Source organism: Castor canadensis, chromosome 5 (assembly GCF_047511655.1).
Source record: "Castor canadensis chromosome 5, mCasCan1.hap1v2, whole genome shotgun sequence".
Lineage (NCBI taxonomy): Eukaryota > Metazoa > Chordata > Mammalia > Rodentia > Castoridae > Castor > Castor canadensis.
This window is the reverse complement of record NC_133390.1, coordinates 155,823,568-155,894,868: the sequence shown is the minus strand read 5'-3', so window position 1 is coordinate 155,894,868 and position 71,301 is coordinate 155,823,568. Positions and strand designations below refer to the sequence as shown.

General features: G+C 40.3%; 5 protein-coding genes and 1 pseudogene across 5 annotated transcripts; 3 read left to right on the top strand and 3 right to left on the bottom strand.

Moving 5' to 3' along the window:
* The first annotated feature begins 177 nt into the window (after nucleotides 1–177).
* On the top strand, nucleotides 178–1,491 carry Defb121 (defensin beta 121). Its single transcript, XM_020171976.2, has 2 exons — nucleotides 178–235; nucleotides 1,230–1,491. The coding sequence occupies exons 1-2, from the start codon at nucleotides 178–180 to the stop codon at nucleotides 1,358–1,360; spliced, it is 189 nt and encodes a 62-aa protein (XP_020027565.1). The 3' UTR covers nucleotides 1,361–1,491.
* An 11,663-nt stretch (nucleotides 1,492–13,154) lies between these two features.
* LOC109691782 (beta-defensin 119-like) lies at nucleotides 13,155–14,437 on the top strand. The gene is made up of 2 exons (XM_020171977.1): nucleotides 13,155–13,212; nucleotides 14,232–14,437. The coding sequence occupies exons 1-2, from the start codon at nucleotides 13,155–13,157 to the stop codon at nucleotides 14,435–14,437; spliced, it is 264 nt and encodes an 87-aa protein (XP_020027566.1).
* A 9,239-nt stretch (nucleotides 14,438–23,676) lies between these two features.
* Nucleotides 23,677–24,078, top strand: LOC109691784 (beta-defensin 119-like). Its single transcript, XM_020171978.2, has 2 exons — nucleotides 23,677–23,695; nucleotides 23,852–24,078. The coding sequence occupies exons 1-2, from the start codon at nucleotides 23,677–23,679 to the stop codon at nucleotides 24,040–24,042; spliced, it is 210 nt and encodes a 69-aa protein (XP_020027567.1). The 3' UTR covers nucleotides 24,043–24,078.
* Nucleotides 24,079–24,515: 437 nt separating this feature from the next.
* Nucleotides 24,516–33,018, bottom strand: LOC109691785 (defensin beta 118). Its single transcript, XM_020171979.1, has 3 exons — nucleotides 32,958–33,018; nucleotides 26,743–26,855; nucleotides 24,516–24,548 (listed from the first exon to the last, which is right to left on the bottom strand). Exons 1-3 carry the CDS (start codon nucleotides 33,013–33,015, stop codon nucleotides 24,516–24,518), a joined length of 204 nt encoding a protein of 67 aa, XP_020027568.1. The 5' UTR covers nucleotides 33,016–33,018.
* A 1,224-nt stretch (nucleotides 33,019–34,242) lies between these two features.
* On the bottom strand, nucleotides 34,243–34,398 carry LOC109691771 (large ribosomal subunit protein eL39-like; annotated as a pseudogene).
* Nucleotides 34,399–40,596: 6,198 nt separating this feature from the next.
* Nucleotides 40,597–45,687, bottom strand: LOC141423478 (defensin beta 118-like). The gene is made up of 3 exons (XM_074075255.1): nucleotides 45,630–45,687; nucleotides 40,843–40,956; nucleotides 40,597–40,607 (listed from the first exon to the last, which is right to left on the bottom strand). The coding sequence occupies exons 1-3, from the start codon at nucleotides 45,685–45,687 to the stop codon at nucleotides 40,597–40,599; spliced, it is 183 nt and encodes a 60-aa protein (XP_073931356.1).
* Between the last annotated feature and the right edge of the window lie 25,614 nt (nucleotides 45,688–71,301).

The following is a 71,301-nucleotide window of genomic DNA, read 5'->3' as shown; positions in this document are numbered from 1 at the left end:
CTTGCTTGCATATCTGATCTTAAATGACTGTTTCCTTTCTGGTTCACTGATCATGACTCTACCATGCTTTTTAAGGCCATAAATACCAGCCTGGATTGCACAGAATAGAGACCTCTGACTTTTTTTTTTTTTTGCCAATTCAGAAGCCTTCTGTCTCTCTCTGAGCTCCTGTCATTCATGAAGCTACTTCTGTTGCTTTTGACTGTTATCCTGGTCCTGGACCAGGTCACCAAAGGTAACCAGGATCTCTCCCAAGGAGGTGTGGGTCAGGGAACCTGACATATGTTCAGGGAACTTTGGGAGCTCTGACAGCTTGGACTGGGAGAATGGTCTGGCAGACTCCATGGAGGCTTTTGGGTGGCATCTCTATCCAAGGGGCAGTTTCAGTTTTCTGGCACCAATGGATCTTTCCAGCACCCATCATTTGACTACTCTGAGCATCTTTCTCTGACGAGCTCTGGAGAAGTTGAACATGGATGGGGTGGGGTGCAAAGACAGAGACTGGGGTATGGAGTATAAAGAATATGGTGAATTTTCCAGAATCATCCCTTAGGAGGATTTGAATTTTGGTCTATTGTTCCCTCCATGAAAATGGGTTGCTGAAATTCAGATGGAAGATTCTGACTCTACTTTTTCATGCAAACTAAAATATTGGCTTGCCTTATTCTCTGAGGTTCCTCAGAGAAGCTGTGTCCAATTCTCTTGACTGACTAAGATAAGTGAAAAGTCCCAGGGTGTTGTGGAGAAGGAGTGTGACATTCTTGAAAGTTTTATAGGTGGCCTAGAGGAGTCACAGATGCTCAAATGGATTTATTTCAGATTCATTGGTGTGACCAGTGTGGGTACCAAAGGGAAAAGGTCAAAGGTGGCTACTTGATATCAGATACTGGATACCTTATAATACAGGGGGTAGGAGGAGATGAAACCCTGGTGAGAGGGGGCCTTTTTGCCTCTCTCACAGGAGCTGTCCTAGGAGAAGAAGCTGTCTAGTAGGTTTCATATCATTGGGTGAGGAGGATTTTGGGAGTTGTGACTGGGGACATAAGTGGACGAAAAAAGCAGAGTGGTCTGCAATTTCCCGTAGGCCTAGGGATACCTCTAAGGGTTTCTTCTCCACCGATCTCATTTCCCTTACTACTCTCTTCTCTACTGGGATTTAGTCTTTCCCTTCTCCAGCCCTTTGTTTTCTTTCCAGACTGACCCTCCTCCTCCTTTCTTTTTGTTTTCAGCCACAAAGTGTTGGGGTACATCAGGCAGATGTAAAACAACATGTAAGGAGACTGAAGTATTCTATATATTATGCAAAACTGGGGATAAATGCTGTGTGAATCCCAAGTATGTTCCTGTCAAATTGAAATAAAGAAAACATGAATGGAAGACTTCAATCAATTTCTAAAGTCTGACATCTTTCTCCCACTCGAGTCCTAGCATCACTGGATCCCACAGTTCCATTAAATCATTCTTGGTTGTTCCCTCTTTCTGAACGACAGTTCTACCTAAGTATATTTAGAGACCAGTAAATAAAGATGGAAAGTGTGTGTGTGTGTTTGTATGTCTCTGTGTAAGAGAGGATAGGGTAGACCAGTGGGTGGTAATAATCTTGCAAATAGCTCCTAGCCTGCTGGCCCCTAGTTGGTCTCAGGGAATATAAACAAGGAGTTCATCATATTCATGAGTCTAGACTGGTGCTGCCAATAGCGCCTTCTGCAATGATGGCTATGTTCTATATCTTGGTTGTCCAATATGGTAGCTACTAGCTACATGTGGGTACTGCACAGTTGAAATGTGGCTAGTATGACTGGGGAAAAGAAATGTTAATTTCATTTTATCTGCATTTAAACTTATATAGATAAATGTAGTTAGTTGTTATTGTATTGGACTATACAGCTTTACATTCTAGAGATGTAAGTCTGAGGGAGGTTATGGGGTACCAGTTTCCAGTCTCTGGGTATTTTAGGAGAGTTGAGGAGGCAACAAGAATCTGTGATGAGCACAAGAACTAATTCATAGCCCACATCTTCTACTTTCACACCAAAGGCTCCAGTTCCCCCTTGATCATACCTGGAGTTCTGCCCTGTTAGGGATTTCAGGATTATGTGTCATACATTTTCCTCACCCTGGAGAGAGTTGGGATCAGGCCCTGTGTGGATACTTGTTCCATCTTTTTCTTCTCCCTCTAGTTGGGGTCACTGGACATTGAACTGCCAGACAATCCTTTCTCAGGACTGTGATCCTGAGCTGAGACTTTTAGCTTCATGCTCTGTGCCATGGTCTCAAGTATCCCCAACCTTTGATACCTATTAGACTAGTCAGAAATAACTTGGTTCTTTATCTTGGGTCAGAAAGTATGGTCCAGAGTCACCCTTCTCTCATTCAGCCCTTTTGTATGAGATCCCTGTAGCTGGCCTCAGTCCTGTGGCTTGGCTTAGTTACCCCCAGCTCACCTTCTTGATGACAGCTCCAGCTTCAGTGTCTACCACTGAAGTTGTTGAGGGAAGAGCATTAGGTTCAGGATCAGGAGATCTGGATTCAAATCCTTACAGATCACCTATCAGCTGCATGACGGTAGGCAAGCCATGTAACCCTCTCTGCTCCATTTTCTCCTCTCTGAAATGGAGACTTAACCTGTGCACATGCACAAGGCGTTGTGAGGATTGCAGGAGGTAGCAGAGAGGAAGGTGCCCAGCATGGAGTTCAGCGAGGTTTGGTTCTTGATAGATGTGAGTTGAATCTGGGCTGATCTCACTCCCTAACTCATCATTGCAGGCAATGTTGAAGTTCATCAGAGGCGAACTTAAGCAGAAAGGCGTTTCTTAGAAGGATGCCATGTAGTTTATAGAACTGACTGGACATCTAGGCAATCCGGTTTGGTAGGACCAAGGGAGACTGGGCAGCAAATGTAACCTGCCACAATCCTACCACAAGCATTGCCACCCTGGTACTGGAATCAGCATCCCACCTGGCACTCTTGCCACTGGTGCTGTCACCATGTGAGTATTTTTTTTCTCCTTCCTCCTTTTCTTTTCTAATCTGGTCCAGATTTAGTCTTTTAAGATTCACTGTCATTTTGTTGAAGCATCCAGATGGCTGAGCCTACAGCATGCACTTTTCTGCTAACTCCTCAGGTGGCATTAAGAGAATATTGGTGCCTGTAGTTCTTTCTTTCTTCCTCCTCTCCTCTCCTCCTCCTTCTCTCCTTTACTCTCTTCTCTTCTCCTCTCCTCTCCTCCCTTCTCCTCTCTCTCATTTGTTACTGTCCTTAAACTTATGATGCTCCTGCCTCAGCCTCCCAAGTGCTGGTATTACAGGCATGAACCATTATGCCTGGTTCCTTTAGTGCCTTCTGTAGTGGGAGGTTGGCCCTCCTTCCAAGACCCAAAGGATAAATTAAACTCAGCTGGAGAGGGGCTCAGACACTGAGTATCCAAAGAGTGCAAATGACCAGTATCAGTTCATTACCCCAAATACTTTGCCTCACTTGGAATGTTTTCCCTCCCACTTTGACCATCCTGATTGCCAGGGCCAGGACTAGATGAGGACAAGACACTTAACAGGGATGGGTGGTGGTTCACATTGCTGTAATGGTCATTGGTCAAGCTTCCATTGTCAAAAAGTGGAGAGGGAGATGCCTAGGATGCAGATCATAAAGAGGCACTCAGTGTGTTACTCAGGCAAATGACTCTTCAAATGTCACCTCGTAGATACTCCTTGCACATCATCCTAGTCCATCCCTGTCAAGTGCACCCTGCTTCTCTTTCCCAGCACCCACACCACATCTGTACTTTATATTTGTCCAGGAGATTGTAATCCCCATGAAGACAGAAACTGACTTAATGAGATAAATGTTTGGCATAAAATAGCAGAAGTGGTCTCCCAAGAAAATTCCTTCTTTCAGGTATTTTTTTCCCATTGAAATAGTATAAGTGTTTGATATTCAATAACCACAGAATGATTCTAAATACACATTGAAATTAGAAGACAAGACACTTAACAGGGTCAGGTGGTAGCCACATTCATCACTGTGATGGTCATTGGTCAACACTTCTTCCATTATTAAAAATAGATAGAAAGATATGCTTTCATGAATCAAATGTCTCCTCCTTCTCCTCCTTCCCATCTGCATCCTCATCCCCCTCATCCTCTTTGTTTTGTGTGCTGGGGATGGAACCCAGGGCCCCAGACACAGTAGGAAATTGCTCTATCACTGAGCTACACTCTGGGCCCAAGTGACATCTTTTTTTCACTGTCTGGTGTTCTTGTCTTAAGAGCAGGATTATTGTGTATTAATAAGATCAATCACACACATGTATTTAGTATGTTTCTAAACAAGCTTTGTGGGAAGGTGAGGTATCAAGATCTTAATATAACAATTTCCTGGTAATTTGCTCCCATTTACGTAGGAATCAAGGAAAAGAATGAAAGATAATATTTTTCTGCCTTGTTTTTAGAAGGGAAGCCAGGACTTTGTGTTCTGAGTCCTGACCTCCCTTTTCTATGGGGAGTTGAAAATTGTGTGTGTGTGTTTCAGGAGCTGTCCTGGAGATAATCCTTGTCTGCTTGCGCTCCGATTTTGTCAGGGAGGCCAAGGCACAAGGAAACCACTCAGACAGGATTGTCTCAGGAGTAGGATGAGAATTTTTTTGCTCCAGGGTAAGAGAGGAAGCATCATGGGATTTGGAGGCTGGGTCTCCTTGGAGGTTCCCAGGTGTTTGATGCAACATCCCAAGGGGTCAGGTGTAGGATGGGGTTCCCTGAATGGAAGGTACTCACTGTGGAGAGGAGAAGCAGCAAAGGCCTCAATGGTTGGACCTGGAGACAGCCATGGCAAAGTGCAGTTTTCCAGCTGCCCACACTGCTCAGTGAGCAGCCAGCAGAGTTCATCAGATGCTTCTTGACCATGAGAACCTAGGGAAGTGAAGAGCATCATTACGGATGCTCACTTCCCACTTCCCATGAGGTCCTAGGAGGATCAAAGGGAGGATGGCATGAAACCTATAGTAACAGACATTGGCTGTCTCACTAACTTTGGCACATGGGATCTTAGAACTGACCTATAAATAAATAAAGCATTTCCTGAGACTTGAGTGTGGAGGTGACCCTTAATGCTTCTCTTACTATTTTAAAGAATTGTACATGGAAGGACTGGGAAGGTAGCTCGGTGGTAGAGCACTTGCCTAGCATATCTGAGGCCCTGGGTTTCATCCCCAGCACATCAAAACAAACAAACAAAAAAGAATTGGGAACGAGATACTGCCCACTGGCATCTATTTTTTCATGGAACACTGTTTAGAGCAAGACCCAATTGGGGATGTGCTGCTGGAGAGGATTTGTCTAGAATCCAGCCCATCTACAATGTCCTCAGCACACTTTTACTTGGCCTTGGTCCTCAGATTGTCTTCTCCTGGGAAGGCAAGGAGATGGCGTGAGTGCATGGAAGTGGAGGGTGTGCACTGAAGGCTGTGAGTTCCCAGTTCTCATTGCTTTGACCTTGTTGTCATATCCTTGCTCTAACAGGTTCATGAGTGGAGTCCATGACATAAGGCAAAAGTGCAGGCCTGGTAGGCCCTTCCTGGGAATGTGATAACTAGCAGTTCCCTCAGTGCCCTATGTGGGAGTCAGGCTGCAGGGAGTGTGTGGCTTTTTGAGAACTTAAAAATACAGCCACACAGATTTGAGGGAGTGGGTGGTGTCCGTCCTCAGAGCTGGCCAAGGCCAGGCTGTACCCATGTGGGAAGTATTAAAGCTTGAGGCTACAGTCCGTTCTCGTCCTGGCTGCTCCCACAGGTACCACACAGCAATTCTGGGCCAACTTGGTGTCTGACCAGAGCCCACCTCCTTCCCTATCTCCTGGCTCTTCTGTGCTATCCTGTCTCCACGATTCCTGCAGTCCCTTCCTTAGCCTTGGCCCTGATATCCAGCTTAACAGAATCTCCAGGCCACTGTCAAGTTCTAGAGTCATGAATGTAGAGGCCTGAGAGGGACATGGTGAACTGGACAGAGCTCTAGGCTGTGGTGTTTGAAGGGCTGAGGGCTGAGACACACGCACATATGCACTAAAAATACAGAAGCACACTCATGTACCAATTACACGTCTACACAGAAACTATATGGAAGTATAAACATAGCCACACATGTAAATTCAAGTACTCACATATACAAAGTGCACAAATCACACAAGCATGCAAAAACACACAGAAATACACATTCGAGCATACCCACCTATACAGAAATTTACACATATGCACACCAAGTACATGTAAGTTTGATATAACGTAAATATAAACCCTGGCACCCAAACAAAAATTCTCCAGAGCAATTAAATCTTCTTTTTCAATTTTCTCCTATGTCAGTCAAGACCATTTGCTGAATTATCACAATGCTCTCTGAGCAAAGACTCATGAAGGGTTACAAAATATTGAAAAGAGTTATAATGAGGAATGACTTGAAATCTGCAAGTTGGGGACTTCTAGTACAGTAACTGTGTAAGATACATATACATTTATTATATGTCTGCAGTTACTAAATATCAGACATTATTGTAAGTGCTTTATGTGTATTCATCCATTTACTCCTCACAGCAACTCTATAAAGTATTATCACTCCCATTTTATAGTTTAGGAAACAGGTTCAGAAGGGTTTAGTAACTTTTGCAAGGTTAACACAGCTAGGAAGCTAACTTTAGAGTATAGACTCATAACAACTCTACTATGTTGTGCTACTTGACAATCAGTCCTACAGATGTCAAGTGACATGCTGAAGGTTGTTCACTTTCAGACCAAATCAAGCCCCCACTGTGTCCATCACATTGCTGAACCGTGCCGCCACCTCCACCCCCCAAGCTCCCCATCCTGGCTAGCTCCACGGCACACATACAGGTCCTCACGAACACCTGGTGACCTTAAACCAGGAAGTTTACCATGCTGCACATGTGGAATTCAAAACAAGACAACACTCAATTCTGAAATAAAATGTCTCTCCCGTGAGCTGGCACAAAGCTTTCCTGATGCTGAAATTAAGGGGAAGGGCTTTAGGTTTCCTGACTGGTTTTGGTCCCCTCCTGCCATGCCCTGGGCACAGACTCAGGATTCCTGGTGGCCTCTCCAGCCATGTGCCCAGGCCCAACCCTGTGGCTCTGGGTCCAGCCCAAGAAGGCTCTGCAGACTTTGTCCCTTTTCTCCAGGCCCCATCCCCCGCCCAGCAGAGGAACTGCTCACTTTCACAGAGGCAGCGGAGGCTACACCCGCTCAAGGCTCCCCCACTCCCTCTGCCCTCAGCCCCAACCAAGACACAGTAACTAAAATGTCTTGACTCCTTACTCCCTCCCAGGCATGGATCAGGACCTTTCTATCACTTAAAGGTCACAAGAAACCACGAGCTGGATATTATTATTACCTCTAAATTGGTTAAACAACTTGCCATGGTCACAGCATCAGTTAGACTTTTTGGCAAAGGAACTCCTTTGTCAGTTCAGACTTCCCAGAGCCAGGAGTAGCCTTGGGAAACAGGGAGATGAGTAAGTAGAGCAGAGTGGAAAAACCTATTATTTGCAATGAAAAGAACCTCCAGGGAAAGACACCCTGCAAAGCAGCAATGTCACTTCTAGAACTTTTTCCTAAGGCAGTAAATAGTTGGTCAAGTCAATGAAGAGGTTTAAAAAAAGTAGCCTCATTGTAGAAAAAAATACACATCTATGTCTTTGTGAACCCACTTCCTCAGAACCTGCTTCTGGGCCCCTGGAGGGGGTGTTCTGAGTTTGAATCCTGATCCCTCCCTGGCTGACTCCTCATTTCGCCTTGGTTTCTTCCTTTGTTGCACACACTGCCGATAAGGAATCACCTCAGAAGGTGGATGCTGCGATTATAAGCAGCATCTCTATCTGAGCTGGGGAGTGGGCAGTGAGTACAAATGGGGCAAGGAAGATTTTTGGGGTGCTGGAAATGTTCTAAAATTAGACTATAGTGATGGTGGTAAGATTCTAAATGTACTGCAAACCATTGACTTTCACACTTAACGAGCAGATTTTATAGTATATAAATTATACTTCACTAAATCTACTACAAAAAATGAAGGCGATAGGGCTCAAGTGGTAGGAAAACTGGTTCTCAAGCACAAGGCCCTGAGTTCAAACCCCAGTACTGCCAAAATTTAATTGAAATCCCCTGTAACTCTTCATTTGGGCTGGGGCATGACTCAAGTGGTAGTGTGCCTGTCTAGCAAGTGTGAGGTCCTGAGTTCAAACCTTAACACTGCCAAAAAATGAAGGCTACAAGTAAGTATTTTTCTTATCTCACTCTAACCTTTTTTGTTGCAGAGACGTTTAAGTTCTTCCAGGTGAGAATGGATGGAGGCTTTTTTCCATTTGGCCCCTCACTTAGCTGGGACCCCTGCTATCCCAACAGAATACAGAGTGCTATCATTGGAAGGGTGATATTTGGGAGTCAGTCAGACCTGTGTTCCAATCCTGGACTCCCATGTGACTCCTTGGATAAAATGTTTGCCAGTGAAGTTGGCAGGGGGGAAGCACCCAAACCTCTCTGGTTGTTACAAGGATGAAATGAGACCATACAGGTGAGGTACCTGTCACAAAGCGAGCAGAGGGGCTGTGCTCCCTAGCTGAGGGCTGTGGTTGTGTTAACAGCACTGGTGCAGTCTGTGATCAGAAGACTTCCAAATTCTTTGTGTTCCACTGGGAAGAATCCATGGCAGGACACGTGGGTATGAAAGGGAGTTTATTAAATGTTAGGGAAGGGAAATGCAAAAGGGAGCATGGTGGACCCAGGTGGAGTCTGGAGGCTGAGAGAGTGTTTTTCTTCTCAGATGCTTTTAAAACTTACACTAATCTATGGGAAAGGAGGAACCAGGTGATTCCCATCCAATAATTGATGAGTGGGGAGGGGCGTGGGCCATTCCCTGGCCAGGTGGGGGCTATCTGGGCAGCCTGCATATGAGTCCCGAACTTTCCCTACTTCTAGCCTGCCTCAGTTGTGGGGTCTGCTCTGAGGGATCCAGACTTCCGTGATGTTTTTCTTCTCTAACATCCTGTATGCCCATGTGTGTGCAGCCACAATGGAAGCCTTGTGACTTTGTCTGGACTCAAAACAGCCTGTCTCTGACCCGGAAATCATGTTCAGCACAGACCAGCAGAGTGAATTTTCTAGGCTTAAAAAATATCTGACTGTGCCACCATGGTCCTGTCTAAAAAAAGTCTTTCAGTGTCTCCTTGCTTACAGGATGGATTCCAAAGCCCTCAGCTCAGTTTGAGGCTCTATGTGAAGATTAGGACATTAGGGCACACCTCTTCTACACCTGCTCCTGTCTCCAACATTCATAGCCACAGCTGCCTCTGACCGTTTTTCTTATCTTCTATGGAAATTTGCTCTCTATTTTCTGGTCTCACTCCACCTAGGAATCCCCGAGCAGTACTCAGTTTTGTCGTATGTGGTGTGTGTGGGTATGATTTCCACTCTCAGGATTGTTCTGAGCATAGTGATAATGTTAGGTAGGAGGATGATAGCTGTAACAACAGCAGTAATGAATGATGGCTCGCCAGCTATGTGTCAGGTACTTAGCTAAGCGATTTACAGAATTTACCCATTTAATTGCCTTAGACACAGTTAGGATTTGCATTTCATCGTAGGAGGCCCAGGAATTTTAGCTTACTTCAAGTCTACAGGAAGCAAGAGTCAGGGTCGACACTCCAATCTAAATCAGTGTGGAACCCAAACTCATTCTCCAAGCCTGGTGTGCAGTGGGTGTGGGATGAATTCTCTTTTTTATGTTTAAGTTCTGTCTGGGGCACAACCCTTAACCAGTTTCTCTAGAAGCATGGCTGGAAGGCTCTCTCTCTCTCTCTCTCCCTTTCTGCTAGGGACTGACCGCAGGGCCTTGTGCAAGTGCTCTATCCCTGAGCTACACTCCCAGACATATATAATCTCTACTGTCCCAGGACAGTAAGGACTTAAGTTGCCTTCTCATTGGATCACGTCTATATATAACTCAATGTAAGTTATTTATTTTTATAAAATAATGGGTATGAGTTTCATTATGACATTTTTATACATGTATACAATGCACTTAGATTGTATTCACTCCTGTTACCTTTTCTTGTCCCCCTCCTCCTTTCTGCTGGTCCCTTTTTGTTTGTTTATTCATCTTTAGGTCTAGATCCCTCATATCAGAGAAAACGTGGTATTTGTCTGAGTCTGGTGTATTTCATTTAACATGATGATCTCTGTTCCATTCATTTTCCTGCACACGACATAATTTCATTCTTCTTTTTTGGCTGAGTAATACTCCATTGCACATATGTATATGATACTTTCTTTATCCATTCTTGGTGGTTCCTTTTCCTCACATCTTCAGAACCAGCATTTATTGTTTATTTCTTTGACAACAGCCATGCTGACTGGGGTGGAATGGAATCTCAATGCAGTTTTGGTTTTCATGTCTCTGATGGCTATGGATGTTGAACATTTTTTCATGTATTTTTTGGCCATTTGTACTTCTTTTGAGAACTCTGTTCATTTGCTCATTTATTGAGTGGATTATCTCTTTTGGTGTTTAATTTTTGGAGTTTTCTTTTAATATAATTTTGGAGTCTTCATCTTTGTCACCTAGTAATCTGACCAGATGTCCGAGTGGAGACTAAAGGAAAAGGTGTTGCCCCCGATTTCCTTCTCTTCCCCTTCCTATGGCTGGGTTGGGTACTTGATGGCAGGAACTGGAGCAGCTCTTGCATTGTCATATGAAGATGCCTGTTGAAGATGATGGAGCAGTAAGTCAAAAGGAGCCTTGCCCTCTACTGCTTTGTGAAGCATCTACACCTAACTGAGTACACAGACTTATACATAAAAAGGAAAGCAGGACTGGAGGCATGGCTCAAGTGGTAGAGTGCCTGCATAGCAAGTACAAGGCCCTGAGTTCAAACCCTGGTACCAGTAAAAAAAAAAAAAAAGTAGAATTTGGTCACGTGTGGTATCTCCAGCTACTTGGGAGGATTGCAGTTCAAGGCCAGCCCGGGTAAAAAGTTAGTGAGACCTCATCTCAACCAGCAAACTGTGTGTGGTGGAATGTGTCTGTGGTCCCAGCCTAGCTACAGCTAGATAGCAGGCTGTAGGTAGGAGGGTCATGACCCAAGGCTGTGCAAAGAGACCTTATCTCAAAAATAACCTAGAAGTATAAAAGGGCTCAGATGGTAGACCACCTGCTTAGCAAATGAAAATCACTGAGCTCAGACTCCAGTACTGCCAAAAAATAAATAAATAAATAAAAATCAGTGCTTGTCTTTGGAATCCTTATTGTTTGGGGTCAATATCTGTTCAAACATCTGAATCGGTATCTTAATAAACAGCCGATGCCATGGATACTAGGATTATAAACTGCATTAGTCTGTCTTATGTTGCTAGAACAAAATACGAGAGGTTGGGTATTTCATAAAGAAAAGAGATTTACTCAAAATTCAAGATCAGGCAGCACCACCTATTCTTCCTCTGGTAAGGGCCTTGTGATGAGTGGCCCAATGGTGGAGCATGTGTGGGAGAGACCACATGGCAAGCCAGGGAGCCAGAGAGATTCAGATGCTAAGCTCATTTTTGTCAGGGAACTGAAAAGGTTCCTCAAGAATTACACTAATTTCTTCTGAGGGTGAAGTCTCCATAATTGAGCTACCTTGCACTAGGCTCTACCTCTTAAAGTTTCTACCACCTTTCAACGTATCCACACTGGGCACCAAATTTCTAGTATGTGACACTTTGGGGTACATATTCGAACCTTATCAAACCATAGCACAAGCTAAAGTTTCTGACATTTAAGGAGAGAAACAAAGATCAAACATGAAAGTAAATAAAAAGCCTAGATAAATATGTGGAGCTCACAAAACAAGCTATTACGATTCAGAGCATCTGCAGGTGGTGTGCTGAGCAAGCTGTGAGACGAGATGAATGGGCAGCATGGTCATCCCTGGCAAGATCAGAAGGAAGAGCTTTATAGAGAGAACAAAGAAGCCGGGCACCAGGGGCTCATGCCCGTAATTCTAGCTACTTGGGAGGCTGAGATTGGGAGGATCAAAGTTTGAAGCCAGCCCAGGCAGATTGTTCATGAGACCCCCATCTCCAAAATAACCAGAGCAAAATGGACTGGAGGTGTGGCTCAAGTGGTAGACTGCTTTGCAAGTACGAAGCCCTGAGTTCAAACCCCAGTCTCACCAGAGAGAGAGAGAAAGAGAGAGACAGAGAGAGAAAGAGAGAACAAAGGATAAATTCCAAGGCTCAGAAGTGGGAACGAGATTGGCAAGTTCATATTCAGAACAACACACACATGTGTATGAAAAAAAGGAAGCTGAGAGTAAGTCATTTAAAAAAATTAAATGTTTCTCGTCATGTGTTCATGTATTTATTAATTCTTTCATGGGTCTCAAAGGACAAATGACTTTTATTTTTTATTTTTTTTTAATTTCATTTTATTTTATTTTTATTTTTATCAATCATCACCACCGAGGCCTTTTGGCTAAGATCAAGTGTATTTTTATCAATCTTTTTTTTTACTTTAAAATTAATTGCACAAAATAATGGGTTTAATTATGACATTTTCAGACTTGTATAATATTTACTTGCACTTCCTTCCTCTTCCACTGGTCCCCGCTCTTGAAATAGTTTCCCTCTGCTTTTATGTCTTTTTTTTTTAAAGACATATGGAAGAATACATATGACATTTGTCATATGAGTCTGACTTATTTTACTTCGCCTAATCATCTCTAGTTCCATCCATTATCTTGCAAATGACATAATTTTGTTATTGTGTATACAGTGGATTATACACCACATTTTCTTTATTCACTCATCTATTGCTGGGCACGTAGGCTGATTCCATGACTTGCCTATTGTGAGCAGTGCCAAGTGGCTCTAATTCACCTGTGTCCTTACCAGCAGGGAAAGCCACTTTTGGCTTGGTGCTGGCTGGATTCCCACACTCATCTTGTGCTGTGCTGAGACATCTGCTACACACTGTCCTTTGGTCTAGCTGATCTCACACAAATGCCCTCCCATTCTAATTCACTGCCCACACCCTGCTGATAAAAGAAGGCTCATCCCTGTTAAAGGAATTCTGTTTGCATTCTCTGCAGCTTAGTTACCACCTTCCACTGGGTCCTGCCAGCCATGAAGCTCCTTTTCCTGTTTCTTGCAATCCTGTTGGCAATGGAACCAGTGATGTCAGGTAACTTGGGCTCTCTTAAGGGTTTGGAATCCTGGACTGGGTCTTCCCTACTCTCCACTGGAGCATTATCTGAGTCTCTCCTCATTTCATGTAGCTTTGGGAAGTTTCCCCAGGATATTCCCATGTTTGCATCTTTCCATGATTTTTCTTTTTTTCTAAGTGGTGAAATGATAGATGTTTGGAGCATTTGGTACTTCAGAGCAGGGATGACATTCTGGTGGGAGCTTAGGAGAGGGCTTAGAAGAGAAAGATTGGGTATAGGTTGGGGACTTTCAGACATTAGGTTGAAGGGCTGGGGGGAGATCCTTGGGGTTGGAGTTAAGAGGGAATATTAGGATGAGTTGGAGGTGAGAACCTGGGATTTCCTGATGGTCTTGGTAAATTGGAGAGCAGATGGGATTTTAGCTTGAGTGGAGCTGGTGTTGGCATTTGGCTGGGCTTGGGCTGAGACTGGGAGTCAGGGCCTTATGTGCAGAGAGCTTGGGTTCTGTTTGGTGATGGGCAGCTGTTGGGAATTGTGGCTGTCTTGATTAGATTTGGGTTTGGCTTGGAGTTGGGGTTCAGGGGAAATTGAGTTGGGGTTAACTGGGTTTTGAGTTTGAGGATGGTTGGAGATTGAATTGTTGCTGGAACTGGAACATGGCAGGCTTCTTTTACAGGGCAAGACTATTGATAAGGAGGTGGGTGTGTTGTAATGCGAGCGAACCTTCTTATTTCCATGCTCCACTGGGTAGGACCTTGGGTCCCAAAGTGAGGAGCAAGAAGTCTAGGAACAGAAGATGGAGGGGAGGGAAGTCTGAAAAGGGCTCTCCTGAAAACGCCAGAATTTCTAGTTGGAGCAATTGTCCCAGTTCTCTCCACTTCAAGGTCTCTCCTTGCTTTTCCTGGGACTGGGTCCAGCCTTGCTTACTCAGCCCTCTTTCTCTGCTTCTGCCCTGTCCTCTGGTTCCTCCCCTCCTCTTGTCTCTCCACTTGGGTGATACTAACATTTGTTTAATGGCTGTTCCTGTGCCCTGAAGGAGAATGTTGGATGGATGGACGCTGCCGGCTGCTGTGCAAGGATAATGAAAACAGCATCATACGCTGCCCCGATCGCAAGCGGTGCTGTGTCCCTAGTCAGTATTTAACAATCCAGCCAATAACAATTGATGGAATTGTTGACTTGAGCACTGCTATGATGTCCGCACAAGCCCCAACAAAGAAGAAAAAGAGAAATCATGGTTAGAAAGGACTTGCCTTTAGGTCCGTTAGTTTGTGCCTTTCATTAAAACTAACAGATTTCTTCCTTGTGTCTGTCAGTCACAAAGAATGCTAACCAAAAATGGATAGGGTGGGGAGAAGGTAGGATGGGGTTGAGAGGTAGTAGAGAGAAGTCGCTAGAACTGGGTCACAGTAGTGGGGTGACAATTACTGTGTTAAAGATGGTGCCTCATCTGTTGGCCCCCAGATGGGATGATATTGAGTCAGAAGGGCACTGAGAGAACTTGTGGGGAGCCATGAGACTTAAGACATGAGATGCCTTTCTAGGCATCTCAGGTGCCTAGAAAGAAGGAAAATTCTTGGGTTGGGAGAGTTGGTTCATTTGGGGGTGAATGAGCCATGGGTGGACAGGGGCTGATGGGAGCCCCAATCCTTGTGCTTCAATGGATTCAGCTGAAATTCCTTCTAATACCCAGGTCCATAGCCCCAGTGATCAGAAGTTTCCCAAGGACTAAAATAAATAAATAAAGCACACGATTTTTCTCATTTCTGTATGAATTTGTTCATATTTCCTTTTTTAAAAAATGTTCTTTTGTGGATTCATTTACTTATTCATCTCTGCTGCTTACCTCTGGTAGACTCTATGTATAAACCTCTCAGAACTTTGGCTTCCCTATGTGGAAAACAAGAATAATGTATTTTTCTAATACTCAAGGCTATGGAAGGAATGAAACGAGATAAGTCGAGCCCAGTGTACAGCACACAGGAAGCTTCCAATAAATACCAGCTGTTGCCATATTCATTGGCTTGTTCAGGTGTTTGTGAACTATGTGCAGTATGTCTTCCACCTGTGTTAGACTCTGGGGAGACAGAAGCCAGTCTCATTTGTGTGCATAATTTAGCGTGGGAAAGACATTTAAGGATCCCGATGGAGAAGCTAGAGGACTAGGTGCCTTCCCAGGCTTTACTACCTTAGATCCTATTCTCAGGGCCTCATTTATCCAACATGGTTGTTTGTCCCTGAATACATTTTCTGTGGTGAGGTAAAGATGTGGTGTGCTTTGTAAAGCATAGTGCATGACATTGAGACAGACAGAAGTTCACTCACATGCAGGAACATAATTTGCTTTCAATTCAGTATTTCTGTTCTCAGACCCTGGAAAGGGAGACCCTTCCTCTCATCCAGGTCCTCCTCTGGGCTCCCTCTGGCTGAATTCCTATGTGTGGGGCACACATAGGGAGTTATTGGGACAAGAGAAATGTGCCCACTCAGAGCCTATGACGCCCTCCTTGCTTTGAGTAGTGGGGTCTGAGATTGCCTCCCAAAGAATCCTTGCACCTGTTTCCAGGAAATGCATGGACATGTTCCCAAGCCCCACCTATGGAGGGCAGAGCCTTCCGGGTGCAGGACTAGGCAGGAGGAGAAGTGCCAAGGGACACTCCTGTTTGCAGAATTTGGATGTTTGGGTTGGAGTGTCCACATCTGTGCATGTGAGGATCTTCACAGTGTGGGCAGAGCTGGGGATTGGGGAAAGAGTGTTGACCTATGGGCTGGGCCAGCTGCCTTTTGGTGCCATGTTTCCACATGAAACTCTGAGGAGTCCTAGATTTATAAATTCCAATCTAACTTTTCAGGTCATCGCAAAGGGCTCTTTTCATAAAAGGGGGTATAAGATATTTTACTTTTTTCTCTTCTGCTACTTGATTCATAACTTTGAAATAGCCAGACATGTGATGTATGAGCCTCCATTTGCATTCTTGTCCAAGATTTTGATCTCACCTTTGTAAGCTATTTTTCTCAAAACTGTTCTGCATGGCTTTGCAAAGTGACACTCTGAAGAAGTTATGACATGTACCATGTGATTGTACAATTATACCATCCTTGAGTCATTGTCCCCTTCCTGCCCATTCCCTAAACATGCACAAATGAGAACTCCTTAGGGGCTGTGACAGTGCTATTTACATCTGTCTGCCTGGTGTTTAGCTGAGTGCTGGGCACAGATGCATTTAGTGAGTGTTTTGTGTTTGATTGAGTAGATAAATGATGGAATTCCGAATGGAAGCATGGGTGGATTTGGTGGGGTGCCAAAGGCTGAACCAGGTTCCAGTGATTGGGGTTGGGTTCCTTTTTGGAATTTCGGTTGCAGAGGACACTGAGCCAGGGAGATCTGACTCCAGCTGGCACTGTTGGAAAGGTGGCAGAGGAGACCCTGGGTCTTGCTCAAATTGCTTCTTATTCCTCTGATAAATTGTTCTTGAAACATGTAGACTCCATAGGGGAAGGTGGTTTGGGGAGGGAAGGTCTAAGGACCTCTTGATACTTGGGGCCTGGCATTAACCTCTTCTACACAGCCATTCTTCTCCCACCAAATTAATTTAGTAGGAATCATTATCTACTTGCTTGTTTAATACCGTTTATTAAGAACCTCCTCCGTGCTCCGTATTGGGCATACAGAGACAACCTTGGGGAGTAAAAGGATATTGGGGTGAAGAAAGGCTCAGATCTCATCACTGAGCCTTTAGAAGTTTATGGAGGACATTTAACCATGTGCCTAAACCTCTGGACTTGGGGTTTGGGAATGTGACATTTTGAAAATTCCTTCAGACTTTTCTTTTGTGGCACTGGGGATTGAGCACTCTGATTATTCTTTGGGGAGTTAGGTACCATTCCCCAAGTCCCTGATCTACTTTTCATTCTTCATTGCCCTCAGGCAACCTTTCCCATTTTACTGATGGGGAAACTGAGGCTCAAGGAGGAAAGGTGGCTTATGTCTATAAGTAGATTTGAGACAATGCTGGGATTAATAAGCGGTTCTTCTGATTCCTGGTGAGCAAGCTGAGTGGACGTCAAGAATGATATTAAGCAGATGTGTGTGACACAGTGAGTGGTGGCATTGAGTCACACTGAGTGTTGTGAGCTGCAAAGCCCTGACAAAAGCCTTGGGAGTTAGTTTGGGCCCTTCAAAACTCCTTTCCGGGGCAGCTGTGGCCTCCTTCCTGGAGGAAACTTTGAAATAGGCTGACCACTCAAATGTACAGATCTGCCCACCCTTGTTTTGAATGCAAATTGTCTTCCTCAAGGAAGAGGAAGAAGGACCTGATTTCCAGAGGGTGTGACAGAAAGGGATGTGGGTTTTGCTGCTGTAGTGCTTCCTCAAATCTCTTTTTGCTGTGTAGGCTGAGGGGTGACAAGGATGGATAGACATTGACAGCGGGTTCATCTGGATGAGGGTTGACATGTCAGTTGTAGAAGCATTGATTCCAAACTGGGGAAGAAGAGCCTCTGGATTGCATGTTTCCTGAGATTGACAAGCAGGCCTGCTTCTGTAGCTGAAGCTCAATTCAGCCTCTGTTTGTATACCAGTACCCATAATCTAAGTTACATATGACATTGAGGATTCATTTTCTATTTTTTTTTCTGTACTAACATTTGAACTCAGGTCTTTGTGTTTGCTAGGCAGGCACTCTACCACTTGAGCCATAACTCTGGTCCTGATTTTCTATTCTTGACCAAGCTCCAAAGGGGTAAAATATTTTCTCCCTGCTTATCCTCACATGTAGGCAACATATGCACTCTAGACAAAATATGATGGAATAGACCATTGCAAGGACTTTTATTCATTGCAAGAACTGAAGTTATCATGGTGCATGACTTTGTATCAACCCACTTGGACACAGGTGACCCCTGTGTACCTAGTATCAGATTTAAGACATGATGAATATTGGGTGCTGACAACCATTTGTGGAATGAGTGAAAGGTCTTTGAATGCCAAATTCAGAAGTTTGGACTCAATGCTGAAGACAACAGAGGGCCATGGCCTCAGCTGACATTATCAAGGGAGGCACTAGCCTCTCTAAGTAGCTAAGTTCTAACTAGTGGACAGGCAGCATGGAATATTAGGAAGAGTGTGGGCTGAGTCCTTTGTCTGCCTCTAACAGGTATGGAGCCTTTCTGAGCCTGTTTCATAAGCAAGAAAATGAAAACAAGACTCGTACTTCAGGAGGTTGTAGTGAAGAGACAATAAGGTGATATATATTAGGTGACTCACAGTGGGCTGCTCAGCAAAGGCCAGTGGTCATTATTTTATTTTCCACTCCAGGCAAAGGACTGTTTATCTTTTTGGAGATCTCAATCCAGAGGGAAAATAATAATAATGCTAATGACCAGCTCTTCTCGAATGCGTCCTGCGGATGAGCAACCACACCTCTGGTTCTTATGTGTGCACAGCCTCCAAGATTATTTCTGGCTACCTCTGAGGGACTACCATGTGTCTGTCTCATGGAAACATTCCCAAACCGTGTTCATAGTTGTGGTCCAGGCAGAAATGGGTCCTCCGGCAAAGAAATTTTATCTGATAAGAAAAATAAGAATCAGAGTTTACATTTATGTAGCTCCTACCATGTTCCAGCCTCTAGTTGTTTTCCATTTATTAATCTATTAATCCCCATAACTCCAGGAGTTAGGCACTATTACAGTCTACACTGTACAGATGAGAAAAGGGTAGGGGAAAGAGGGACAGAAATTTGCCCAAGGTTACCCTGCAGAGCAATGGGAGCTAGGATTGAAGTTCACGATTTCCTTCCTTCCTTCCGTTCTTTCTTTCATTTCTTCTTTCTTTTCTTCCTTTTATTCTTTTCTTCCTCCTTTCCTTACTCCTTCCCTTCTTTCTTTCCTTTCTTTTTTTGGATGTATTGGGATTTGAACTGAAGTCTTCATTCCACTGGTTAAGTCATACCCCCAGCCAAGCCCAGTGTTTCTTGATTTTTAGATCCAGATCTTTTAACTTCTCTATAGCCCCCTGGGTTATTTTATTTTAACTTTTAATTTTGCAAGAATTAGTCACAGGAATTTGTAAGAGAGAGAGGTCCTATGTACCTCTCACCTAGTTTCCTCCAGTGATTATACCACGTAACTGCAATGAAACCCGGGAGTCTTAATACCAGTACAATGTGCATATACACTTCGTGCCATTTTGTCCTAAGCGTAGGTTGTATACCCACCACCATGATTGTAACACAAAACTCCCATTACTCTTTATCATCATCCTGCTTTCTATGGTTAACTGCTGTTAACCACTAACCTCTTTCCTATCTCTGTAAAATTTTTTTGGGGGGTAATCTGGGGATCAAACCTAGGACCTTGCACATGCTAGCATGTAGTCTACCACTGGTTACACTATAACTTTGTCATTTTCTATTTAGAAATAGAAGCAGATGTGAACTTTGGAGGTCTTTAAAACTAAGCATTATATTCTTGCAATCTGTTCAAGTTGTGCGTATTGACAGTTTGCTCCTTTTAATTCTGGGTTGTTTTAGCCAGTGCATTAAGGCAAGAAAATAAATGGCATGCAGATTAGAAAAGAGGAAATAAAACTGCCTAATTTGTAGGTAGTCATAATGCCTACAAATGTCATAATGGTTTTGTAGAAAATCTCAAGGAATCTACAAAAGCAAAAATGAAAAAGCAAAGCATCTATTACCAAGTTCAGCAAGGCCACAGGATAATCATACAAGAATCAATTGGATTTCTATATAGCAGTGATGAACATGTGAACCCTGAAGTTAAAAACACAATACCATTCAAAACACTCCAAAAATCAAATGATCAGCTGTATATCTAAAATTGGACAGAAATTGTTTGCTGCTAGCCACAGAACACTGATAAAAGCAGTAAATAAGATGGAAATAAGACAATGACGGGGGTAGGCAGCATCAAAGTACATTATGTCTATGTATGAAGGTGGCACAAGGCACCCCACTGGAGGCTGTTGACACAGGGAGGGAGGGGCGACAGGGAAAAGAAAGAGCAAGGTAGGGGTGAATCTGATCAAAGTACAATATATGCATGTGTGAAATACCACAGTGAAACTTCTTTGTACAATTAATATACAATAATAAAAAGATTTAAATAAACAAAGGGACACACAGTGTTTGAATTTGTAAGACTTAGGTAGCAAACATGGAAATTCTTAAACTGATATATACACCTAACAATTCCTATCAAACTCCCAGCAAGACTTTTTTTTTTGTCTTTTCTTTTTTGGTGCTGGTATTGAACCCAGGGCCTCGCTCATGCTAGGCAAGTGCTGTACCACTGAGCTACATCCCAGCCCCCTGCAAGACTTTTAATAGATGTAGACAATATGGTTTTATCATCTTGTCTGAAGAGAAATTTGCAAAGGAACAAGAATACCTAAAATAAAATGAAAAAAGATTAAAGTTGGAAGAATCATTCTAGCAGATTTCAAGACTTGTATGGTGACAGTATGGGATGTGGGTGGAGACAGATACACATAGATCAATGGGACAGAATAGGGAAACTAGAGACAGTCCCACACAAGTGCTGACAACTGATTGGTTTATTTATTATTTAAATTAGCATATATTAATTGTAAGAAGGGGTTTCAAAGTGATATAAACATACATATAATGGGCTGTGATCAAATTCACCTCTTCTATTTTTCTTTATTCTCCCTTTTCTTCCCCTTTTAAAAACAGTTTTCAATATTCTATTTTCATTCATGGAATAGTTCAATCATATTCACCCTCTTTCGCCCTCTTTTTTTTGTGGGACAGGGATTTGAACTCAGGGTTTTGCACTTGCAAAGCAGGCTCTTTACTGCTGAGCCACACCTCCAGTCCATTTTGCTCTGGTTATTTTGGAGATGGGGTCTTGGGAACTTTTTGGCCTTGAGCCTTGATCCTCCCGATCTCAGCCTTCCAAGTAACACTCTCTTCTTTTGCCCTTCCCTTCCTAGTGACTCCTGCCCCCCAAACACTCCTCCTTTTACTCTTATGTCATTTATTTTTTAAAAGTCTAGATTCAGGCTGGCAGAGTGGCTCAAGTGGTGAGTTCAAACCCCAATAAAGTCTAGATTCTTCATATGAGAGAGAACATGTGATATCTGTCTTTCTCAGTCTGGTTTATTTTGCTTAACATGATGAGCTCCAGTTTTATTCATTTTCCTGATAATGACATGATTTCATTCTTATCAGTCAACTGATTTTATTTTTGGAGGTACTGGGAATTGAACTCAGGGCCTTGAGATTGCTAGGCGAGCCCTCTACATTGACCCATGCCCCCAGTCTTTTGCTTTAGCTATTGCTTGGATAGGGAGTCACATTTTTTTCTGAGGGGCTTGCTTTGGACGGCAATCCTCCTATCTATGCCTCACAGTAGTTGGGATTGCAAACATATAGCAACACATCTAGCTTGAGACTGGGTCTTGCTAACTTCTTGCCTGAGCTGGCCTGAAATCACGATCCTCCCAGTCTCTACCTTCTGAGTAGCATTACAGGACTAGGCTACCATATATGGACAGTTAACTGATTTTTGACAAAGGTACAAAAGTAATTCAATGGAAGAAAATTTTTCTTTTCAACAAATTGTGCTGGAGCAATTGAACAGGAAAGAAAGAAAGAAAACCAAAAACTCTTGACCTAAACCTTGCCTCACATCTTCGACAAAAATTAACTGAAAATGGATCATAGTAAAATGTAAAATCATAAAACTTCTAGAAGAAAATGTAGGGAAAAACCTTCAGACCTAGATCTTGGTGAACAGTTCTTAGATATGGAAAGCACAATCCACAAAAGAAGAAATTGATAAATTGTACTTTCTCAAAATTTAAAATAAATTTCACTCAGCAAAAGATCCTATGGAGTGGGGTGCCAGAGACTCACACTTGTAACCCTAGTGACTTGGGAGGTTGAGATTCAGAGGATCATGGTTTGAGCCCAGCTGGGCAAAAATTTTGAGAGACCCTATCTCAATCAATAGCCGGGCGAAGTGGTGCATGCCTGCCATTCCAAGGTACAAGGGAGGCTGAATTTGGGAGGATTGTGGTTCCAGGCTAGCCCTGGCAAAAAGCAAGACCCTATCTCCAAAATAACCAGTGCAAAAGGGGCTGGATGTATAGCTATATACAACAAAACAGCTAAAATTAAAAATAGTGATGATAGCTAATGCTGTCAAGGATGCAGAGAAGCTACCTACATTGTGGGTGACAATGTTAAATGGTACAACCACTCTGGGAAATAGTCTGGCAATTTCTTTAAAAAATGAAATAGACACTGATCATATTACCAAGCAAATACATTCTTGAGCATTTAGCCCAGAAAAATGAAAATTTATGTCCATGAAAAACCTGTAAACAAATGTTCACAGCAGCTTTATTTTTAATGATCAAAAGTGCAGACAATCAAGAGGCACATCAGTAGGCAAAGGCTTAAATAAACGGTGCACCTGCATACTGTGGAGTACTGTTCAGAATGAAAGGTGATTGAACTACTGGTGGTACTGGGTTTGAACTCAGGGCCTCATGGTGGCTCAGCATTTGAGTCACTTGCCCAGGAATGAAGTAACAACTTGAACAGATCTCAGGTTTGCATGATTGTCCTTTTTTTCATTTGTGTTGAGATTTTCCTTGTTCTTAGTCTGCTGAGTAATTTTTGATTGAAATCTGGACCCTTTTGGTATTATGTTATGAGATTCTAGCTCATGCTCCAGTGTTCGGTCCTACCCTGCCTACTCCAACACTGGAATGCAGGCTGGCCTTGACTCTTCCAGGAGGGAGTAGAAATCCAGGTTCTCCCCTGGGCTTCTTCTGAGATGGAGGTGGAGGGGGGAGGTGGCTCCTCATTACTGCAGGTGCAGGTGGGAATTCTAGCTCCCAGGTATGCCTCCTCTCATGCTACCCTGTTTGGAAGGGATGTTCTGTTCCCAGTGTGGTCTCCAGGTGACCCTGTAACTGCTGCAGGATGGTGAAAATCCTGACTTCCCACTAGACCTCCTGTTATCACCTTGTCATGAAGACGGAGCCTTCCTTCAACAATTCAGGGGAAGTCGAGGCTGCCCACGTGATTTCTATCAATACTGTGTGGTGGTGGTGGGTCCTGTCAGGTTCCCCTCAGCCCTCTCTGACACCACCTGGGGGGATACACCTCCTTACAGCGTGGAAAGGGCTGTGGTTTTTTCTGTGGTGTGTGACTGGAGCAGAGTGGTTATTCTCAAAATGTTCTGTCTTACAAGGCTGCCCCTTTCCTGGTCTTTTGGTTGGAGAGAGCAGGCTTTTTTGGAACTTTTATATCTGCACCCATTTGTGTTTCCAGATTACCAGCTTCCCCAGAATCAGCCTGGGATAGACAAGGGAAAAACAAGCCCAGTGGGGGAAGGTTGAAGGAATTCGTGGCTGTCATTCCTCAGGTCTTGAGGTTCACTCTTTTCTTCACTTTCCAAGTATTCTTATACTTGTTTTCGGTATAATGCATAGGGTTTTAAGCCGTACTTAGCAGGACAAGTAGAGAAAAGGACATTTACTCTGTTTTCCTGGAAGTGGTGGTTGTGATAATCCTTTAGGCTTTTACTATGTTCCCTGACTCTTCAGATCTATGTCACTGTTAAGTGGAAATTAATTCTTTTTCTTCTTTTCCTGGCCAGGTAGACAGATCCTTCGATGCATGGGCAACAATGGAGTCTGTCGACCCTCTTGCAAAAAGGATGAACAGCCCTACTTGTATTGCAAAAATTATCAGCCATGCTGCCTCCAGTCCTACATGAGGATAAACCTTTCCAGCAAAGCTGACAGTACTGGCTGGTCTTATGAGAAACAGTGGCCAAAAATACCTTGAATGCTGGTGATCACCATCCTCAAACTTTCTGGAAAACCCTCCCCATTAAAATTCATGCATTTGCCACCTTTGTCTTTCATCCACTGGAAATCACAGTGAGAGACTGGGTTCTGCACGGTAAGATGTCTGTCCCATTTTGGATGTAGCCCTATGGGACAAAAGGCTGGAACTCTGGAGTGAGGGTTAGAGAGGAGCTAGAATAGCCATTGAAGATGGGGGCAGAGTTCAGTGGAGACCTGTGCAGGAAGGTTGAGTCCTAACTTAATCTGTACTGAGTAGGGCTCAGAGGACCAGCACAATGGGATGGACGTGTAGGGCAGTGAGTGGAGTTCTTGTTGACAAATTTGGTTAAGTTCATGGAAGAACTTATATCTAACAGAGCTGATGGAATGTGAAATAAGCTGTCTTGTCAACGTTTCAGCTTGCGAGGTTGTTGACCTGTTTGGTGGCTATCACAAGAAGGAATTGAAATATTACCTGCTGTTTTTGTCATGATTGTTAAGATGCTTTAATTCCTGAAACAAGCTAGAAGGCTTTTCCTGCCAAATACCACCAACACCAGCTTTTTAATATAAAATTCTAATTTTATTTTTTGTGTCTTGCTTTTCCTCTAGTTTCTTCTTACTTTCTCTCTCTTTATTTCCAAGTTTTGTCAAAAAGAGAGTAGCTACCTTTTTTGGGGCAGTACTGGGGTTTAAACTCAGGACTCTACCACTTGAGCCACTCCATCAGCCCTTTTTTATGATGGGTTTTTTAGAGTAGGATCTCATGAACTATTTGCCCAGGGCTGGCTTTGAACTGTGATCCTCCTGATCACAGTCCTGAGCAGCTAGGATTACAAGCATGAGCCACTGGCTCCTGTCTGAGTAGCTACCTTTGGCCATTTTCTTTCTTTACTTTTCTGACTCTTCCCCAACTCATTACAATTTACTTTTGTGCTGACTGCTCCATGGAACTGTTCTATGTTCTGTGGAATTGTTCTTGTGGTCCAAATCACCAGTGGACCACCTTTCTGGAAGTTTCGGGATATTGCCTTTGGGTAGCATTTCCATCACAGCTTATCCCCTCTTCGTAACTCTTAACTTGCTTGGCTCCCGTGACTTTACTCTTTCTTTGCTTTCCTCCTAACTTTTGTGCTGTTCCTTCTTTTTTGTCTTCTGTACTTCCTTTTTTTTGTCATCTGTCCTGTTGAGTCTTCTGGAGTTACTTTTCTCTTTTGAGAATTAAAAAGTCTTCACATTCCTAGAATGATAGCTCTATAGCTGTGATAACAAATAAATCTCTTGAAATGTTTTAAGCTTTTTTCACTGATCAGTGACAACTGTCTTGAGTGAACACACTGCTGAAAAGAAGTTGCCAGTGACATTACTCTCTGAAATGCTTTTCCCATCTGTTCTGAATTCACTTCAGTGCGCACACTGTCATCAACCCATTCCCACATGTATAACCAACACAGATTCCTCCATAGGCTCTGCCAAATGCTATGTAAGTTCAACATTTTGCTGTCCAGTGAGTCTGTGCCTGACCAGCATGGCTTTCATGTATTCAATGAAGAGATCATTCCCGTACTGTGGTATTAGACATTGAGCAATGGTTTCATCCTTTGATGATAATCTCCTTTTCTCCTTCTTTCAGTGCTGCCTCCCATCCTCTTACACAACAAAAATGCTGTCTCTGGACCTTTATTTCTGAAAGGAAAATGGTTGAAGAATACAGGCTGACCATCTCACTGAAAATAGCTTAAAAGCTTAGTTAAAATATACAGCAAAACTTCTTGAGCATGTTTCACATTGCAAGAAGGCAAGACTAAGAGTATTATCGCCAGGTGAAAGCAGGTACTCTTCTTGTGATCAAGGCTTGGTCAAGGAAAGTGGCCTATGGAAACAGCCTTTCAATGGCTTTTATTTCAGTCTTGAAAAACTGGGCCAAAAGAGGAGTCCTCAGAACTTATACCTGAGCCAACTGATTTCCTGCAAGTGAGAAATAAGACAGGGCTCCAGGGCCTAACTGACTAACTTCAGTTGGTAGGAAATTGGATGCTTTCATGTGAGGTACCTGGTGGTTTGTAAAGAAAGCTTTTTTATGTCTTAGTAGCTACTGTCAGGATGCAAGGATTTTGAATTTTGATTTCAACCACTTATTCTTTTCATCCAAAGGCAGGGCTAACACAAGGAACACCTCTGGTATCCCAAAACACTTGTTGGGAAGACAGAAGACCACATGGAAGTATCAGTGTTTGAATACTTCCCTAAGTGATTAAGGCTGCACATAGGTCCCCAGCAAATAAGGAGTACTAAAAGTGGGTTAAATCTTGTGGAAATTACTTGATATTTCAAGAAGAGAGAGCATTGAAGAGTTATCATTGGAGATAGTGAACATTTTAGATTGCTTTACACAGCTGTTTTTTATCTAGAATTACACATTGGTATGGGGGGTAAGGGTAGGTCATGGGATGTTTTCAGTGCCTGATCTATAGGAGTCAGTCCACTGGTCTCAGGACATAGGTGAGGGGAATCCCAGAAGTCATGAACTATGACGAATCTCTGGGATAGGGGTTTGAGTCCCTGGCTCCTTGTCATTTACTTCAAAGTAGTCTATAGTGGTGACTGTTTCTATTGCATTTGTAAAATCTGATGGTGAATTGTGAAAGGCTGGTATAGTTGTCATGGGAGGATGCTTGTTGCTGGGGACTTTATTAGCTGGAATGCAGCAGACGCGATGATTTTTACAGGTTTCCTGTGTCACTTCTTCTGCTTCACAGTTTCTCCTGCAGTGTCCTGATTTGTTCCAGCATTTTTTTTCACCACGATAAGCTAAATAATAAAAGGATTGTATGTTACTGATGTTCTCTTGTTACTATATGAGTGCATATCTGTCATCCCATAATAATATCCAGGGTCATCATAAGAGTCCTCCCAGCTTAGGCCCAATAATGTCAGTTCCTGACCTCCCACCTCCCATGCTTAGCTTTTCTAATGGTGAGGTACTTTTGTCATCATTGTAAAGAAACTTGCTGGTCATAAGAATTGGGGCTGTTTCTAATGAAATGACCTGGGCCTTTGTAAAGCTACCCACATAAAGAAATTCATCTAGGTACAGTGATGGAGTTCTTTGTATTGGTTAAATTTCTTTGAATACATTCTACCACAAAATAAGCATACCTGTGAGTGTTGTAGCTGAGCAGCATAAAGACTAATATAAGGTGAACGTCTTTGTACTTGCACCCCATCAAGAAGGACATTAGATAGCACTTTAGAAGAGTGGGGGTATTCCTGTGAGATGCTCGCTTGGGTATTAGGCCAATGTCTCTTTTTTTTTTTAATTTTTAAAATTTTTTTTTTAGGCCAATGTCTCTTAAACCCTGATGTGCCTATGAAATCTGCAGAGGCATTTCTGCTTTTCCAACAAATTTCTATGTGAGCCCAATATTGCTAGTCTGTAGACTACACTTTCTATAGCAAAATATCAGGCTGTAAAAACCTTGATCAGACTGATGTACTCAGCATCCTGCCTTCTATGTTTTCCAACCAAATTCAACAAAATTAGGATTAAAGATCACTTATGTTTGGAAATTAAATAACATGGTAAAGAATAAAACTTAGAAAAAAGAAGTAGTGATAAAGTCAGAAATCATGAAATCAGAAGACATCTGGAAAGACTGATTAAGGGAAAAAAAAAGAGGACAATAAAAAATAAAATCCATGCTGACATAGTGAAATAGGGCAGACACAGCATATTAAAACTTACAGAAGAGAATTATCAATAACTATACAATAATAAAATGGGAAACCTAAATGATGTGAGTAAATTCCTTAAAAATTACAGGCATGGCCTAGGTAAAAGTATAATTTTAATAAATCCGTAAGTGTTGAGAAATTGAAGTAGCAGTGAAAAGCTCTCTTTCCTAAAAGTCTCATCCCTGGATTCTCCCAAATTGTGGTAAAATACACACAGCATAAAATTTACCATCCTAACCATTTGAAGCGTATATAGCTCAGTGGCAATAAGTAATTTACATATTGTTAGCATTACTATCATTCATTCACAGAACTTTTTTCATCTTGCAGACCTGAAACTCTGTACCTATTAGACAGGAAGTCCCCATTCCTCCCCCTCTCCAGCCCTTCCTAACCACCATTCTACTTTCTGTCTATAAATCTAACAAAGTATCTCATATGCTTGAAGCCATATAGCACTGCTTTTGTGACTGGCTTATTTCACTAGTATGTCTTGAAGGTTCATTTATATTAGCATGCATCAGAATTTCCTTACCTTTAAGGGATGAATAACATTTCATGGCATATAAAAACCACATTTCATTTTTCCCTTCATCTGCTGATGGATATTGAGCTATGCCCACCTTTTGGCTATTTTGGATAACACTGCTGTCCTAGATGATTTTAAAGGTGAGTTCTAATTTCACCATTCAAAAATTCTTTAAAGGTGAGTTCTAATTTTACAGAAGTCTTAAGTACTACTTTGTATAACATGTTCCAGAAAGTAGGGGTGGTGATGGTGGTAGGGGAGGATGGCAGAAAGGAAAGCTACTTGGCTCATTTTATGAGATTACGTTAATCTTGGTTTAAAACCAGAAAGTTGTAGAACTATTTCTTTATAAATACAGACAAAAAATATCCAAAATAAAGTTTAGCTAACTGAGTTCAAGCGTATTGAAATACACCACAATCAATTAGAGTTTAACCCCAAATGCAAAATATCATCCAATGCTAGAAAATCCATGAATGAAATTCATCACTCTTCTAGAATTAAGGAGACAAATAATATAAACTATCTTGATGCAGAAAAATGATTCAATAAAGTTTATCGCTTGTTTGTAATGAATATTTTGGGCAAAGCAAGAATAGAAGGAATTTCCCCTAATTTGATGAAAGTAATGTATCAAATTCAGAAGCTGACATCTGATGGAGAAACTTTAATTTCCATTGAGATTATGACAACAAAAATACTCTCTGCTATTACTATTGTTTAAATAATAGTAGTGGACCTGGTCAATGCTAAAAAGAAAAGGAACAAAAATAAAACAAACATATAAGAATTGGAAGGAAAGAGATAAAATTGTCATTCATTTTAGCAGTCATGATTGTATCCTCAACAGGAACCAACAAATTATTATAATTATTAAAAGTTAAGTAATTCTGTCATATGAAATATCAATTTACAATAATCAACAGCACTTCTCTACATCAATAATAGCTAATTACAAGATATAATAAAATAACATAGCATAGCTATGAAACATCTTGTTTTCGACTAAGATTGCCCAAGACTTCTATGGAGTATTTTTTAAAACTCTAACAGAAGATGTACTCTTGGATGGGATGACTTAATTATTATAAGGCGTCACTGTCCCCTAAAGTGATAAAGAAATTTAATATAATTCTAATCAAAACCCTAGTGGGAGTTTTGGGAGATGTGAATATTTTACTTCAAAATTTATAATGAAGAATAAAGAGTACTAACAACTAAGATTACTTTAAAAAGTAAGACAAAAGCTTGTCTTTCTAGACACTGACCTACTATAAAACCATGCTAATTTAACAGAGAGCTCAGATACATGCAGTAACAATGACACCATGAATCAAGGGAGAAAGCAGAGACTATTTTTATTATGTCGTGCTTGGAAAACAAGATGGATCTATGAGTTCCATTTGGTGGCTTAAAAGTCTACACATGAAAAGCAAACGTAAAAAGTTATCAGAAGATAATGTCAGAGAATCTCTTTGGCACATGAACATGGAGAAAGGACTTCTTCAATAAAACCACCAAGCACAATGTCCAAGGCAAAACATGGTTGAATTTGATATGAGCAGAATGGAGTGTTTCTCTGTCATGCAGGACATAACATTGACCTGTATACCACAGACAGATAGATGACAGATTGGGGAATAATATACCTAGCAGCTAAAGCTGACTAAAGAATAATATCACAAGTAGATAAAGAACTCCCACACATTACTGACAGGCAACTGCCCAGTTGAATAATGGGTAAGGGAGAAAAACAGGCAATTAACAGAAGCAGAAACAGTCATTTTTATTGGATTTTTCTTGAGTAAAGCAGAGAGTTTATTAAGATAGAAAAGTAGCAAAGAGTAGAGCTCCCAGAGCTGGGAGGGGTCCCAAGAAAGGGTACACTGAAATGTTTTTTGTATTGGTTGAAACATTCAAAAATTCTTTTTTGGGTGCCTACTATGTACCAGGACTGCTCAAGATGCAGGCAGTTACATTCATTAAAAAATAGACCAAAATTCCTGTGCTCATGGATATTTCAGTCAGTAGACAAGATAGTAAGTAGGAGAAGAAAGTAAAATATACTTTAGGCTCCACACAGTTAGATACAGATAAGTATTACAGAAAGCAATGAAACAGGTGGAAGGGTAGGAGTAGGTGATCAAAGGCAAGTGGTAAAAGACTTTACTGAGAAGGAATAAGAATGAGCTATGAGAAAAATTGAGGGAAGAGTGTACCAGGAAGAGGAAGCAGCAGGTGCAAAGGCCCAATGGCAAGAGCTACTTCAAAATTTTTTGAGAAACAACAAGGTGGCTAGGATGAGTATAGAACAAGTTAGGTGGAGAGCAATGGGAGAAAGCATAGTGGGAGTCAAGTCTCCATAGGGTCATGAAGGTCATTAAAAGGGAGCCTTTTGTCAGGCTCCAGGGACCCATGCCTGTAATCCAAGCTACTTGAGAGACAGCGATCAGGAGAATCAAGGTTTGAAACCAGCCAGGGCAAATAGTTTGTGAGACCCTATCTTTAAATACCCAGCACAAAAAATAGGACTGGCAGAGTGGCTGAAGTAGTAGAGAGCCTGCTTAGCAAGTGTGAAGCCCTGAGTTCAAATCCCAGTGCCACACACACACACAAAAGATACCCAACAAAGGAAACTTTTATACATTCTGATCACAGGATAATGAGAGAAATATATATTAAAATAACAGTGTGATATTATTTCAAACCCAACAGACTGGTAAAAATAATACTGAGTGTTGGAGGAATTATGTGTTGATAGAAAAATCCCTTGTGCCCTGTTTGGTGAGAGAGTATGGAGATCTTCCTGTCCTTACAAGTGCCCGGATTGTTATTCCTTTTTCTTAAATGTAGGGGCTGTCCAAGATAAAGAAGAAAGACTTTGTTTCTTTCATTGTCTCACCTCTTCCCACCAAGAGGAAATTTGTGTCTCTCACAGAACACCCGTACTCTACACCCCAGATCATGTAATAAATAGTTCCTTCACACTTCATATGCTCAGAGTTTCTATGACCCATGGATTGGTTTTGTAAAATCCTTCTCATTTGTCTCTTTCCTTGTCTCAATATCCCCACCAGAACTCAGAGCAGACACAACAACTGGTGACATATGGATCAGACAGAATTGTCCTTGATTCTAGCTGGGTGCCAGTGGCTCATGCCTGTAATCCTAGCTTCTTGGAAGGCTGAGATGGGAGGATTGAGGTTCAAGGCCAGCCTGGGAAAATAGTTCTCAAGACTCTATCTTCAAACTAACCAGAGCAAATAGACTGGAGGTGTGGCTCAAGTGGCAGAGCTCCTATTTTGCAAATACAAAGTCCTGAATTTAAACACCAGTACCACCAAAAATTTTTAAAAAGGGGGAGTGGAAAGAATTGTCTGCAATTATATCTTCAATTGCAATTGGAGAATTACAAAACTCTGAAAGCTGACAATTTCTGCTGGCTGTATCCTGAAAAATATGCAAGGGAAGAATTAATGCAGCGATAAATTTAAATCTACCTTTAACCTGATCATTTCACTTCTATGAATATATCCTGTATAAATTCTTGCCAAAATATGCATACGTACACAAATATGTATAAGTATGTTGACTGATATATGTTAGGAAATGTCCCAAGTGACTAGACATAAAGTAATGGCTTTTCCCAATCTATAAACAAACTTTTTGATTGTTTTGTAAAGAAGGGGGCAGAGCTTTAGGTGTGGCCATGGAAAGATGGCTACAAGATATTAAGTGAAAGAAGGGTGTCCCTAGCTATGTGGGTAGTGTGCTTCCTTTTTTAAAAAATTAAGGTATGTTCATTATATGGGGGCAGGGGGATTCATAGTAACAATGCTGATTAGACTTACATTGTGCATTATTTATATTGCCCCCATCATCTCTTCCCCTGAGCCCCCTCCCCACTCCAGTGTGCTTACTTTTTTTATGAAACAAAAATACTTTGATTCATTTTTTGTGAGTTTGACCATACCATTGAAATGTGTCTTGAAAAAATAAACAAGAAAGGGGGAACCAAGTCCTCTTCAGCACAAGTTCAAGTTTGGCCATGCCTTCAGATATACTTTAAAATGCAGTGCTTATCAAGGTTAGGCTTTCATTGTAGAAGGGAGAGGAAAAGTCAGTTCTATCTTCTACATAACAGCTCTGCAGATATTTTCTGACCTGTTCATCAAGTTCCAGACTTTAAGAAAACAAAAAAGACAGAATTGAAAGCTATAACAAGACTTTCAGGACTTGGGGCATAGCTCAAGTGATAAAGAAAACATGAAGCCCCGAGTTCAACTCTCAGTCCTGCCTTCCCACTCTGAAACAAAAACCACCAACAGCAGCAGAAAGAGACTCTCAGGGCCCAGAAGACACAGGGATTGGGTCCTGGAATCACAGCCTGGAAAGAGAGCTGCAGGGAGGCAAACTCTCATCTGATTCCTTAGATGGCAAATTGGAGCCAAGGACATCTCTGGATGTTGGATTTGCCTCTGTCTGTTGAGGACAACTTGTCCTACATCAAGTTTAACTCCTGCAAGGACATAGTCCCTCTGTGGGACCTGTGGAGCTGCTTGGGTTGGAGAGAGCAGCTACACTCTGGCATTCCATGGGCCAGAGCCCATTTTATCTTTGCTTCTGTAGCTTCCCTGGCTTCTGATTACCTGGAATCACTTGGGGTAGGAATGCAAGGACAGGGAGAGCCAGCAGCAGAAGTCTCATGGTCCTTGGGAAGTAGGAGGCGGTAGATACAGGAGTCCAGAACACTGTGTACAGTGAGAATCTGATCAAGAGTTTTATTGGTTTCTCTGCAGTGGGGGCAGAGGGATGGGCACTGAACCAGACAGATAGAGAAAAACGTGCTCATGTGAAACATTCATCTGTTGGCTGGTGCATCCATTTAGTCATCTGATACTGGCACTGGGAGGCTATGGAGAGGGTTGTAAGTCACAGGCTTTAATGAACCATTTGGAAATATGGGGAGAAAGAACTCTTACAGTAGGATATCTTGCTGGCTTCCCTCATCAGGGTCCCATCCTTGCCTCAGTCCTCACTCTCTACCTTTGTGCTCTCTCTTTACTTGTGTGTCTGTCTGCACTGGACTGTGAAGTTTCTATGAGTAGGGACAAAGTCCCTCATATATGAAGCCCCAAGGAACAAAGCATGTGGAAATAAATGGCAGTAAACACATGTCCATACAGGGAAAGTTACTTGCCCGTGACAGTGATAACAGAGTTGACCTGCAGCAGTTTATGTCATTTATAATATGACTCAAATAGATCATACAGATCAGATAGGATGCTGCCCAGTGTCACCCAGAATCCCCCTACCAAAGGAGCGTAACTTTGGATGTTACTTTTGACAAGCACCATGGGGGCACTGGAAATCTGGGCATTGTCTGTCTGCCCAGCATTTAGATCTGCCTTTGGGATGCAAAACCCTGGTGTGCCCTTCAGAATCAGCCTCATCCATCTTGCTTTTGCCACTTTTCCACTCTTGCCACCTGGTCCTAAAAGTCCCTGGACCACTGTACAGGAGATTGTTGGCTTTCCTCTCCTGGAATTGATGACCTCACTGGAGGAAGAAGCAGGTCTGTCATGTGAATGAAAAGACTGTTCTCTTCTGGATGCACCAGGTGAAGTGTCTAGGACAGTGATGGGCTTTTTCCAAATTGTTTTTAGATGACTGTGTCCTAACATATTCATCGCAATGCTTTCTCACTATGGAATGCTGCCCAGGTTGTCAGAGGGTATTCTATAACTGATTTTGTTTTTTGCAGTTCAAAAGGTTTCACATATTTATTACTACACCATCCTTAAGGTAATCAAAGAAGAATCAGATTTCCAATTTAAAACACACAACTGTCCAGGCAGTGTGACATGCCAGCTTGATGCCAAGACAGTCACCAACCACAGAAGAACCTAAGTGTGTGTGCTGTCTCTCAGTTCCTTACAGACCCTGCTTGGCTCTCCTCCAGTGTCTCCTCTTAGAGTTGTACCTGATTTTGTTACCAGTTTTCATCCAAATCCACTGGGGAATGGGACAATCTTGCTTTTGTTTCATGACCAGGAATCACTTGATTCTGACAGTCTTGTGAGAAGACATGGTAAGAAGCCGGGCCTAATGCACGCACCACGATGGCAGACCACTGATGGTTGTTTTCTTTTTTTTACCTAGAAAAAAAAGAAAGTCTTTACTACTTCCTGACAAGCATAAAAATCTGTTCTAATTTTTTGAATGGTTTCTCTCCATGTCCTAATGATGAGAGAGATCCTTGACCCTCTCTAAATTGAAGAATCTGAGGAAAATATTTTTTTGGTCATGCTTTGGAAAAGCAGGAAAATCTGGATTATCCTTACCTGAATTCACCCAGCTTGCAGTGGTGGGACTGGAAAAGGGCTGTTTCTAAAAGAACATGTTTTGAAGTGGAGGAGCCTATTACAGGACATGGTCATAGTAAAGAACAGAGGTCATGGACACAGGTATTCAGAGTATATATCTTTTCTTGAGTGAGCTTCAGGAGTTTTTGTCTTTGAAGAAACTTGATCATTTCATCTCATTTGTCAAATTTATTACTCAAAAGTGCTTACAATATGTTCCCTTAAAATACTTTAAAGTATATTTTTACTCTGTAGTAAAATTGCCTTTCTAATTCCCAAAATTGGTAATTCGTGTCTTTCTCATAAAGGAACATCTTGAAGATTTGGTGGAGATAATTGCTTCTGATAAAATTTTGATTTCTTTTTTGTGCTCCAAGATATGTTTAGAAAAAAGTTTTCTTCACTTCCGTGTGGTTTAAGTGTTTTGATCATCTTTAGACTGAAAATTTCTGACTTTACTGAAGTATTAGAAAGTGAATCCTTTAAAATCTCTACTTGGGAGATTTCACTGTAACTGTTTTCATTATGCTCTATTCTGGATTGGCTTTTCAAATATTCTGTTGATAGAAGAGAGGGTGACTTTTGTTATAGGGTACACAGCTCTAATTACGTATAAATTGAATGTAATTTGTTGATTGTATTGATAACATTTTTTATATCCATATTATTTTTTTATCTTCTTGAGATGTAAAATCTTATAGAAATAAAATACTTCCAAAGCCTGTATTTTCAATATTTGTCTTAGTATGTTGAAGAATTTTTATAGGATCTATGTCTCTGCTAAACTGTTTGGAACTCAAAGATTATGTCTGTGGGTTATACCTATATTTTTGCAAGATTTTCCTCTTTGTCTAACTGAGTACTTTAGTACTTAAATTTCAAGTGAGCCCTTTTTGGGTGCTTAGATGCTTATCTTACCCTTGTGGAGTGTGGCATCTTTCCACATGTAAAAGGAGAAACAGTCTAAGTCAAAAACAACAAAGGGTCTTAGGCCATAGCCTACTTACAAGAAAACTAGATCTCCCATGATTCTATCCATATAAAGCACAAGGTCCTGGTTTAGAGACCAAGATAGTCTATCTATCTATCTATCTATCTATCTATCTATCTATCTACCTACCTACCTACCTACCTACCTATCCATCTATCTATCTATCATCTTTCTAGACACAGGTTTTACTATGTAGCTCAAGCTGGCCTCGAACCTTTTATTGTCCTGTCTTTACCTCCTGAGTGCTAGGATTATAGCTGTGTACCTGCAGGCCACACTTAAAGATAGTTTATTACTTACGGCACGTACAGTCACCAAAGTTTCATCTCAAGTCAGGTCCTCAAATCCCAATCCTCCCAGGGTAATATGACAAGGGACAGTTGAGACCTTCACGTGCAGTGGGATGTATTACAGGAGAGGAGAAATTAGGACCCTTCACGATCTGCTCATTCTTCCTTCTGAAGAGAAAGAGTCTTTATCTTTATCTGAAACAGAAGCAAACTCTGTCCCAGGAGAAGGTAAAAGAGGGAAAGGAGAGGGCTCTACTTTGATCACCTGGTGCTGTGGGTACTGACAGCCACAAAGGGGGTTCCATTGTCTAATTATAATACTCCGTGGAGGTGATTACTGGTTTTAATGGATACGTACCTTGATGTGTGCCACTAAGAGATAGATACAACTCCTTGTTCTGAAGATATGTCGGTGGTCAGCAGAATTTGCCACAGGCTTCAGTACAGGAATGGGGTCTTAGGGAGCCAACTTATCAATTGCAAGTTGATCCTATTCCATGGATGCTACCGTAATTCACCTCAAGTTATACACCCAATATCTGGCTAGGGGTTCAGGCTTTGTGGGGATCAGCAACTTCAATCTGTGTGAAATGATTTTCTCTCAGCTCACAGGCCTTCATGACTGTCCATTACTGTGGTGATTTGACCAGGAATTCACTGGACTATGAGGAGTATAATGGCTGCACAGGCTTGGTTGTCTCTTCCATTCCAAATGGTTTTTCTAGACATGGTGCCTTCATGTGGGGACATATGCTGTCATTTAGCCATCACCTCCCAACTTCTCTCTACTATGTTCTGCTTTGTGATGCTATGGCTGGGACTCTGAAAAGATCTCTCATACCCCTTTGCCAACTGGTTTTCTGTTATAGTCTGTCAGGAGGGATAACAGAGGTGGCTCAAAGGCCTGGAGAGGGAGAAGTGACTTCCAGTCTATGTCCTTCTGTATCATTCCAGCAGTGGCATTTGCTCTCAGGGTGGCTCGTTGCCCCAGCAGATGGATTTCATCTTCAGTTTTTTTTTTCTCCTGGCATTCACAGAAACTTTAATCATTCTGACTTTTTATAAAAATCTTTAATGTGTAAGGGTCACATCCTTGTCTGAGATATGAAGCCTACCTTTGCAAACTCCCTCTTCTTGGCTCGTAGGTTATGGTGACCTCAAACTCATTCCCACTACTCTGGGAGATGGTACCTAGTTCCTGCAGTTATTACTTCCAGGTTAACTTGATGTTCCCTTTTGCTCTGTCATCTCTTCACTATCTAAGAAATCAGTATATGAAATCTTTGGTTGAAATGCTTCTGGTTAATACTTGGTTCCAGGAGTGGTAATGGGAAACAGACCTTCAATTACTGCTTTCATGTTGTCCTTGGCTTTGAATGTAGCTGAGCTCCCTGCCAATGGAAAAGTGGTAAACTGGTAATTCATGGTATGCAGTGGTATCATAATTAATTCAATTATTATCAGTGTTGCTCGAGATAGACTTACTGAAGCAAGAGCTTGGGGGTTGAGCAGACTCAGAACTTGACAGTTGTGGTAGAAACAATGACCATAGGGACTACAGAGTGTGGTGGTTGTGTTCAGTGGTAAGCTCACAGAAAAACCTGACAAATCCCAAAGCAAACCAAAAAGAAAGCAAAAGGAAAGGTAAAAGTTTTTGAGGATATGGATAGAAGAGAACTCTTGTACATTGTTGCTAGACATGTAAGTTAGCACAGCCATTACAGAAAACTGTATAAAGTTTACTCAAAAAACTAAAAATAGAATTACCATATGATCTAGCAATCCCACTTTTGGATATTTACCCAAATAATTTGGAATCAGCATGTTGAAATATCTGCCTTTCTGTGTTTATAACAGCTAATTCATAGTAGTCAAGGTAAAGAACCAACCTAAGTGTCCACCAATGGATGAACGGATAAAGAAAATGTAGAACACATACATACAATGGACTATCTTTTAAAAGATGTGCAAGCTCAGGCTTCAAACTCACAGTTCTCCTGCCTCAGCCTCCTGAGAGCTGGGATTACAGACACACACCACCATGCCTAGCTCTTTCCTCTTCTTGCTAATAACTATTTTTAACATGTGTGAGGTAGTATTTCATTGTTTTAATTTGCATTTTCTCTAGTGATTTGGGGCATTTTTCCATATACCTGTTGGCCACTTGGTTGTCTTCTTTTGAGGAATGTCTATTCCAATCCTCTGCCCACTTAAAAGTCAGATTCTTTGTTTTCTTTCTGTAGAGTTGAGTTCGTCATGCATTTTGGATATTAACCTCTTATCAGACATATGGGTTGCAAACATTCTCTCCCATTTTGTAGACTGCCTCTTCACGCATTGCTTATTCCCTTTGTTGTGCCTAAGTATGTCAGCTTGGTGTAATCCACTTGCCTGTTTTTGCTTTTGTTGCCTGCTCTTTGGGGTCTAATCTAAAAAAATTGCTGCCTACATTAGTGTCTTATAGTTCTTCTCCTGTGTTTCTTCTCAGTGTTTTATAGTTTCAGGTCTTATGTTTAAGTCTTTATTTCGAGTTGATTTTTATAAATGATGTGAGAGAAAGGTCCAATGTCATTCTTTGGCATACAGGTATCCAGTTTTCCTGTACCATTTTCTAAAGAGACTAAAAGGCATTTTCCATAGTCTTCTACACTCTTTCTTCTTGCTTGGGAAATCTTAGAAACCATGTGTTTCCAATGGTACAACTACAATATAGAGGAGCTCTGAGGTCCATGCTGGGCTTTTATAATATAAAACATGTTGCTATAATTAAGCTGCTGGGACTTTAGAGTTATTTTTGCTATAGCCACTTAATCTATCCTATTCTGACCACTATACTACCAGTTACATACGCTTTGTGTCCTTTTCTTAGATTTTTACTCCTTTGGCCATTTCCCTCAGGATTTCAGTTGGATGTCACATTGTCAGAAGGAACTTCTGAAGTAGGCACATTCATTCAAATCATTATTTGGTTTGAACCCTTTCTTGTTTTTTGTATAGTAGCAACCGCAGTTACTTATGTTTTTACTAGACAATATGGTTCATTAGATCAGGCAAAAGCCTGTCACCTCCAATATTGTTAGTCACAGTGTTAACCACAGTACTTTTCCCGAGTGTTTAGGAAATACCTGTTGAATAAATGAGTGCAGATAATTCTTTTGGGACTCAGTTTTCTTTCCCTATAAAGTGCTGATAGTTTTAGTCTCTATATAACTAGACCATTCTAGACCACAGTCTCTATATAACAAATATGTTATATGTAACAAATACATGTTATATAGAGACTATGTCACAGGTTTTTTTCTTCTTTTTTGAGAACTGTTAAGTTTGGGTAGGGATTTATTGTTGGAATTCAAATTTAATTGTTATTGTTAAATTTTCAAATAGAGCTTCTGATATTCCTACACCTCTGATTTAGAGAGAATTATATCATCAGGGAGTTCTTAGTCATTTAGGAATAAAAACTAAATGAGGGCAGGCGTGGTGACTCACACCTGCAGTTCTTGCTACTCAGGAGATGGAGATAAGGAGGATTGTGGCTCGAGGCCAGTCTGGGCAAAAAGTTCGTGAGACTCCATCTCAACCAATGGCCGATCACAGAGGTGCACCTTGGTCACCCCAGCTACACAGGAAGCATAAATAGGAGGATCAAGGTGCAGGCCTAGACATAAAGACCCTGTCTTGAAAATAACCAACTCAAAATGGAATGGTCGAGTGGCTCAAGTGGTTGAGCACCTGACTAGCACGGGAGGAGGGCCCTTTCAACACCAGTACCACCAAAACAAAAACCAAAACCAACAGACAAAACTGGCTAAGGGCCACTGGACCAGAAGCTTTCTGTAAGCCTGTGGCCAACACTCCTGGGCTTCACCTCACTGCTGTTGCAAGCTCTTCTTATTTGGGACAAATTTTTCTTACAATTCTCACAATGTGAGCTCATTACACATTTAAGCCCCTTCCCTCCCTCCTCTCCCTTACTCTTGTTTTTTGTTTCTGTGACAGTCTCAGTATGTAGTCCTGGCTGGCTTACAGTTTACCATCCTCCTACTTCACCCTCCTGTGTGCTGGAATTACTGACATGTGCTGCTATACCTGGCCTGCTGTCTTTTTCTTAAGCAAAGGAGGCAGAAACCTTCCTTGGGGCATGCTTTTGGCCCAGCCTCACTGTGGGGCAGGTTACCAGACAGATATTTAGGACCAAAAGTGAGTTAGTAATAAATTGGATAGACTCATGTGAGATGTTTTATATTTTATAAAGATAACTTTTATTGTCCTGGTAGCTATGGATCAACAAACAAACAAAAATCATCAGAGAGTTACTTATGCTGAACCAGGAGGAAAATAGAACACAAGTGATCTCCAGTGGCTTCCTGAGTCCCCTTTTGAGAAGGGAGAGGCCCAGATGGAGAGAAGAGTGCCACTGACACTATCAAAGCAGGAACAAAAGGAATGGAAAGTCTTTTTCTTGGGTGAAATAATTTGATGTTTGATGTTTCAAAATTATTTGAAGAAGTTTTCAGGAAACATTGCAAATTTTCTGGGTTTCCTTCTATTTAGTAAGTTTGTCATTGTTTTTGTTTAGTATTTTATACTGTTGGGGATGGGACAGCACAGTGTTTTTCAGTGTGTTGGGCACCTCAAGGTCTTAATCCAGTCCTGTAAGGAAAGAGTGACAGCAGAAAGGAGGTCACATGTTTTAATGGACCTGTGGAATCTCAGAGACTGGGGTTGGCAAACCCTGGTCTGCGAAGTATCTAATTTTTTCAGCTTAAGTCTAAATCATCATTGTCCGTAATGACTTCTATTGGTAAATTTTGGATGTATGTTGCCATATATCCGCTTTCTCCATGGGTTCTCGGGGCTAGTCTGTGTGATGGAGTGTCTGTCCTGCTTGGAACGCAGCAATAGTCACCATTGTTACATGGTTTTTTCACCTCTTCCCCAGATTTGCAGTTTTTTCTGCAATGTCCTCTTATAGTCCAGCAAGCTTTTCCAGCCCTGTAGACTGAAAAGGGTAAAGAAAGGCAGTTAACTCCAGACACTGGTGCTCGTCATCATAATAAGGGGAGTGTGTGTGTGTGTGTGTGTGTGTGTGTGTGTGTGTGTGTGTGTGGTTCCCTGTATTTGGAATTTTCTCAACAGCCCTGGGCTCATTAAAGTGCCCAGGCATCTTACCATCAATACCAAAGGGACTTGATATCTAGCAGGAACTGGTATTATTTGGTGAGAAGTTGTGTGGTTATGTAAAATTAACTGTACAATGCAGGCTAACTTAATTCCATCTCAACTGAGTTATTTGCATTTGCTGTACCACATGTATAGGAGTTTCAATTTAAAATGGGCCTACAGTTATCACAAAGAATGTATTACAAATGATTGCTTTAGGCAGGAGGAAACTTTTGGAGATGATAGATAGGTTTATGGCATACATCGTAGTGATGGTTTTATGTGTGTATACTTACCTCCAGCTCATTAAATATGTATAGTTTTGTGTACATCAACCATACCTCAATGAAGAAGCTTCAAAAATTAGAGCTCTCTGAGGTGGCAATGAAACAAAATCAGTGTTTTAGCTAGAGACCTCAGAAACCTAACTGGAGAAGCTTTGCTGGTTCTCATGTTTGAGCATACAGCCCACGATCCCCTGTGGGCTTGGGGTCCCTCTGCTGATTCATTAGATCTGGAGGAGCACTTCTAGCGGGATTCCACGTGGTGCTGATGCTGGGTGGGAGGCCCACAAGGAGAACCACTGTACTATAAGTAAAGTAACAGTTTTAGAAGAATATCTACAGATGAATAAATTCTCAAGAGACAACAACCAACTATTTTAAAGAGTCTAAGGATGAAACATTCCCACAAATACATGGACATCTGTTTTATTTTGAGAAATGTTTGTGAAAGGCTTGGTGACTTTACAGAAAACATATGGGTAAGTCATAAAATGTACCAAGTCTTCTGGGATAAAGTACAGACAACTGGCAATGTTTTCTTTTGGATTGTCAAGGGAATCTAAATGGGTTTCTAATGAAAACATACTTTAATTAAGGAAAACAAAATAAATTAGGAAACACACCTGATATCATTGTCCACTTATCGAGCCTTGATGTTGTATTCTTAAAACTTCTCAAAGGGTTTTTTAAAATGCCTTTTGGGAACTCAGTTCAATGTTTAACTAACAATGGCTTAAATTGACTGCCACAACTGTGTGTTGTGCTACACGCCTTTAATCCTAGCATGAGAGAGGCTGAGATCAGAGGATCGCCAGTTTGAGGTCAGCCAGGGCTACATAGTGAGACCCTGTCTAAAAAAACAATAGCAACGACAACAAAATAAAAATTAAAACATCAAAATTTACTACTCTATATAACATTAATGTCACTACCCATCATTTTTAATAAAAAAGGATATTCCAGAATTAGGCTGACATGCAAACAGAACAGAGTTAAAATACTAGGTTGAGTTTGCTTGCTTTCATTCGATCATCTTTGTATGAATCCAGTAGTTGGGAGGGGGTGTTTCCCTGGTTTTTTTTGTTTTCTTTAATGATTTCTTAGCTGATGATCATGAAGAGAGTGTGTACTTAAAATGGTGCCACTAACAAAAGGAAATCTTGTCTAAGAAAGTGCATTTCTTTAAAGAGCTGTGTCATACCATCCTTTGGGTCCTTTGCTGGAAAAGTAGAATCAAGTCTCAAATAATGCTTTTTTAATTGTATCATCTAGCATTATAGACATATGACAGTATGTATCAAACCTCTGTGAATGTAAAATACCGAGCACCTGCTTACGATACGTAGTAGTGCCCGTGCTTTTTCAGAGCTTTTTCTAATGGTGTTATTCTAGAATGCTTTCTTCCCAGGTGATGATTGAGAAGCTAATAAAAACATGGTGTCAGGTAACAACAGTAACAGACTTTGCCATTTTCTGGGTTTTCTTTTCTTTTTTCAGATGAGGTGCTGCTGGATGTCTCTACCGTTTTGTTCAGATGACTGTAGAACCTGGAAAAGCTTTGCTGCTATTGATGCATAACACACTGCTATTATTGGTCTCTCTATATGTTATATATATATATATATGTATATATACATATATATAATTATATCATTATTTGTGTCTATATATAGATACATATATAATTTGAATTTTTGGAAACTTTAGCTGTCCTATCAATGTTGGAAAAAAGTATCCCAGTTTACCGTGCTGAGTTGGCATTGTGCCACAATTAATAGCTAGAAATGTTACACTTAATTTTTTCCATTTGTACTGGGATAACACACTGTATTAAATATGTAAGGTTTCATCTATGTGGGTTTGATTACAGAAACTAATGAAGTATTCTCTAAATAAAGAAAAAAATCAGGCTGAAGAAAGACAATCTAGATAAAACTACATACAGTACAAATCTAGAAGCCATGAGAAAGAAACCTATGTTTGAGTTTTTAAAGTTAAAGTTTAATTGAAGTGCAAAATGCTTCCAGAAATGTGCACTAGTTATTGGTGCATAGCTGGATGAACCATCATAGGGAAAAGTACTCACGTAATAGCACTAAAAGGCGTCTTCAGACCCTTCCCAGTTATCAATGCTCCTTTTCCCCTTCAAGGTATTCCTATTCTGACTTTTGTTTGGGGGGGGTGGACAGGGGGAGTCATGGGGTTTTGAACTCAGAACCTGGAGTTTGCTAAGCAAGAGGTCTACCTCTTGAGCCATGCCCCCAGCTCTTTATGCTTTAGTTATTTTGTTGCTTGGGTCTCAAGGTTTTGTTCAGGCTAGCCAGAACTGCAATCCTCCTACCTATGTCTCCCATGGAGCTGGGATGAAGGCACATGACACCATGCCTAGTTTGTTGGTTGAGATGATGTCTCACTAACTTTTTGTCTGGGCTGGCCTCAAACCACGAACCTCCCTATCTCAGCTTTCCAAGTGGCTAGACATGAGCCCAGGCATGAGCCACTGGCACTCGACTCCATTATATTTTCATCCATATGTATTTTGTCTCATTCACCCCACACCACCCTTTTTTTATTTTTACAAGCAATCTTACAAAGTCCCTGTCTATGATTATCTTCCTTTATCAACATTTGAAGGGTATCAATAATTTTATCTTATCCCTCAACAAGGCACATGCTTCAGTGGTATGCTCAGATTCCTTGACTTTCTGCCCACTGAGCTTTGGCCATATTCTCCCTATCTAAAATCCATAGGCAGGGAGGGGATACATTTCCTCTTTCTAGTCTACTTTCTAAAGTCAACTACAAAATGATGAATAAGTGACAAATCATATGCTTTTCAGCATCATCTGGATTTGTTTCGCTTTTTATTTCTCTTCTGCAATGGGTGTTTTCAAAGTGGACCTTGCTTGCATAGCAAACCTTAGAGATTTTAGATGCTTGAGAATATTTTTTAATGCCCCTATTTTTAAATAGCAGTGTAGGTGATATATAATTTTAGGTTTTCTTCACTATTTAAGTACTTGTTTTCATTTCACCCCAGAAGTTGTCACAACCCAGATATTACGAGTTTGTTTAGCAATGTTCATTTGGGTTTTCTAAGCAAGTGCTCTGCTGCTTGAGCCATGCCCCCAGACCCCACTTGGGTTTTCTAAGGCTCTTTTGTCCTAGAAAACAAATGATTGCTTCCAGATATGTATGACCCAAAGGGGATTTAGAAAAGGTGCCCATAAAAAACAAAATTATAAACTTATTCTATTCCTAGAAGCTGACTTCTAGGAACTTATTTAAACATTTTTGCTCAAGTAGGCAAAGATCAGTTGCATTTTTGTTTGTCTTCTAAAAGAGCTGGAAAGATCCTATTTTACCCTCAGTAGGGCTTCGATGTATAAACTGGTTATTCACATGATAGACTAGCATATGACTTCTAGAGGCAATGAGTCAGAGCTCTACGTACTGGCAAGGAAGCTATGTAGCACATTTTGGTGAATTTCAAACTTTTTTGAGTGCAACTCAGTTATCTTTTTTTACTTAAAAAAGAACCACCAGTATTTTTACATGTTTATATAGATTTACATATGTGTGGGGAAAAGGTTTCCAATGTTCGAAGAGGGGAATAATATCTTGTCTAAAAGTTACTCAGGCCTTATAAACGGTAGTTTCAAAGTTACTCAGGCCTTATAAACGGTAGTTTCAAAGCTCTGATCATTTGTTTGTGAAATTGTAACATAAATCATTAACAAGTCACAGACTTTTGTGGTTGGAAAGGAGCAGAAAGATTTATATTTTCCACATGACTTCTCTTTAGGTACTTTCATCCCAGAACAGGTGAAGCAGAGCCCAGGGACTTTGTAGGAAGCAGTAATAGAACTTAACATCTAAGAAAGGTTTCAGGATTCACCACGTGGTAAAGATCAGAAAACCTGCTGAAGTAAGCCATCCCCTCAGTTGGGTCATTGGGAATTGGTGCAAAGCACCAAGGGAAAAAGCTGAATGTGAAAGGTACTTCTCAGAAGTCAATCTGCCCTATCCCATGGCTCCAGGGATGCTGGCCAGATACACATTCCCAATATGAGGCCTTGGGTTTGTCCTGAGAGAAAGCACTCTGCTAAGGTCAAGAAAATTTCAGCCCCCCTGAAATACCCCATCACAACGTATGGAAAGATAATAAACCTTCCACAAGCGTTTCCCCCAACCTAGATCTCTTGTCTTTCTGCCTCGGTTCTATTACCTGGGAACATCTGGAACAGGACCAAAAATACAGGAAGAGTCAGGAGCAGGCATTTCATGGTCTTCAATTCCAGGAGTCCAGAACAGTCTGCAAGGGGCTCTGAACTCAGGGTTTTATTTGCCTCCATGGGGTGGAGTCAAGAGAGTGAGCCATGGGTAATGAGTGATGTAAAAAGAATTATAAAGAGCACTGCTCCTTTGGCTAGTAGCATTCACTGATTATCCGTTATTCAGAATACTGTTCTAGGTACTCTTTGGGGAGGCAGAAGAATGGCAGGGAAGGTAAACATATTGTGCAAGTGTGCACAGAGAGGATCCACACACCAAGAAGAAGTCTTTTTGTCTCTTTCCTTCCTCCCATGGGAGGAATGGGATCTCTCTGGCCATAGCCTCTCCCATTCCCTTTTACCACTGCAACAGGACCAACTAAAGACTCCTCATGGGCAGAAACTGTCTCTCTTTACTGTGTTTCCAGGGCTAGGGGCTCCAATTTAGGGGGCTCAAAAATGAGTGTTTTAACGAAATGAATGACATACATTTTTATATAGTACAAAGCATCCTAGGGACTCTTACAATTAGAATTTTTGGACTGAAGTAGGCCAGATCTTATTTTACAGATTGGAGCACTGAGGTCCAGAGAGGTGACATTTATAACAGGACCTGATGTCATCAGAAATGTGCCCTTCCCAGAGTAGGTGCAGTATATTGGGGATGCTGCTTGGGGCAAAGGCATCCTGAGAAAGTGTGTAGTAACTTCTGTGAACAGCCAACACATAAGGCTGACTTTGGAGCTAGCTGTCGCTCTGGGTCCACTCAATCTTATCCTCTAGGGCTGAAGTACTAATAGAGAAAAGCTACAGAGGAGGAGCCTAACATTTTGTTCTGGGTAAGTTTCTAGGTGATTTATTTCTTTCACTTATTTTCTTTTCATGGTTAGTTTCTGGTGTTAATGGACTATGGTCAGAAACCAGGGCCTAATTTTGATAGGAATTGCATTCAATCAGGAGATCACTTTAGGTAGTATGGACATTTCTTTGGTTAAATGACTGATACTGTCTTTTTATTCTGGGAATGTACTTTTTTCCATTAATTAATTAACTAATTTTTTACATTTTTATTAGCTTGTATCGATTGTACAGGAGGGTTTCATTGTCACATTTCCACATATGCTTATAATGCACCTTGGTTGGTTTCATCCCCTCCATCATTCTTGCACACCTCCTGGCACCCCTTCTTAAAACAATTCCAACAGCTTTCATTGTTCTATTTTTTTACAGAATATAGAGTACGTTGACCTCGTTCACCCTCCTTGCCCCACTCCCTTCGCTCCTCCTCCCACGAGTACCCACCTTGAACAGGACCTGTCAGACATGCCTGTCTTCACTGGCTTTTTTTATTGTGTGTTCATTGTTCAAAGAGGTTTCACTGTGGTATTTCACACACAAATGTATTTTTCTTTAATCAGATTAATCCCCTCCATTACTCTGCCTTTCCCTCCCCCCATATGTTTATCAGCTTTCAGCATTTCATTGGGCCATCTTTACACACAGATGCAAAGTGTTTAGATATTCTTCACTCGCTATCATTCTCTTTTCCTCTTCCACCTTCCCCTACTCCTCTCCATCAGTCCCCCCATTACAAACATGTTCTCGTGCTGTCTCCTTCACCCTGATCTCTCTCTCTCTGTCTCTCTCTCTCTCTATATATATATTTATAGATAATAAATAATATATATAGATATAAAATCATGTATACGTCTATCTTTTAGGTCTTGCTTCCACATGTGAAAGAAAACATATGACCTTTGTCTTTCTGAACCCCAGCTTATTTCACTTAACATGATGGTCTCCAGTTTCATCCATTTACCTGCAAACAATATAATTTCATTCTTCTTAATGGCTGAATAATACTCCATTATGTGTATATGCTGCATTTTATTAATCCAGGGATATAGATTTTTAGAAACCTGTTTGTGTCTATACTTGTGTTTTTTTTTTCTCATAAATTTTCCTGAGAGTTGGTGAAAATTTTCAATCTAAAAACTCACACTTTTAGCTGGGCACTAATGACTCATGCCTGTAATCCTAGCTACTTGGAAGGCTGAGATCAGGAGGATCGTGGTTCAAGGCTAGTCTGAGCAAATAGTTCATGAGACCCCCCCCATCTCTAAAATAATCAGAGCAAACTGGACTGGAGGTGTGGCTCAAGTGGTAGAGCACCTGTCTAGCAAGTGTGAAGCTCTGAGCTCAAACCCCAGTCCCACCAAAACAAACAAAAACAAACAAACCCTCACACTCTTCTTCAGTTTTGGGAAATTTCCTTCTATTATGTCTCTAGCTATTACTTCTACCTGTTGCTTTTCTAATTCTTAAAAAAATGTTATTTGAGAGGTGGAATGGAAGTATTCTGTAGAATACCTCAGCTAACAATTTTCATTCATTGTCATTTGTTTTCCATCATGAAATATCTTTTCTCCTTCATGTTATACATGAACAACTTAGTTGTGAGCATAGATATCTTTTGTTTATTTCTTTTAATACAATTTTAAGCTGGCCATACTGCTTTGAATTCTAGAGGTCTTTCCCATACTCCATTTTTACTTCCTTGAAAGTCTTTAGTATGCCAAAAATTTAAATTTTCATTGATTCTTCTATTGGTTTTGCATCACAGAGGATGTAGTAGGAGTAAACTGTTTTTTGTCTGCACTCCCCGACCCTTTGGGGAACTGCCAATCACAGGACAATAACTTTTTTCCTTGCTACTGATATCTCCCTCTTTCCCTCTCGCTCATTGTCCTTGTCTGGCTTCTGAGGAGTCAAGAGTGCTTGTCCCTTAACCACAGTGTGACATTGAGCCAATTATTTACTTGTTGAACCACAGTTTCCTCTTCTGGAAAATAAAGATAAAAATTAATGATCTCATTGTGAAGAATAATGATCAGTAAGTGATCAATACATGGTCAAAGATATTATTGCTTTGTCTGTTAGCTTTTGGAGGCAGGTAAGTTCCCAAGCATAGTGACAAAAGAGTATTGGTGCTGTCCTCACCTCCATCTTGTGTGCAGATATTAAAAATCACCCCTCCCTGCCAAATTCCTCTCTCAAAGTTATGGGTGGAGTCACCAGGGAGCACCTTCTTTTGTCTATGGCTTGCTGAGGCTCCTGTTACCTGGAGTAAGAGAAGCAGATTAGTTACCACTGTACTATAACCACTTCATGACGTGACATGGCAGTAGACATTCACCGTCTCTCCCAGTTTCTGGGGGTCAGGATGACTCACTATGGCTCTTCACAGCGTTGGCGCTGCAGTCACCTTAAGCTTCAACAGGAGCTGGAGTTTCTTCTACATCGTTGGCAAGCTTGTGTTGGATGTTGGTAGTTTCATGTGGTAGTTCCTCTTCACATGAAAATAGAGTAAAAGAGACTTTCAGGAAGTGAAACTTCCTGACCCTGGGGTGGAATGGAATGGAGTTCCGGAGTCTGAAGAGTAGAAAGATGTCTCACTCTCATTATCCACGTCTGCATAGTTCCCCACCCCTTATTTTTTTTTTGGAAAATTTATGAGGCTTAAAGTTTTTTAAAATTATATTATTGCTGTACTGGGTGTATATTGTGAGTTTTACAAAAGTGTTAAAATATATATCAGTTAGATTCACCCTTCCATTATTCTCCTGTACCCCCTCCCCATTCCTAGAATAGTTTCAACAGGTCTCATTTTTCCATTTTCATATATGAGTTTGCAATATTTCCACCACATTCACTCTCCTTCACCCTTTCCTTATATCTGCTCCCTTTTCATTGGTACCAACCCTCAGGCAGGACCTGATTTATGTTCCTGTCTTTTGTTTTTGAGAAAAAAGAGTCATTTTTGTTTGTTTAAGATCTATATAGAGAGTTTCATTATGACATTTTCATGTAAATATGTGTTGTATCCTGAATTGGTTCATCCCCTCCATTTTCTCCTTTCTACTTAAGTCTTCTTGTTATGGTGAGTTCAACAAGTTTAACAATTCTATATTCATTCTTGTATAAAAACTACATCACCCACATTCACCTTTTTTACTGCTTCCTTTTACCCTCTGCCTCCTGTTAGTATCTTCCCCTTAGCACAACCTGTTTCCGTCCTTCATTATTTAGGTTTCTGTTCATTGGTCAGTGGGATTTTTGCCTACACATTCATTGTGCTTAAGTCAATGCTAACCCTCCACCACTGTGCTTCCTTGCCCTTTTCCCTCATCTTATGTTTTAAAAAAATCTTGTGGTATTCAACAGTTTTCAGTGTGTTTCTTTGTGTCTTGTTCCAACACAGATGTGATGTATTTCATTACTATTCGCTATCTTTCTTTCCTTCTTTTCCTCATCCCTTGGTCACCTCTACCAGTCCCACTTTTAGATACATGCTTTATATATATTTCTATGTATATATGACATTTATTGTATTTGTATTGAATTAATACTCCAGATACAAGAGAAAAACTTGCAGCCTTTGTCTCTCTGAACCTGGCTAACTTCACTTAAGATGATATTCTCCAGTTCCATCCATTTTCTTGCAAACGACAAAATCTCTTCTTTATGGCTGAATAAAATTCCATTGTATATCAATACCACATTTTGTTAATCCATTCTTCACTTGTGAGGCATCTTGTTTGCTTCCATAGCTTGACTATTGTGAATAGCACCACAATAAACATGGGTGTGCAAGTGTCTCTGTTGTATCCTGACTCAACGTTCCTCTGGGTAGATGCCCAGGAGTGGAATTGCTGGATCATATGGCAGGTCTACTTTTAGTTTTTTGAAAACCCTCCACACTGTTTTCCAGAGTGGTTGTACTAGTTTACATGCCCATCGACAGCATCTGTGGGTTCTTTTTCTCCACGTCCTCGCCAACATTTGTTGTTGTTTGTGTTCTTGGTGGCAATCTTTTTTTTTTCCATTTTTCTTTTATTATTCATATGTGCATACAAGGCTTGGTTCATTTCTCCCCCCTGCCCCCACCCCCTCCCTTACCACCCACTCCGCCCCCCCTCCCTCTCCCCCCCTCAATACCCAGCAGAAACTATTTTGCCCTTATTTCTAATTTTGTTGTAGAGAGAGTATAAGCAGTAATAGGAAGGAACAAAGGTTTTTGCTGGTTGAGATAAGGATAGCTATACAGGGCATTGACTCACATTGATTTCCTGTGCATGGGTGTTACCTTCTAGGTTAATTCTTTTTGATCTAACCTTTTCTCTAGTACCTGTTCCCCTTTTCCTATTGGCCTCAGTTGCTTTAAGGTATCTGCTTTAGTTTCTCTGCGTTAAGGGCAACAAATGCTAGCTAGTTTTTTAGGTGTCTTACCTATCCTCACCCCTCCCTTGTGTGCTCGTGCTTTTATCATGTGCTCAAAGTCCAATCTCCTTGTTGTGTTTGCCCTTGATCTAATGTCCGCATATAAGGGAGAACATACGATTTTTGGTCTTTTGGGCCAGGCTAACCTCACTCAGAATGATGTTCTCCAATTCCATCCATTTACCAGTGAATGATAACATTTCGTTCTTCTTCATGGCTGCATAAAATTCCATTGTGTATAGATACCACATTTTCTTAATCCATTCGTCAGTGCTGGGGCATCTTGGCTGTTTCCATAACTTGGCTATTGTGAATAGTGCCACAATAAACACGGATGTGCAGGTGCCTCTGGAGTAACAGTCTTTTGGGTATATCCCCAAGAGTGGTATTGCTGGATCAAATGGTAGATCGATGTCCAGCTTTTTAAGTAGCCTCCAAATTTTTTTCCAGAGTGGTTGTACTAGTCTACATTCCCACCAACAGTGTAAGAGGGTTCCTTTTTCCCCGAATCCTCGCCAACACCTGTTGTTGGTGGTGTTGCTGATGATGGCTATTCTAACAGGGGTGAGGTGGAATCTTAGTGTGGTTTTAATTTGCATTTCCTTTATTGCTAGAGATGGTGAGCATTTTTTCATGTGTTTTTTGGCCATTTGAATTTCTTCTTTTGAGAAAGTTCTGTTTAGTTCACGTGCCCATTTCTTTATTGGTTCATTAGTTTTGGGAGAATTTAGTTTTTTAAGTTCCCTGTATATTCTGGTTATCAGTCCTTTGTCTGATGTATAGTTGGCAAATATTTTCTCCCACTCTGTGGGTGTTCTCTTCAGTTTTGGTGGCAATCTTAATGCATTTCCTTTATGGCCAGGGATATTGAGCATTTTTCATGTGTTTTTTGGCCATTTGGGCTTCTTCCATTGGAAAAGCTCTGTTCAGTTCATTTGCCCATTTCTTCATTGGGTCTTTGATCTTTTGGGAGTTTAGGCTTTTGAGATCCCTGTATATTCTGGTTATTAATTCCTTGTCAGATGTATAGCTGGCAAAGTTTTTCTCTCATTCTGTGGGCTGCCTTTTCAATCTGGTGGCCATTTCTGTTGTTGTGCAGACTTTTTAGTTCCGTGTAGTCCTATTTGTCAATCCTTTCTCTTAGTTGCTGAGCCATTTGAATTCTATTTAGGAAGTCATTGCCTATACCAATAAGTTCCAGTGTATCCCCTACTCTTTCCTGAACTAGCTTCAAAGTTTTAGATCTTATATTAAGGTCCTTAATCCACTTTCAGTTGATACTTGTGTAGGGTGAAAGACATGGATCTAGTTTCAGTTTTCTGCATGCAGATATCCAGTTTTCACAGTAACATTTGTTGAAGAAGCTATCTTTTCTCCATTGTATGTTTTGGGCGCCTTTGTCAAAAATCAGATGGGCTCAGCTGTGTGGATTCATATCTGGGTCTTCTATTCTGTTCCACTGGTCTTCATGTCTATTTTTGTGCCAGTACCATGCTGTTTTTATTGCTATGGCTCTGTAGGACAGGTTGAAGTTATCTACCTCCTATTTTAAAGAATGAACTCCTCATTGGTTCTAGGGAAAGGGTTTTAGTCATACCTAACCCTCCGCGCCCTGGAACTCTGCCATGGTGCCACATATCCCTTTGTGTAAAATCCTTTTTTTTCTCCTTCCCCTTCATTTTGTAAGTTTTAAGCAAATCTGTCTTGCCTCTGCCTCTCGAAGGCATTTCCAGCATTTAGCCTAAAAACTATGAAACTTCACTGTTGCTGAAAGAGTGTGGCAGTGTAAAATGGCTCGTGTCAACTGAGGGGTTTGTCTGATTGCTTCCTTGCGGTGTCATTTTCTTCCTATCCTGTATTTTCTGTAACTCAGTCTGGAAGTTAGTCCTCCAGCTCTGACAGATGTATTCTTGACTAGAGTAAATCATGGGTGATGTATATTTCATGCTGAATCATATAAGGAGACACATATGTGGATGATGCAGAATTAATGAGGTCAAGATTGCTGTCTGGATTAAGATGTTGACCTTTCCACTGCATGTAACACCTGCCTCCCCACCCTGTATGGTTTTAAAACTTCGTGGCTTATGAATATATGTTTTTAATTAATGTTGTTTGTATTGACTGGATTATTAATTGATATTTGCTCAAGTTCATAGTGTCAATACATGACTATAAATCTCTCATGTATTCCATATTTTAGTTGGCACCTATAAAGTTTAGCAATTAGAATACTGGATATTTGTTTTTTCTGGAATACAGAATAATTGAAAAGTCAGGGAAATAGGTAATGATTTCACTCTATTTAGCAATTTTGAGAGTAAAAGTTTGATCAGTAGGTAAAAGAATATAATTTTTTTAGTTTTGAGGATCAATGTGTAGTCAGGAATTTTCATAGACTCAATGTTCCTCTTAAAAGTGTTTCTTTTAGGGACACAGGTGTGGATCAAGTGGTACAGTGCCTGCCTATCAATCACAAAGCCCTGAGATCAAACCCTAGTATCACCAAATTTTTTTTCTTTAGAAATTTACCTTCAGAAAACATACTCTTTTTGGTCCATGGTTCCATGACTTTAAAAAAATAGGTTTGAACTAGAGGTGTGGCTCAAGTGCTAGAGTGCCTGCCTAGCAAGTGTAAGGCCCTGAGTTCAAAACCCAGTACCACCAAAATAAAAGATGTTGTTTTTAGAACAGTTTTAGACTTATAGAAAAACTGAGAAGCTAGTACAAAGAGATCTCATATACCCCGTACTCAGGTTTTCTCTATTATTAATATTTTACATCAGTATGGTACATTCATTACAATTAATGAACCAACTGACACCTTATCATTAGCTAAAATCCACACTTTATTGAAATTTCCTTAGGTTTTAACCTAATGCACATTTTCTGTTCTAGGACATAATATTTTATTTTAAATTTTTTATTAGCATATATTAATTATACAGATAATGTATTTTATTATGACATCTTCATTCATGTGCATAGTGAACTTTGATCATTTTCACTCCCCCTGTTCCCCTTTCTTGTACCCCCTGAGCTGTCCCACTATTCTCTTCTTCTTCCCTAGTAGTCCTGCTTCTACTTTCCTGTCTTTAAAAGATCTAAATTCTGCATATGAGAGAAAACAGGTGGTATTTGTCTTTCTGAGTCTGGCTTGTTCATTTCACACAACGATCTCTAGTTCCATCCATTTTCCTGCAAATGACATGATTTTGTTCTTCGTTATGACTGAATAATACTCCATTGTGCATATATATATATACGTATATATATATATATACGTATATATATATATGTCACTTTCTTAATCCATTCATCCACTGATGGGTGCTTAGGTTGATTACATTACTTGACTACTACGAATAATGCCATTATAAACGTGGATATGCTGGATCTCTATAGTGAGGTGGTTTTACTTACTTCAGGTATACACCTAGGAGTGTTACAGCTGCATCATATGGTACGTTTTTAGTTTTTGAGGAACTTCCGTACGGCTTTCCACAGTGGCTGAACCAATTTACATTCCCACCAGCATTGTATAAGGGTTCCTTCCTCCCAAGCCCCAGTGCATCCTCACAGCATTTATTATGAGTGTTTTTTTGGCAGCATTGGGGTTTGAACTCAGGGCCTTACTCTTGCTAAGCAGGCACTCTATCACTTGAGCCCTCCACCAGCCCCATTTGTTGTTCTTTGTTCTCTTGATGTTAGTGGTTTTGACTAAGATGAGGTAGAATCTCAATGTTGTTTTCATTTGCGTTTAAGATGACTTAAGAGTGTTGAAATTTTTTTCATGTATTTATTGGCCATGTGTACTTCCTTTTTTGAGAACTGTCTGTTCAGTTCATTTGATACTTTGTATTGTTTCTTTAGTCTGGATTTCATTATTTTCTGTCCTGATATTTATTATTTCTTTGTATGTACTAATTTGGGGGATTGGTTTGTTCTTGTTTTTCTGAGATCTTCGATGTATCACTATGCATTTATATGAAATCTCTCTGATTTTTTAATGTAGGCATTTATAGCTATAAACTATCCCCGTAGAACTGTCTTTTCTGTATCCAAAAGGTTTTGGCAAGTTGTGCTTTAATTTTTATTCCATTTTAGAAATTAGAAAAATTTACAATTGATTTCTTCAATGACCCATTGATTATTCAAAAGTGTATTGTTCAATCTCTGTGTGTGTATTTTCTGTAGTTTCTTTTGCTCTTGACTTCTAATCAATTATGATCTGATAAGATGCAATAAGTGTTTTTTTCTTATTTGTTAAGTCTTGCTTTATAGCCTAAAATGTGATCCGTTTTGGAGAAAGTTCCATGGTCTGTTGAGAAGAATGTGTATTCTTCAGCTGTTGAATGGGGTATTCTACAGATGTCTGTTAAGTCCATTTGACTTATGAAGCTATTTAGTGCTGAAGTTTCTTTGTTAATTTTTTTGTCTTTATGATTAATCTGTTGATGAGAGTGGGGTGTTAAAGTCACATACTATTATTGTGTCAGGGTTTACCTGTGCTTTTATATCCAGTAATGTTTGTTTTATGAAATTGGATGTGCCACCATTTGGTGCATATGTATTTACAATTTGTAATATCTTCTGGATGGAATGTTCCCTTTCCCTTTGTTAATATGTAGTGACCATTTTTTTGTGCCCGTACTGGGGTTTGAACTCAGGGCCTCACACTTGCTAGGCAGGTGTTGTACCACTTGATCTGTTCCACCAGCCCTTTTTGTTTTGGTGATTTTTACAGTAGGGTCTTACTTTATGCCTGGGGAGGCCTGGACCATGATCCTCCTATTTTTGCTTTGCCATATAGCTGGGATGACAGGTCATTATGCCCATTGGTACATATGGGGTCTTTTCAACTTTTTTCTCAGGGTGGCCTCAAATTGTGATCCTCCCAAACTCTGTCTCCAAGTAGCTAGTCTGTGAGGTGAATTTCTTGCAGACAGAAAATAGTTAGATCTTGTTTTTTTAATCCATTTTGTCAGTCTGTGTCTCCTCCCTGTGGCCTCCTTTGTGGCTGGAATGTAGCCATCATGTCCAGTTTATTGATTGAGTTGGGCTCTTGCTAACATTTTGTCCAGGCTGGCCTCAAACTTCCAATCATCTCCTGAGTGGTTAGGGTTACAGGCATGAGCCAATGTGGTCACCTGGTCAAGTATTTTATGGAGTGCTCTTTTATTGAAATTTGCCTGGAGTTTTTTGCTGGGGTTATTGATCTGAAGAGGAAGACCAAAAGATAAAGTACATTGTCATCACATCATATTAAGAGTGCATATTATCAACATAATTTATCATTGTTGATGGTGACCTTGACCACCTGGCTGAGGTTTTTCCACGGTGAAATTTCTTTTTTATCCCCCTTTCCCTACTGTACTGTTTGGAAGAAAGCTACTACATACAGCCCACACTTTGGCAGTCGGGACTTATACAGACTATTTGCATAAATTATTTGGAATTCTTTGGCATGGGAGCTTTCTATCTTCTACTTTGGTTAATTTATTTAACAATTTATTTATACAAATAAAAACTCATGAGTATCTACTTTATGTTTTGGTTATAATTCAACACTTCTTTACTTTTTATTGCTCAAATTGTTCCAGCTTTGGATATTGGAATCTCTTTGGCTTATGGGTCTCTTTGACATAGTCCCATAAAAATACGGTGGTTTTTTCCCACTTCCTTACATGCTGGCATTAAAAATTCTGCTTCAGACTCATCTTGTTCATTTCCTGTTCAAGTCCTATAATCAGCCATTCTTCATGGAGGCCTGTTTCACTTTATTGGGGAATGGTATCAGAAACAAAGACCTAAGCACTAGATTAGTGCTTTGATACAGAGATGCCATTGCTTTTAAGTCTGTGCCAACAGAACAAAGAAGTATATATATGTATATGAACACTTGTATTTGCACATGTCCTCATGGAAATTATTGTTATTAGAGTACAGTGCTTATGTGCAGTTCCTTTTGCCTTTAGTCTCAAATACTCCACTCATTTCCAAAGTTGTTCAGGCAACCCTTACCCTTCCATGCCCTTTAGAGTGTAGTTGTTTCACACATTTGTAAGGCAGAGTTTTTTTTTTAAACCATTGTCTGCATTCCAGCCTGGAAACCCCCAACTGCCTAAATGATTTTTGTGAGAATTTGCATAACTAATTTACATCCTTTGTTCTATAAAGTTCTATGAGTTTTTTTTTTTGTGTGTGTGTGGTACTGGAGTTTGAATTTAGGGCTTGGCATTTGTCAAGCAGGCACTCTACTGTTTGAACCCCACACCCAGCTCTGTTCTATCAGTTTTGTCTAATGAAAAATGCCACACATCCATCATTACAATGTCAACAAAACAGCTCCCTTCCCCCAAATTCCCCTCCTTTGTCCTTCACAGACTTCTATAAACTGCTCTATTTATGTGTCTATGTCTTTGTCTTTCTAGAATGACATGTAATTGGAATTGTATGTTATATACCCTTTTCATACTCACTTTCACTTAGCAATATGCATGTAGGTTCATCCATGTCTTCATAACTTCACAGTTAATTTCTTTAAGTGGCTGAATAATATTCCACTCACTGCTCTGCCACAATTTGCTTATCTAGTGCTGAAGGAGAGGGATGGCTTGAGGTTTTGGCAATTATAAACAAAGCTAACAGAAACATCCACATGCAGGTTTTTGTGGGTACATATGTCCTCTGATCAGCTGGGTAAATACAATTTCAGGATTGTGTAGTAGCATTGTCTTTGTAAGTAACTACCAAACTATTCAAAAGTGACTGTACCATTTTTTGTACTTTTTTTTCTTCTGGTAATACTGAGGTTTGAACTCAAGGCCTCATGCTTGCAAGGCAAGCACGCTAGGGCTTGAGCCATGCCTCCAATCACCATTTTTCATTCTTTTCAGCAATCAAAAAAGTTACTATTGCTCTACATCCTCATCAGCATTTGGTATTATCAGATTTTGGATTTTAGCCATTCTATCAGGTATGCAAAGTACTTATTATTATAGTAATTTGCATTTCCCTAATGACTAATGATGCTGAACATTTTTCATGTGTGTTTATCAGTCATATAACTTCTTTGGTGAAAGAAGTACAATTTGATCCATATACTTTTCTTGTATGGATCATGGCTTTGTCTTATATTTAAGAAATCTTCACTGAACTGAAGTCACAAAATTTTTCTTTTTTTTTCTGTTTTTACATTTTGAATTTATGTATATGGTCCATTGCAAATTTATTTTGCTTAGGAATGAAGTATGGGTTGACCTTCCTCCTCCTACTGTCTTCTCCTTCTCTATAAAATCCTGTTGGGATTTGGAACTGAAGCTGTACTGATCTAATTAATAAAATTGAGAGAATCATGTTATGGGATCCAAAATGGCAACTGGGACACAGACACAGACTGTGTGAGCCCTGTGAATCAGGGACCTTGCTGAGATGCTGGAGACATGCTTGGCTGATAAAGCACCAGGGAGAGGTGAAACTTCAGCACCCTGAACCACTAGCCCATGGACGGCTTCTCCATGCCATGATACACTGAAAGAACAGGCAGGCTGCCACCTCCACACCACCACCACCTGACCACAGGTCTGCTGGCTGCTGTCCACTGGCCTGCCAGGCTATTGCCCCACAGGCCCACCACCTGCCTGCCAGCCACCAGCTCCAAACATGTTTGGGAGATCTTCAGCAGACCAAACAAAATACTTTCCTGTTGGAGCAACACTTGGAAAAAAAAAACCCAAAAGAAGAAACAAAACTCCAAAACCCTGAGCCCCCTAGCCCCTTAAAAGCTTCTCCATACCACGTTACACTGAGAAAGCAGGAGGGCTCCAGCACTGCCAGATGCTAGCTCCAAACCTGCTTGGGAGACACTGACCAACAGGTGAGCAAATGAGAATACAAACAGGACTGGATGCTAAAGGAGTAGCACCATAAAAACTAAGACTGAAAATCTACTGTTCCTTAAAGGGATTTTTTTTTCTTTTCTTTAAGGGTTTGTTTGTCTTGTTCACTCTTTGATTGTCCACCATTTCTTTGGTTCCCTGTTTTTTTTTTGTTTGTTTGTTTCTTTTTCTTTTTTCTCTTTCTTTCTTGGTTTTGTTAGTTTTACTATTGTAAGTTAGCTAATACTAAATTACACATAGACCAGGGACAGAAACAGTACCAAGCGGAATGATGGGAAGATAAAAAAGGGATGGAAACCATTCTCCCCCCTCAAAATAAATTAGTACAGGATTCAGAAGGAAATGAAGAAAACAGATACCCAGATCCAGACTCCAACAAAACAAAGATAAACTGTACCAAGGAACCCAACAAAGCCCACAAGAACACTCTGAAAGAAGAAATCCTGCAAGTAATTAATGGGAATTTCATAGAGATGTTACTAGACATGGTCAACCAAAATGTACAGGAGGCACTCAAGAAATTCCAAGACAACAAAAATAAAGAATATGAGAAAACACAAAAACAAATAAATGAACTCATAAGAGCCCTAAATAAACACCAAAGTGAAACAGAAAACACCATAAACAGAGAGATAAATGAATTAAGGATTCATTGACAGTATTAAAGAGGAAGTGACCCATGATATGGAAAACCTCAGAGAAAAGAATGAAACAGAAATACAAAACAAAAAGGAAGGCCATTCCAGCAGACTAGAACAAGCAGAAGACATAATCTCAGAACTTGGAGATGAAATGGAAATTAAAGGAAAAACTGAAGAACTATTAGTCAGACAACTCAAGACCTGTGAAAGGAATATGAAAGAACTCACTAACTACATCAAAAGACCAAACCTGAGAATCATGGGCATTGAAGAAGGAGAAGAGGTGCAAGCAAATGGAATTCATAATATATTCAACAAAATAATAACAGATCTCTAGATTTTTTCTCCAAATCTAGAGAAAACTATGCCCATTCAGGTACAGGAAGCCTCCAGAACACCAGACAGGCTTGACCAAAATAGAACTACCCCACAACTTATTATCATTAAAACAACATACACAGAGAATAGAGAAAGAATATTGAAGGCTATCAGAGATAAAAAACAAATAACATACAAAGGTAAACCCATCAAAATCACAGCAGATTTCTCAATGGAAACCTTAAAAGCAAGAAGAGCATGGAGTGAGGTCTTCTGGGCACTGAATGAAAATAACTTCAATCCTAGGATACTCTACCCAGCAAAACTATTATTCAAAATAGATGGAGCAATAAAAGTCTTCCATGATAAGCAGAAACTAAAACAATATATGACCACCAAGCCACCACTACAAAAGATTCTTCAAGGAATTCTGAATACAGAAAGTGAAAGCAAACAAAACCATGAAAGGCAGGCAGTACCAAACCACAGGAGAAGTAAAGGCAAGAAAGTAGAGAGTAACATTGATTCAGCTACACACAATCAAACCCTTAAACAACAAAGACAACTAAATGACAGGGAACACCACGTATTTATCAATATTAACACTGAATGTTAACTGACTTAATTCCCCTATCAAAAGACACCGTTTGGCAAACTGGATAAAAAAGGAAGATCCAACAATCTGCTGCCTACAGGAGACCCACCTCATCAAGAGAAATAAGCACTGGCTGAGGGTGAAAGGTTGGAAGAAGATTTACCAAGCCAATGGCCCCCCAAAACAGACAGGGGTAGCAATACTTATCTCAGACAAAGTAGACTTCAAATTTACACTGATCAAATGAGACAAAGAAGTACGCTCCATACTAATAAAAGGGAAAATACACCAAAAGGACATAACAATTATCAACCTATATGCACCCAACTTCATCAAACATACTCCAAAGGACCTAAAAATATATATAAACTCCAACATAGTGGTAGTGGGAGACTTCAATAACCCCCTAGGGATTTGACCCCTAGTAGATAGGTCATCCAAACAAAAAATCAATAAAGAAATTCTGGAACTAAATCACACCATAGATCAGTTGGACCTAGCTGATGTCTACAGAATATTTCATCCAACTTCTGCACAACATGCATTCCTCTCAGCAGCTCATGGAACCTTCTCCAAAATTGATCATATCTTAGGGCACAAAGCAAGCCTTAGCAAATACAAGAATATAGAAATAATCCCATGCATTCTATCTGATCACAATACATTAAAACTAGAAATCAACAACAAAAAACAACAGTAAAAAACATGCAAACAGTTGGAAGCTGAACAACACATTGCTCAATGATCAATGAGTCATTGATGAAATACAAGAAGAAATTAAAAGGTTCCTAAAAGTTAATGAAAATGAAAACACAACCTACTGGAACCTATGGGACATAGCAAAGGCAGTCCTAAGAGGAAAGTTTATGGCCATGAGTGCATATATTAAAAGGTCAGAAACATCTCAAATCAATGACCTAATGCTACATCTCAAACTCCTAGAAAAACAAGAACAAACAAATTCCAAAACAAGCAGAAGGAGAGAAATAATAAAAATAAGGGCTGAAATCAATGAAATAGAAACAACAACAACAACAAAAAACATACAAAGAATCAATGAAACAAAAAGCTGGTTCTTTGAAAAAATAAATAAGATTGACAGTCCCCTGGCAAACCTGACTAAAATGAGGAGAGAAAAGACCCAAAACAGTAAAATCAGAAATGCAAAAGGGGAGATAACAACAAACACCACAGAAATCCAGGAAATCATCACAGACTACTTTGTGAACCCATATTCTAATAAATTTGAAAATCTTAAAGAAATGGACAGATTTCTAGATACTTACAACCATCCAAAACTGAACCAAGAGGATATTAATCACCTGAATAGATCTATAACACAAAATGAAATTGAAGCAGCAATAAAGAGTCTCCTGAAAAAGAAAAGTCCAGGACCTGATGGATTCTCTGCTGAATTCTATCAGATGTTTAAAAAAGAACTAATGCCAACCCTCCTTAAACTGTTCCATGAAATAGAAAGGGAAGGAACACTGCCTAACTCACTTTATGAGGCCAATATTACTCTTATCCCAAAACCAGACAAAGACACCTCCAAAAAAGGAGAACTATAGGCTAGTTTCCTTAGTGAACATTGATGCAAAAATCCTCAATAAAATAATGGCAAACCAAATCCAACAATACATCAGAAAGATCATTCACCATGACCAAGTTGGCTTTATCCCAGGGATGCAGGGGTGGCTCAACATATGCAAATCTATAAATGTAATACAGCACATTAATAGAAGCAAAGACAAAAACCATTTGATCATCTCAATAGATGCAGAAAAAGCCTTTGACAAGATCCAACACCACTTCATGATAAAATCTCTAAGAAAACTAGGAATAGAAGGAATGTACTTCAACATTATAAAAGCTATATATGACAAACCTAAAGCCAGCATCATACTTAATGGTGAAAAACTGAAACCATTTCCCCTAAAATCAAGAACGAGACAAGGGTGCCCACTATCCCCACTCCTATTCAACATAGTACTGGAATTCCTAGCCAGAGCAATTAGGCAAGAAGAAGAAATAAAAGGAATACAAATAGGTAAAGAAACTGTCAAAATATCCCTATTTGCCAATGATATGATCCTATACCTTAAAGACCCAAAAAACTCTACCCCAAAACTCCTAGACACCATAAACAGCTACAGCAAGATGGCAGGATACAAAATCAACTTACAAAAATCATTAGCTTTTCTATACACCAACAGTGAACAAATATGGAAACAATTCCATTTACAATAGCCTCAAAAAAAATCAAATACCTAGGAGTAAACTTAACAAAGGATGTGAATGACCTCTACAAGGAGAACTACAAACCCCTGAAGAAAGAGATTGAGGAAGACTACAGAAGATGGAAAGATCTCCCATGCTCATGGATTGGTAGAATCAACGTAGTAAAAATGGCTATACTACCAAAAGCAATCTACATGTTTAATGCAATTCCCATCAAAATCCCAATGACTTTCATCACAGAGATTGAAAAATCTACCCTAAAGTTAATTTGGAAACACAAGAGACCATGAATAGCCAAGGCAATACTCAGCAAAAAGAGCAATGCTTGAGGTATCACGATACCTGACTTCAAACTATATTACAAAGCAATAGCAATAAAAACAGCATGGTACTGGCACAAAAACAGACCTGAAGACCAGTGGAACAGAATAGAGGACCCAGATATGAAGCCACACAGCTATGCTTTTGACAAAGGTGTCAAAAATATACAAGGGAGAAAAGACAGCCTCTTCAACGAATGTTGTTGGGATAAGTCATTATCGGTCTGTAAGAAACTGAAACTAGATCCATGTCTATCACCCTGTACTAATATCAACTCAAAATGGATCAAGGACCTTAATATCAGATCAGAAAGTCTGAAGTTAGTAGAAGAAGGATCAGGAAACACTCTGGAAGTAATAGGTATAGGCAAGGGCAACCTCAATAGAACAACAGCACCTCAGCAACTAAGAGAAAGTATGGACAAATGGGACTACATGAAATTAAAAAGCTTCTGCACAATAAAAGAAATGGTCTCTAAACTGAAGAGACCACCCACAAAGTGGGAAAAAATATTTGCCAGCTATATATCAGACAAAGGACTGATAACCAGAATACACAGGGAACTTAAGAAACTAAACTCTCCCCAAATCCATGAATCAATAAAGAAATGGGCAACTGAACTAAACAGAACTTTTTCAAAAGAAGAAAGTCAAATAGCCAAAAACAAACAAACAAACAAAAAAAAAAACACATGGAAAAATGCTCACCATCTCTGGCCATAAAGGAAATGCAAATCAAAACCACACTAAGATTCCACCTCACCCCTGTTAGAATAGCCATCATCAAAAACACCACTAACAACAGGTGTTGGCGAGGATGTGGGGAAAAAGGAATTGTTTCACACTGCTGGTGGGAATGCAAGCTAGTGCAACAACTCTGGAAAAAAAATTGGAGGATTCTTAAAAATCTAAACATAGATCTGCCGTATGATCCAGCAATAGCACTCTTGGGGATATACCCGAAGGAGTGCGACACAGGTTACTCCAGAGGCATCTGCACACCCATGTTTATTGCAGCGCTATTCACAATAGCCAAGTTATGGAAACAGCCAAGATCCCCCACTACTGATGAATGGATTGAGAAAATGTGGTATTTATATACAATGGAATTTTACTCAGCCATGAAGAAGAATGAAATCTTATCATTTGGAAGTAAATGGATGGAACTGGAGAACATCATTCTGAGTGAGGTTAGCCTGGCCCAAAAGACCAAAAATCGTATGTTCTCCCTCGTATGAAGACTTTAGATCAAGGGCAAATACAGAAATGTTATTGGACTTGGATCACATGACAAGGGGAGAACACATACAGGAGGTGTGGACATGTGGGTATAGGTAGAAAACCCAAAACATGAAAAACTCCTAAGGAACTAATACAGAAACCTTAAAGCGACAGAGGTCAATATGAGAAAGGGATCAGGAACTAGTGAAAGATCAGTTAGAGATGAATCAACTTTGGTTGTAACACGTTTGTACATGGAGGCAATGCTAGGACTCTCTCTGTATAGTTGTCCTTAACTAGCAAAAACACTTTGTCTTTCTTAATATGCTTATGTCTTCTCTTCAACAAAATTAGAGACAAGGGCAGAACAGGGTCTGCCTGGAACCGAGGAGGGGTTGGGGGGGAGAAGGAGGAGGTGAGGGATGGGGTGAGAAATGACTCAAACAATGTATGCACATGTGAATAAATGAATAAAAGAATAAAAAATAATATTAAGTCTTCAAATCCATGAACATAGTATATCCCTCCATTCATTTGGGTGTTCACTTTTTTTTTTGGTGTCATCATCAATGAAGCTCTTTTTAAAAATATGACTGTGGAAGAGAGAAGAAGTTTTCTTTATGGAACTCTGTGATTCAGAAGAGTCCGGCTAACAGGTGAGAAACTATATATTGAAGAAAGAAAGAGATGAAGAAACTGGGAATCAAGTAAGAGGTAATAGGGAAACTAACAAGGATGGCAGAACTGAAAGGCACTGCAGAGAAAAGTAGAAAGCAGTCTGCAGCTCTGACACTGGCTCCCAAGGAGGAGGGGGCCCAAAATTGCAACTACAAGGTCATGTAGGCAACCTGGGTGACTGGCATTCTTACTGACAGGAGAAACCCTGACTATTGCAACTGTTAAATCCAGTGGTGGGATTTGTCTAACAGTGATGTCTCCTGCATGGCAGGTGAGCATTGCATTCTTCCTTATATCTTAGAGTGCTGTAGCCAGGAGCCATCATGAGAGGGGGCTCTTGTTTGAGACTGAGATATGCTGGAGATATGAAGACACAACAACCACAAGTGCTTGAATTCTTAGCAGGAGCAATAAGGCAAGAGAAAGAAATAAAAGGAATACAAACTGGAAAGGAAGAAGTCAACTTATTCCTGTTTGCAGATGAGATGATCCTATACTTATTAAGACTCCAAAGATGCTATCAGAAGACTTACTTGAGAATCAACTTCAGCAAAGTAACAGGATACAAAATCTAGAATATTGTGCAGTCAGATGTGGTAGTTTATGCCTGTAATCCTGGCTTCTCAAGAGGTGGAGATCAGGAGGATCACAGTTTAAGGCCAGTCCAGCCAAAAAGTTCACAAGACCCCATCTCAACCAATAAAAGCTGACTATGGTGACAGGTGCCTGTCACCCCAGCTACATAGGAAGCTTAAGTAGGAATAGCATGGACTCGGTCAGCACAGGCATAAATGCAAGACCCTATTTGAAAAATAATGAAAGAGAAAAGAACTTGGGATGTGGTTCAAGTGGTAGAGCACCCACCTGGCAATTACAAGACCCTGAATCAAAATCCCTGAACTGCTAAAAATATGAACAAACAAAAATCTGTTGTTTTTTTTTTTTGGTGGGACTGGGTTTGAACTTAGGGTTTTACACTTGCAAAGCAGGCTCTTTACTGCTTGAGCCACATCTCCAGTCCATTTTTGCTCTAGTTATTTTGGAGATGGGTCTTGGGAACTATTTCCCCAGGCTGGTCTCGAACTTTGATCCTCCCAATCTTAGCCTCCCCAGTAGCTAGGATTACAGGAGCACCCAGCCAAATTTATAGCTTTTCTAGTGACGATAATGAAACATGCTGTGGAAGAAATTAGAGAAACAATCTCATTCACAATAGCTTAAAAACATACCTAGGAATAATAAACCTAGGTAAAGTCCTCTCTATAATGAAAACAATAAAATACGAAGAGAGAAATTGAAGAAGACACTAGAAGATAGAAAGAACTTCCATGTTCATAGATCACCAGAATTAATATTGTGCAAATGGCGATATTACTGAAAGTGATCTACAAACTTAATGCAATGCTCATAAAAATCCCAATGTCATTCTTCACAGAACCAAGAAAAACAATCCTAAGAGTCATATGGAGAACCAAAGACACTGATTAGTCAAAGCAATCCTTAGCAAAAAGAGTAGTGCTAGAATTATCAAAATACCTGACTTAAAACTGTACTACAGAGCTATAATAACAAAACCAGCATGGTACCAGAACAAAAACAGACATGTAAACCAGTAGAATAGAATAGAGAGCCCAGAAATAAATCCATGCACCTACACCATCTGATTCTTTTTGGATTTTTTTAGTGTTTACTAAGTTTTTATTATTGTTGTACAGGGGTACATTGTGATATTTACAAAAATTCTTACAATATTTCATAGTTAAATTCACCCCTTCCATCATTTTCCTTTATCTTTCCTTCCCCCATTCCTGGAATAGTTTCAACACATCTTATTTTTCCATTTTCATACATAAGTACACAATATTTCTTCTGTATTTACCCACTTACACCCTTTCCTTATATCCTCCCCCCACCCACTGGTATCAACCCCTGACATGACCTGTTTTACCTTCCTTTTCTCTGTTTTTGAAAAAAGACATTTTTGTTTGTTTAAGATAGCTAAATGGGGAGTTTGATTGTGACATTTCCATAACCAGAATTGGTTTATTCCCTCCATTTTTCTGCTTTCTACCTTAGTCCCCTTCTTATGGTGATTCCGATAGTTTTAAATATTCAATATTCATTCTTGTATAGAAAGTACATCACCCAAATTCATCTTCCTAACTTTCTTTTTTAACCCTCCCTCTCCCATTAGTGACTGACCCTTAGTGTGACCTGTTTTTCATAATATTACTTATATTTGTATTGGGCCTATATCAGCCATTTGATTCCTGACAATGTGTCAAAAACATATATTGGGGGGAGGAAGACAACCTTTCTAATAAATGGGGCTGGGAAAACTGGATATCCTCATGGAGAAGATTAAAACTAGATCCCTGTCTGTCACCCTGTACAAAAAAACAAACTCGAAATGGATGAAAGGCCTTAATGTAAGACCTGAAACTTTGAAGCTACTAGTGGAAAACATAGGGGAAACACTTCAAGTTCTAGGTTTAGGTATAGACTTTCTAAGTAGGTCTCCAATAGCTCAGGAAATAATAGTGTGAGCTGACAAATAAGACTACATCAAATTGAAAAGTGTTTGTACAGCAAAGGAAATGGTTCCTAGAGCAAAGAGCCCACAGAATGGGAGAAAATTTGCCAGCTGACCATCTGACTGGGGTTAATATCCAGAATATGTAAAGGACTCAAAAAATTAAACTCTAGCTGGGTATGGTGATACATATCTGTAATCTTAGCTCTGAGGAGGCTGAAACAGGAGATTAGTAAGTTTGAGGCCAACCTGAGCTACATAGCAAACCCCTAGCAATCACTATTCTATATTCAGGTCAGTTATCTTTGTGTGTGTGTGTGTGTGTGTGTGTGTGTGTGTACTGGGGTTTGAACTCAGGGCCTCATGCTTGCTAGGCAGGTTCCCTACTACTTGAACCACTCTGTCATCCCTTTTTTTGTGTTGGGTATTTTCAAGATAGGGTCTTGCAAACCATTTGCCTGGGCTCCTGATCTCTGCCTCCCAAGTAGCTAGGACTACAAGAGTGAACCACTTGCGCCTGGCCCATCAATGTTCTTTTTGACTCTCAATTGTCATAGTTTTGGACAGTGAATACCCTTCAACCTGGTTCCTATGTCCTTTTATCTTGACTCCATTAAATTTCAGAAGCTACCTTCATAATTTCTAAAGTGACAACTTTGGTGTGTCAATGATCTAAATACTATGGTTTTTCTTTGGTATATGGGAAGGAGATTATTGAAGTTATTATTAGAGAAAACAAAATACTTTTTCTGTTTTTTTTTTTCAACAACATTTTGACAGGCTTTAATCTCTTAAACTAAGAAATGGTACCATTCAATTTGGATCTGAGAACTATGAACTGCCAAAAACAAAGAGAAGTATTTATTGGGGATTTTAAAGCGTGGTAGTTGTTGATTGCAGGTGAATGGCTTTTCTGTGATACATGTTCTCTGTCTGGTCTGTGTATAGGCAGAATTTTACTTGAGAGGCCATCAGCAATGGTGCAGGAGAAAGGAGCCCTGTTCTAGTCCTCTTGCGATGAATGTTTCTAGGTTTGGATATTGATTAGTGTGGAATTTTATCTGCTTCAGGCACATGAGTATTCCTAGTGTGTGAGAATGTACCACTTCTGTTCTGTAAGCACAAAAGATCCCAGAGACAAAACCCTTCACTTCCAGTATGGCCTGTCCTCAGTGTCCGGGAGCTGCTGCCCCCTAGCGGTCACGTCCCGATGCACAGGGCGCTCAAATTTATGAGCAGAGAGAGAGGTTGCTTTTCCATTCTTTTGCTTGAAAGGAGTTGCTGTCCAGAGCGCGCAAGAATTCATAGTTTCTTCTGTTGTTCGTGAGACTTTTTCGTGTGTGTGAGTCCATGGGAGTTGAGAGACTGGAGCGGAGGGTGCAGGGGGTTTGCAATCCTGTAGCTCATCTCCGAGGCTGCGAAGTAGGGACGGTTGCAGAAGCCTGTTCCTTGAGCCTGCTGCAGATACAGGAAGATCCAGAAAAGAAGTTTGCCTTCAAAGGTGTCCCTAGACAGGTGAGCCTGTCTGTGGAGGTTATTGGAAAGACTGAAAGGTTTTATTAACTCTCAGAAAAGGAAACTAACCCAAAACAGAACAAATAAAACCTCCAAACCACCACCACCACAGCCACCATAGCAAAAACCCTCCAAGTTCCTAACGCTTTAAAATTGCTAGCACTTCAAAAACAACAAGAAGAAAAAACCCAGCCTAGGAAGGCAGCAAGTACTTGAAGAACTGAACTGATTAAGATTTGTAGCATGGGCAAATTCAATCAGTAAGTCAGAGAAATGTCTTCAGAGACTGGATCTTGTGATTCTCTACTTCTTTGGAAATGAAAAATTAAAGTACTGAGTTGTTTAAAGTCTTTAAATTTTTATCATACTCTTTCAGTATACGGTATGGAAACATCAATGGCCTTGCTTCTTATAAACATATACAATAATTTTTTTAAAGCCGATGTGGTGGGTTGAAAATGACACCCCAAAAGATTAAGAAGAGAAGTTTTAGAAAGAAATTACAGTATATGTAATAATAAATAATTAAGACTGTCAAAAGTCTTAAAAAGATCTTAAAAATAATTTGAACGGCATTCTTACGTTCTGTTCTAAGTTCTTTCATTTAAAAGTGATTTTGGAAGAGAGAGGGGAAAATCTAAGTTCAATTACATGATCTCTGTGTTCCTGCCGAGGGCGTCCTGAGGAACAAGAGATGCAAATTAATTCTCGGCTTATAATGAGTGACTCTTAAAACGCATTACAACTCCTCTGCAATGTTCTTAGGACTACTTGGATGAGAGAGAGCTTTTATAGTTCTTTCTACCCAGTTCTCATTTGGACTCCCAAATCACTTTTATTTTTTGATGAAGTTTGGGTTCAAAGAAGTCTATAATTAACTCTCTTTAAATTTGCGTCAGTGGGAAAAAATACAAATATGAGATTTTTAGTTTATCTAAGACTTTTAACATTTTATAAAATGTTAAAATAAATACCTAAATTCCCTACACTTGGTTTGTAGGTTGGATAGGTTTTATTAATTAAATATTTAATACCTGTAAATATAAACATAAGATCTTCAGGTAAATTGAGCCATAATTTTAACATCTAGTGTCTATAAATTTGGTTCTTAAAAACTTCAGTGTTCCATTTCTATGGTTTATTAGCTTTGCCATTTGAAAAGTTTTATCCTGTCCTGCTTCTCTTGATAAGTTGTTATTATCCACTATGAAGCCATTGTCCTTGAAGTTAACTGAAGCATTATTTTCTAATGAAATCTTTGTTTATCTTGGTACTCTTTTTCTTTTGGTAGCACTGGGGTTTGAATTTGGGGCCTCACACTTGTTAGGCAGGTGCTCTTCCACTTGAGCCACTCCACCAGCCGCTTTTCTGTGGTAGGTTTTTTCAAGATAGGGTCTCTTGAACTATTTCCCCAGGCTGGCTTTGAACAGCAATCCTCCTGATCTCTGCCTCCCAAATAGCTGGGATTATAGGCATGAGCCACCAGTGCCGGGCTCTTGATATGCTTAAAAGAGATTAAAATTTGGAGAGGCAGGAGAAAATGACGTCTACAGTTACACAGTCTTCCCTTAAAAACTTACGGATTCTTACTGATAAAAATAATTTGACGTTCAAATTACCCAAGCTATGGTAGTTAAACTAATTAAAGAATTGTATTATTCATTATCTTAAAATATGTATCACAAAATATTTTATGGTTTAACACTGTAGCATCTTTTGTGAGCGTGTGATAACTGGAGTTTGAAGTCAGGGCCTCCTGCTTGTTAGGCAGGAGCTCTACCACCTGTTTTGCTTTACTTATTTTTCAGATAGGGTCTTGCATTTGCCCAAGCTGGCCTCAGACCATGATGCTCCTACCCATGTATGCCTTTCCCATAGCTGGATTATTGGTTGAGATGGAAGAGACTGGCTGACTTTTTGCCCAGGCTGGCCTCAAACAGTAATCCTCCCAATCTCTGCCTCCTGAGTAGCTGGGATTACAGACATGAGCCACTGTGCCTGGCCTTTAACATTACGATGTTTAAGTTTAAATAACATTAGTCATTAATCATTGGTTAAGTTTACATTATATATGCATACACATATACACATACCAAGATACATGAAAACTAATAAAAACAAAATTTGAATTAAGTAGGAGAGGAAGGACTTACAGCTCAGAAGAAGGAAAGTTGAACCTAGAATCTGCAGCCTGGTCTCATTATGATCTAGTAAACATTTCTTCGCATTCTGTAGCAGGCCTTTCTCCCCTCACCATTGACCCTCACTGTGCACTTAGGTATTTTACAATTTTTCTTTCTTTCTCTCTCCTCTCCTCTTCCTTCCTTCCTTCCTTCCATACTGGGGTTTGAACTCAGGGCCTCACACTTACTAGGTAGGGACT

Excerpts from the sequence above, each read along its gene's own strand:
- Defb121 (XM_020171976.2), top strand. The coding sequence starts at position 178 with ATGAAGCTACTTCTGTTGCTTTTGACTGTTATCCTGGTCCTGGACCAG. Across the intron at positions 236-1,229 it reads CCTGGACCAGGTCACCAAAG|CCACAAAGTGTTGGGGTACA; the intron begins GTAACCAGGATC and ends TTTTGTTTTCAG.
- LOC109691782 (XM_020171977.1), top strand. The coding sequence starts at position 13,155 with ATGAAGCTCCTTTTCCTGTTTCTTGCAATCCTGTTGGCAATGGAACCA. Across the intron at positions 13,213-14,231 it reads AATGGAACCAGTGATGTCAG|GAGAATGTTGGATGGATGGA; the intron begins GTAACTTGGGCT and ends TGTGCCCTGAAG.
- LOC109691785 (XM_020171979.1), bottom strand. The coding sequence starts at position 33,015 with ATGAGACTTCTGCTGCTGGCTCTCCCTGTCCTTGCATTCCTACCCCAA. Across the intron at positions 26,856-32,957 it reads CCTACCCCAAGTGATTCCAG|CTTATCGTGGTGAAAAAAAA; the intron begins GTAATCAGAAGC and ends TTTATTATTTAG. Across the intron at positions 24,549-26,742 it reads ATCGCGTCTGCTGCATTCCA|CATCTTAACAATCATGACAA; the intron begins GCTAATAAAGTC and ends CAGGAATTAAAG.
- LOC141423478 (XM_074075255.1), bottom strand. The coding sequence starts at position 45,687 with ATGAAATGCCTGCTCCTGACTCTTCCTGTATTTTTGGTCCTGTTCCAG. Across the intron at positions 40,957-45,629 it reads CCTGTTCCAGATGTTCCCAG|TCTACAGGGCTGGAAAAGCT; the intron begins GTAATAGAACCG and ends TACCCTTTTCAG.